The following is a 72,089-nucleotide window of genomic DNA, read 5'->3' on the forward strand; positions in this document are numbered from 1 at the left end:
AACCTAGTAGGGCAGGCCAACATTCAAATTCAGGAAATACAGAGAACGCCACAAAGACACTCCTCCAGAAGAGCAACTCCAAGACACATCATTGCCAGATTCACCAAAGTTGAAATGAAGGAAAAAATCTTAAGGGCAGCCAGAGAGAAAGGTCGGATTACCCACAAAGGGAAGCTAATCAGACTAACAGCAGATGTCTCGGCAGAAACTCTACAAGCCAGAAGAGAGTGGGGGCCAATATTCAACGTTCTTAAAGAAAAGAATTTTAAACCCAGAATTTCATATCCAGCCAAACTAAGTTTCATCAGTGAAGGAGAAATAAAATCCTTTACAGATAAGCAAATGCTTAGAGATTTTGTCACCACCAGGCCAGCCTTACAAGAGACCCTGAAGGAAGCCCTAAACATGGAAAGGAACAACCGGTACCAGCCATTGCAAAAACATGCCAAAATGTAAAGACCATCGAGGCTAGGAAGAAACTGCATCAACTAATGAGCAAAATAACCAGTTAATATCATAATGACAGGATCAAGTTCACACATAACAATATTAACCTTTAATGTAAATGGACTAAATGCTCCAATTAAAAGACACAGACTGGCAAACTGCATAAAGAGTCAAGACCCATCAGTCTGCTGTATTCAGGAGACCCATCTCACATGCAGAGACATGCATAGGCTCAAAATAAAGGGATGGAGGAAGATCTACCAAGCAAATGGAGAACAAAAAAAAGCAGGGGTTGCAATCCTTGTCTCTGATAAAACAGACTTTAAACCATCAAAGATCAAAAGAGACAAAGAAGGCCATTACATAATGGTAAAGGGATCAATTCAACAGGAAGAGCTAACTCTCCTAAATATATATGCACCCAATACAGGAGCACCCAGATTCATAAAGCAAGTCCTTAGAGACTTACAAAGAGACTTAGACTCCCATACAATAATAATGGGAGACTTCAACACTCCACTGTCAACATTAGACAGATCAACGAGACAGAAAGTTAACAAGGATATCCAGGAATTGAACTCATCTCTGCACCAAGCGGACCTCATAGACATCTATAGAGCTCTCCACCCAAATCAACAGAATATACATTCTTCTCAGCACCACATCGCACTTATTCCAACATTGACCACATAATTGGAAGTAAAGCACTCCTCAGCAAATGTAAAAGAACAGAAATTATAACAAACTGTCTCTCAGACCACAGTGCAATCAAACTAGAACTCAGGTCTAAGAAACTCAATCAAAACCGCTCAACTACATGGAAACTGAACAACCTGCTCCTGAATGACTACTGGGTACATAACGAAATGAAAGCGGAAATAAAGATGTTCTTTGAAACCAATGAGAACAAAGATACAACATACCAGAATCTCTGGGACACATTTAAAGCAGTGTGTAGAGGGAAATTTAGAGCACTAAATGCCCACAAGAGAAAGCAGGAAAGATCTAAAATGGACACTCTAACATCACAATTAAAAGAACTAGAGAGGCAAGAGCAAACACATTCAAAAGCTAGCAGAAGGCAAGAAATAACTAAGATCAGAGCAGAACTGAAGGAGATAGAGACACAAAAAACCCTCCAAAAAATCAATGAATCCAGGAGTTGGTTTTTTGAAAAGATCAACAAAATTGACAGACCACTAGCAAGACTAATAAAGAAGAAAAGAGAGAGGAATCAAATAGACGCAATAAAAAATGATAAAGGGGATATCACCACTGACCCCACAGAAATACAAACTACCATCAGAGAACACTATAAACGCCTCTACGCAAATCAACTAGAAAATCTAGAAGAAATGGATAATTTCCTGGACACTTACACTCTCCCAAGGCTAAACCAGGAAGAAGTTGAATCCCTGAATAGACCAATAGCAGGCTCTGAAATTGAGGCAACAATTAATAGCCTACCCACCAAAAAAAGTCCAGGACCAGATGGATTCACAGCTGAATTTTACCAGAGGCACAAGGAGGAGCTGGTACCATTCCTTCTGAAACTATTCCAATCAATAGAAAAAGAGGGAATCCTCCCTAACTCATTTTATGAGGCCAACATCATCCTGATACCAAAGCCTGGCAGAGACACAACAAAAAAAGAGAATTTTAGACCAATATCCCTGATGAACATTGATGCAAAAATTCTCAATAAAATACTGGCAAACCGGATTCAGCAGCACATCAAAAAGCTTATCCACCATGATCAAGTGGGCTTCATCCCTGGGATGCAAGGCTGGTTCAACATTCGCAAATCAATAAACGTAATCCAGCATATAAACAGAACCAAAGATAAGAACCACATGATTGTCTCAATAGATGCAGAAAAGGTTTTTCACAAAATTCAACAGCCCTTCATGCTAAAAACGCTCAATAAATTCGGTATTGATGGAACGTACCTCAAAATAATAAGAGCTATTTATGACAAACCCACAGCTAATATCATACTCAATGGGCAAAAACTGGAAAAATTCCCTTTGAAAACTGGTACAAGACATGGATGCCCTCTCTCACCACTCCTATTCAACATAGTGTTGGAAGTTCTGGCTTGGGCAATCAGGCAAGAGAAAGAAATCAAGGGTATCCAGTTAGGAAAAGAAGAAGTCAAATTGTCCCTGTTTGCAGATGACATGATTGTATATTTAGAAAACCCCATCGTCTCAGCCCAAAATCTCCATAAGCTGATAAGCAACTTCAGCAAAGTCTCAGGATACAAAATTAATGTGCAAAAATCACAAGCATTCTTATACACCAGTAACAGACAAGCAGAGAGCCAAATCAGGAATGAACTTCCATTCACAATTGCTTCAAAGAGAATAAAATACCTAGGAATCCAGCTTACAAGGGATGTAAAGGACCTCTTCAAGGAGAACTACAAACCACTGCTCAGTGAAATCAAAGAGGACACAAACAAATGGAAGAACATATCATGCTCATGGATAGGAAGAATCAATATCATGAAAATGGCCATACTCCCCAAGGTTATTTATAGATTCAATGCCATCCCCATCAAGCTACCAATGAGTTTCTTCACAGAATTGGAAAAAACTGCTTTCAAGTTCATATGGAACCAAAAAAGGGCCCGCATTGCCAAGACAATCCTAAGTCAAAAGGACAAAGCTGGAGGCGTCACGCTACCTGACTTCAAACTATACTACAAGGCTACAGTCACCAAAACAGCATGGTACTGGTACCAAACAGAGATATAGACCAATGGAACAGAACAGAGTCCTCAGAAATAATACCACACATCTACAGCCATCTGATCTTTGACAAACCTGAAAGAAACAAGAAATGGGGAAAGGATTCCCTATTTAATAAATGGTGCTGGGAAAATTGGCTAGCCATAAGTAGAAAGCTGAAACTGGATCCTTTCCTTACCCCTTATACGAAGATTAATTCAAGATGGATTAGAGACTTAAATGTTAGACCTAATACCATAAAAACCCTAGAAGAAAATCTAGGTAGTACCATTCAGGACATAGGCATGGGCAAGGACTTCATGTCTAAAACACCAAAAGCAACGGCAGCAAAAGCCAAAATTGACAAATGGGATCTAATTAAACTAAAGAGCTTTTGCACAGCAAAAGAAACTACCATCAGAGTGAACAGGCAACCTACAGAATGGGAGAAAATTTTTGCAACCTACTCATCTGACAAAGGGCTAATATCCAGAATCTACAAAGAACTCAAACAAATATACGAGAAAAAAACAAACAACCCCATCAAAAAGTGGGGAAAGGATATGAACAGACATTTCTCAAAAGATGATATTCATACAGCCAACAGACACATGAAAAAATGCTCATCATCACTCGCCATCAGAGAAAAGCAAATCAAAACCACAATGAGATACCATCTCACACCAGTTAGAATGGCAATCATTAAGAAGTCAGGAAACAACAGGTGTTGGAGAGGATGTGGAGAAATAGGAACACTTTTACACTGTTGGTGGGATTGTAAACTAGTTCAACCATTATGGAAAACAGTATGGCAATTCCTCAAGGATCTAGAACTAGATGTACCATATGACCCAGCCATCCCACTACTGGGTATATACCCAAAGGATTATAAATTATTCTACTACAAAGACACATGTACACGTATGTTTATTGCGGCACTATTCACAATAGCAAAGACTTGGAATCAACCCAAATGTCCATCTGTGACAGACTGGATTAAGAAAATGTGGCACATATACACCATGGAATACTATGCAGCCATAAAAAAGGATGAGTTTGCGTCCTTTGTAGGGACATGGATGCAGCTGGAAACCATCATTCTTAGCAAACTATCACAAGAAGAGAAAACCAAACACCGCATGTTCTCACTCATAGGTGGGAACTGAACAATGAGATCACTTGGACTCGGGAAGGGGAACATCAGGCACTGAGGCCTATCATGGGGAGGGGGGAGGGGGCAGGAGGGAGGGCATGCATTGGGGAGTTATACAAGATATAAATGATGAATTGATGGGTGCTGACGAGTTGATGGGTGCAGCACACCAATATGGCATAAGTATACATATGTAACAAACCTGCCCGTTATGCACATGTACCCTAGAACTTAAAGTATAATAAAAAAAAAAAAGAAATAACCAAGATCAAAGTGGAATTAAAGGAGAGAGAGACACAAAAAAAACACTTCAAAAAAATCAATGAATCCAGGAGACAGTTTTTTTAAAAAAAATTAATAAAATAAATAGACCGCTAGCTACACTAATGAAGAAAAGGGAGACGAACCAAACACATATCATATCATTACTGATCCTGCAGAAATACAAACAACCATTAGAGAATACTATAAACCCCTCTATGCACACAAACTAGAAAATCTAGAAGAAATGGTCAAATTTCTGACACATATCCCCTCCCAAGACTGAACCAGGAGGAAATTGGATCCCTGAATAGACCAATAATGAGTTCTGAAATTCTGGATTGATAAATAGCCTACAAACCAAAAAAAAAAAAAAAAAAAAAAGGCCCAGGACCAGTTGAATTGACAGTTGAATTTTACCAGAGTTAGGAAGAAGAGCTGGTACAATTTCTACTGAACAAACACAACCAAAAAAATCCTAGGACCAGTAAGATTTAAAGCTGAACTCTACCAGAGGTAGAAAGAAGAGCTGGTATGATTTCTACTGAAACTATTCTAAACTATTGAAATGGAAGGACTCCCCCCTAACTCATTTTAAGAGGCCAGCATCATTCTTACACCAAAACCTGGCAGAGACAAAAATAAAAATAAAAAAACTTCAGGGCAATATCCCTAATGAACATCAATTCAAAAATCGTCAATGAAATACTAGCAAACTGAATCCATCAACACATCAAAAAGTATATCCACCATAAACAAATTGGCTTCATCCCCGGGATGCAAGGTTGGTTCAACATACACAAATCAACAAATGTAATTCATCAAATAAACATAACTAAATACAAAAACCACATGATTATCTCAATAGATGCAGAAAAGGCCTTTGATAAAATTTAACATCACTTTAAGTTAAAAAGTCTCAATAAACTAGGTATCGAAGGAACATATCTCAAAATAAAAGAGCCATATATAACAAACCTACAGCCAATTATCATACTAAATGAGCAAAACCTGGAAGCATTCCCCTTGAATACTGGCACGAGACAAGGATGCTGTCTCTCACCACTCTTATTCAACATGTTGTTGGAATTTCTGTCTAGAGCAATCAGGCAAGAGTAATAAATAAAGGGTATTCAAATAGGCAGAGAAGAAGTCAAATTATCTTTGTTTGCAGATGACGATTCTATATCTAGAAAACCCCATCATCTCAGCCCAAAATCTTAACCTGATAAGCAACTTCAGTAATGTCTCAGGGTACAAAATCAATGTCCAAAAATTGCTAGCATCTCTGTACACCAACAACAGGCAAGCAGAAAGCCAAACCATGAATGATTTCTCATTCACAATTGCTACAAAGAGAATAAAATACCTAGGAATACAGCTAACAAGGGAAGTGAAAGACCTCTTAAAGGACAACTACAAACCACTGCACAAGGAAATCAGAAAGAACACAAACAAATGGGAAACATTCCATGCTCTTGGATAGAAGGAATCAATATCATAAAAATGGCCATACTGCCCAAAGTAATTCATAGATTCAATGCTACTTCCACTGAAGTCCCATTAACATTTTTCACAGAATTAGAAAAAAAAATATTTTAAAATTCATATGGAACCAAAAAAGAGCCTGTATAGCCAAGACAATCCTAAGCAAAAAGAACAAAGCTGGAGGCATTATGCTACCCAACTTCAAACTATACTACAAGGCTACAGTAACCAAAACACCATGGTACTAGTACAAAAACAGACACATAGATTAATGGAACACAATAGAGAACTCAGAAATAAGGCCACACACATACCACCAAGTGATCTTTGATAAACCTGACAAAAACAAGATATGGGGAAAGGACTCCCTATTTAATAAGTGGCTCTGGGGAAACTTGCTAGCTATATGCAGAAAATTAAAAACTGAACCCCTCCTTAAACCTTATACTAAAATTAACTCAAGATTGATTAAAGACTTACATGCAAAACCTGAAAGTATAAAAACCCTAGAAGAAAATTCAGGCAATACCATTCAGGACATCAGCACAGGCAAATATTTCATGATGAAAATGCTAAAAGCAATTGCAACAAAAGTAAAAATTGAAGAATGGGATCTAATGAAACCAAAGAGCTTCTGCACAGCAAAATAAGCTATCATCAGATGAACAGACTACCTACAAAATGGGAGAACACTTTTGCAATCTATCCATATGACAAAGGTCTAATATCCAGAGTCTACAAGGAACTTAAAAAATTTACAAGAAAAAAACTAACAACCCCATTAGAAAGTGGGAAAATGACATGAACAGATACTTCTCAAAAGAAAACATACATGCAGCCAATAAACATGAATAAAAGCTCAAGATTACTGATCATTATAGACTAAAGCACTGTGTCAGGTATCGCAGCACTGCTACAGCATTGAGGTATAACTGGGAAAATGAATATTCTTGAATTGCTTTTACAATAAACAAAAATTATAATCTTTAAATTTACCAGGTTTTTACATTTGTATTCTTTTCAGTTAATAATATCCACGTAAAATCTTACCCTAATGCTACCCAATACAACCAAGGAGCAGTTAAACACTTTTACATTAAGAACAAGGACACAAAACAAGAGACCACATCAAGGCTATGACTGACATTCAAAAGAAAGGACTCTTAAGTCTCCTTCAGGTCAGTACAGAGGGTATCATAAAATCAAAGTACTGTGTCAGGTATCATAGTACTGCTACAACCCTGAGGTATAACTGGGCAAATGGAAAATAAAGATATCCATATTCTTGTTTTGTGGGTGTACTTAAATGATTGGAATTTTAGGAACAACTGCCTTTAATGACAGCAAGATATAAGAAAAGTCTTTATTAAAGATAAAAAAGTTTATAAATTTCTCTGTCAAGATCCTACTAAATCTTCATATCCCCCCACACCTTCTCACCTTCCCCCTAAGCTAGCTACTCTTCTGATATATAAGATACAATCTTAATTTGTGGCTTACTGGCAAATTATAGGCACTCCTTCCAAGTAGCTTTGATCTTCTGCACATTAAAAAAAATCCACCAATATGCCGTATAATTAAAATACTCAATTTTGCATTTTTTTTTCTTTTTTTTTTTTTTTTTTTTTTATTATACTTTAAGTTCCAGGGTACATGTGCATAACGTGCAGGTTTGCCACACATGTATACTTATGCCGTGTTGGTGTGCTGCACCCATCAACTCGTCAGCACCCATCAATTCATCATCCATGTCATGTATAACTCCCCAATGCAATCCCTCCCTCCTCCCCCCTCCCCCCTCCCCACGACAGGCCCCAGTGCGCGATGTTCCCCCTCCCGAGTCCAAGTGATCTCATTGTTCAGTTCCCACCCATGAGCGAGAACATGCGGTGCTTGGCCTTCTGTTCTTGTGATAGTTTGCTAAGAATGATGGCTTCCAGCTGCATCCATGTCCCTACAAAGGACGCAAACTCATCCTTTTTTATGGCTGCATAGTATTCCATGGTGTATATGTGCCACATTTTCTTAATCCAGTCTGTCACAGATGGACATTTGGGTTGATTCCAAGTCTTTGCTATTGTGAATAGTGCCGCAATAAACATACGTGTACATGTGTCTCTGTAGTAGAATAATTTATAATCCTTTGGGTATATACCCAGTAGTGGGATGGCTGGGTCATATGGTACATCTAGTTCTAGATCCTTGAGGAATTGCCATACTGTTTTCCATAATGGTTGAACTAGTTTACAATCCCACCAACAGTGTAAAAGTGTTCCTATTTCTCCACATCCTCTCCAACACCTGTTGTTTCCTGACTTCTTAATGATTGCCATTCTAAGTGGTGTGAGATGGTATCTCATTGTGGTTTTGATTTGCATTTCTCTGATGGCGAGTGACAATGAGCATTTTTTCATGTGTCTGTTGGCTGTATGAATATCATCTTTTGAGAAATGTCTGTTCATATCCTTTCCCCACTTTTTGATGGGGTTGTTTGTTTTTTTCTCGTATATTTGTTTGAGTTCTTTGTAGATTCTGGATATTAGCCCTTTGTCAGATGAGTAGGTTGCAAAAATTTTCTCCCATTCTGTAGGTTGCCTGTTCACTCTGATGGTAGTTTCTTTTGCTGTGCAAAAGCTCTTTAGTTTAATTAGATCCCATTTGTCAATTTTTGCTTTTGCTGCCGTTGCTTTTGGTGTTTTAGGTAGAATTTCATTATTACTCTAAAACTCCATCTGTACAGTGGCCATTTTCCCTCAAACTGAAATCAAGTTTTAATTTTTCTGCTGTTTTCTCAATAAAAGCCTTAGAGTCAATTATTACGAGTGGTTGAGCTATGAATTATTATATACAACACAGTGATTGCACATTTTTGAGCACTGAAAGTACTTAAAACTTCTTACTTCCAATTTTTTCACTCCTCCAAATTGAAGGGCCAAAATACTTAGATTTTTGTAATTGGGAAAAAAAAATCGATCTTTCCAATCTGAGGCTTTTCATAGCAATTTTTTCCAGGAAAAGAGATTTTATATGTTAGAACCCCTTAAAAACAAGGGCTTATTTTAGAAACATTGAAAGACCCTTAAATCATAGAGGTGCTAGCTGGTGCCACTTTAATTTACAACCAGCTATTACTTCATAGCTTATATTGCGGAGTTAATTCATGTTCATTCCTTTTCCTTTAAAAATACTCTTTAGAAACCATTATTACTCCCGTATACATGTACTCTAATTACATATCATCCTGTAAAAATAAAGATATCATCATGATTATCTCTATTTCTTTGCTTAATATTGATTTGTTTTTCTAAGACCACCAGAGCGGGCACAAAAGAACCAGCGACTAGGCAAGGGTAGGAGCAAAACTGCAAGTTTATTTTGGTCACCTAAGGTGTGGGGAAGAGGTCTGTCGGCCTCCGGCAAAGAAGGCCGACAGAGTCCCCCGGTGCGGCTCTCGGACGGAGTTCCTGCAGTCCTAACATCCCGACAGGAGTGGAGGACTGAGGAAGGCCGTGCGTGGCGTCCCTCCGGATCGGCTTTTCTAGGAGTGGGAGGGCAATAGGTGGGGCACGGGCGTGTCAGGGGGCGTTCCACAGGTGCGACCAGGTAAATCTTGGTCTCTTCGGATTGACGTCACCTGGCGCATGCCCAGTTGGTCTGCACCTTCCCGGGTGCTGGCTGCATTTTCGCACGCGCGGGAAAAGTTGGTGAAGAAGAACCTGGAAGTGCACCATCTTGCCTCCGTTCATCCAAACAGTCCAACCTTTTATTGGTAATAGTGATAAGGGGCACCGTGGTCTGTCTGGCTACTTCCTGCTGTTAAGGGGCGTCGTTAAGGTCGGGGCCCATGGTTGGCATTTGGACGTACGGATGAAGAATAAAATAAGGTATTAGTATAGGAATGAGGAATGGAAGCATTTGTTGGAATAGGGGCAAAACCCAGAAGGAAGGTCCCAGCAAGGTTGAGGAGTATGAGATAGTTAAGAAAATTTAGTAAGTTTGAGGTGAGTGGGGGAAAGCCAAACTGATTTCCACTGATTGCTTTCGGTAGGGGCCCTTTATAGCTGGGAATGAGGAACGAGTGCGCAGAGTATTTGTTGGCCAGGCAGCAATTAAGGAGTGGAGTTTTTGTGGAGTGGATGGCTTTCCACTTACTCCTACTACAGAGATATTGGATGGAAGGCTAGGTCCAGAGAAGGATGGCAAAACAGAATAGGTAGCCTCGCTGTTGATTAAAAAATTGATTGTCTTACCCGCTACCAGGAGAGTTACCCACGGCTCAGCGAGGGTGATGGGGGTCCCCGAGTCTCGGCACCTTCAGTTGTAGTTGTCGTCCAGATGTAGGAGCTGGAAGGAGCTCCCAGGATCCTGGGAAAGGGGGTCACGTGGAGACGCAGCACCTGTTCTCAGGGTGGGGCAATCAGACTTCCAGTGTCCTCCCTGCTGGCAAGCAGGGCAGGGGGTTGCTGGTGGACGAGGGTTAGGACATTCACTGGCCCAATGTCCTGATGCCTTGCACTTATAGCAAGGCTGCGTTGGGGCTCGGGGACCTTGCGGACACCTGTTGGCATAGTGTCCTGCCTTGCCGCACTTATAGCAGGCTCCTTTCGTAGCCTTGGAGTCTGCGGAGTGTGTACTCTCTGGCCTGGGGTTACGACTGGGCTGGGAAGCCGCTGCTAGGAGCTGTAACTTCTGTTTGAGGCGAGCCTGCCGTCTCCTCTCTGGAGTTATAGACCTTAAAGGCTAATTTAACCAGGTCTTGTATTGGTGTTTGAGGACCATCCTCTACCTTTTGAAGATTTTTAAGAATGTCGGGAGCTGATTGAGAAATGAAATAAGATGCCAAAATGGTGGCCCCTGTGGGGGAGGCCGGATCTAACCGGGTGTACTGGGTTAGAACCTCAGTCAGTTTAGGGTAGAGGTTAGGATAACCTGAAGGTTATGCCAAGTTAAGTCATAGGCCTGACAAAGGTATCTAAATTCCTTTATGCATATGGTAGGATTAGCTGAGAAATCACCTAAACGCTTCTCAATTTTGGAAAGATCGGCCAATGAAAAAGGGACATATACTCTGACTACCCCCTCCGCCCCAGCCACCTCTCGCAAAGGTGCTAACACTGTAGGAGGGTGTGGGCAGATATAGGGGACTCAAGACAGTCAGTTGGGGGCCCTGAAGGAGGCACAGGACCGAGTGGATTACTAGTAGATAAGGAGGAGGAAGGAGGAGTCTGGATGGGGGGAGGAGGAGGAGTCTGGGCAGGAAGGGAGGGGGTGGAGAGAGCGGGGAGAGAAGGAGGAGTATAGGGATGACAGCTTAAGGCCCAAAAGCCTTGTAAGTAATTAATGTCAGACCACTTGCCTAGCTGCTGGCAGAAATTGCTGAGGTCAATCACGCCACAGTGGAAAGGAAAATTAACCGCTTCCTCCTAAGGTCTTGTTCAAGCTGTAAGGTTTTTAAATTGGCTAGGAGGCACCCTAAGGGGGTGCTCTTTGGAAATTTGGACTGGGGGGTTTCCCGTTTGTTTCCTCTTTACTTACACAATGGACACAATGGAAATGGAAGTGGATCTCTGCCTGGCTTCAAAGTGTCCTTTGGAACCAGCAGAGACAGACTAAGGCCGACAGAGTCCCCTGGTGGGGCTCTCAGACGGAGTTCCTGCAGTCCTGACATCCTGACAGGAGTGGAGGACTGAGGAAGGCCGCGCGTGGCGTCCCTCCGGAGCGGCTTTTCTAGGAGTGGGAGGGCAATAGGCGGGGCACGGGCGTGTCAGGGGGGCGTTCTGCAGGTGCGACCAGGTAAATCTTAGTCTCTTCGGATTGACGTCACCTGGCGCATGCCCAGTTGGTCTGCACCTTCCCGGGCGCCAGCTGCATTTTCACCCGCGCGGGAAAAGTTGGTGAAGAAGAACCCGGAAGTGCACCATCTTGCCTCCGTTCATCCAAACAAATATAACTACCAATATACATTTATTAATCTGACCACTTTTCCAGCTAAATCATGACCTTATAGTATTCTATCCAGAGTCAATTTTAAGCATACAGAAGTAGGAGCAAGTCTTACAAGTAAGAACAGTCTTGAAGGCAATATTTCAATCTGGTCTTTAATGTGTTCATTACAAATGAGAACTACAAACTAGAATTTATTTCCAAAACCAAGGTGAAGGTGAACTTTGGAAGGTAAACTTCCAAAGCTAAATGAAGGTAAACAACTACAAATCTGTCAGGCACATTATGAACCTACTCAGTGATTTTCCACCAAGACTTAAAAATTAGTCCAATAGAGTCCAAGGAGGGAAAATAAAGCCATTTCTTGTTTGTACCTTTCCAATGTATCAGATATAATGTATTGTGTGCCCGGAGGGCATAGAGTAATTCCCTAGGCACTATCCATAGCAGCAGCCCTTTCTAGAACACTAAAACATTTCTAACATCTGCAGCTGCCCCAACCAAATTTAAACTGTGAGTGAAATATAAACTACCAGCTTTGCATACAAAGCTATCATTTTAAAAATTAGTTGGAAAGCAGGGAAACCTAAAAAAAAAAAAAAAAAAGATACATTCCACTATCACACTATTATAAACATTATGTGTGTGTGTGTGTGTGTGTGTGTGTGTGTGTGTGTGTAAAAGAGAGAGCATATAATCAAGATTTAAATAATATGGTTAAAAAACAGGAAATGAAGATTTTGCCAAAACAACTACAATAACCGTCTCAAGCTACAACTATGAACAGATTTGCTAAATGATCATTTGCCTAGCTTTCAACAAAACTAACCAACCAACCAAAAGAAAAAAAAAAAAAAAAAAAAACAATGAAACAAAACTCACACCCACAAAATTATTCACCAAAACCTATACTAGACTATGTGGCAATAATTAATATACTTCTATGGAAATTATCTCACACTTTATAAGCTCCTGAAATTAAAAGTGGTCACTCCTTTTATTTTAGGTCACTATGTGACCAATGATAACCCTAGAAGGAAAAGAAAATACTGAAAGAAAAACAGTCTTCAGCCTTGGTTTCAGTTATCTCTTCAAATCAGCATTAAGTACTTAATATCAGAATTAACATTTTTGGCTTGTCAGACCAGTAAGTCATGTTTTTACACTGACCAAAGGCAGCTGAAGAAACAATTGTTGAACAAACTGTGACATGAAGCATTTGATTTCTAAGTCTGAGTATTTACTTAAAATGATAGGTAAACTTTTTTATTTTATTTATTTATTTATTTTGAGACAGAATCTGGCTCTGCTGCCCAGGCTAGAGTGCAGTGGGTGTGATTTCAGCTCACTGCAACCTTTGCCTCCTGGGTTCAACCAATTCTCCTGCCTCAGCCTCCCCAGTAGCTGAGATTACAGGCGCCCACCACCAAGCCCAGCTAATTTTTGTATTTTAGTAGAGACATTGTTTCACCACGTTGGCCAAGTGGGTCTCGAACTCTTGACCTCAGGTGATCTGCCCACCTTGGCCTCCCAAAGTGCTGGGATAACAGACATGGACACGAGCCACCGCGCCCAGCCAATCAGTGAACATTTAACTAAGCAAAAGAAATGGCATCCATTATCCAAACAGGCTCGCTTCCCCAAGTCCCCAGAATGAATAGTAGTTATAATAGCAAAAGAAACCATTTTTTTTTTTCTTTTTGATTCCCTTAGGGCCAACTATGAAAGAGGTCAACAATATATTAACAGCAGCAATAGACAAGGAAGAGCAAAATAGTGGATGAAAGAGTCTTGCTGGACATTTGTTCGACTTTTTCTGTATTAGCAGAAAACTGCAACTGGCTTATTTGGGTATTTCAGGCATATGTGTCTTATTTCGTTAGATCCTCACAGATTGGGCCAGGTGCAGTGGCTCAAGCCTGTAATCCCAGCACTTTGGGAGGCCGAGTTAATTTTTGTATACTGTATAAGGAAGGTGTCAAGTTTCAGTTTTCTGCATATGGCTAGCCAGTTATCCCAGCACCATTTATTGAATAAGGAGTTATTTCCCTACTGCTTGTTTTTGCGAACTTTGTTGATGATTAGATGGTTACAGACGTGTTGCATTATTTCTGGGCGATTTTGTTCCATTGGTCTAATGTATCTGTTTTTGTACCAGTACCATTTTGATTTGGTTACTGTAGCTTTGTAGTACAGTTTGAAGTTGCATAACATAATGTCTCCAGCTTTGATCTTTTTGCTTTGGATTGCTTTGCCTATTCAAGTTTTTTTTTTTTTTTTTTTTTTTTTTTTTTTTTTTTTGGTTCTATATGAATTTTAAGAAGTTCTGTGGAGGCCAGGAGTGGTGGCTCACATCTGTAATCCCAGCACTTTGGGAGGCCGAGACGGGTGGATCACGAGGTCAGGAGATCGAGACCATCCTGGCTAACATGGTGAAACTCCGTCTCCACTAAAAAATACAAAAAACTAGCCGGGTGAGGTGGCGGGCGCCTGTAGTCCCAGCTACTCGGAGGCTGAGGCAGGAGAATGGCGTCAACCCAGGAGGCGGAGCTTGCAGTGAGCTGAGAACCGGCCACTGCACTCCAGCCTGGGCGACCGAGCGAGACTCCGTCTCAAAACTCCGTCTCAAAAAAAAAAAAAAAAAAAAAAAGATCCTCACAGATTTAGAATTCAGTCTATCTTAGGTCTCTATCACTATGTAAGAAAGCTTTCTTTATCTAGCTTTGTAGGAGCCAAAACAGATTCCATGTCATTAAGGATGTCAGAACACAAAACTTCCTGCAGACTTGGCATCAATTCCTCTCCTATGTTCATTCCGTCCCCTTCCAGTGTTCCAAGGTCCTCATTTGTACCACTAATGACTTCGAGGTAGTTTGGGAAATGGTTCTGTTGTGAGGGCAGAGTTCTCTGTTTGATAGTATCACCTGTATCCATCTCATCAATGCTGTTCAGGAAGTCATTGGGGGTGTCAGGGACACTGTAGCTGCTCATGCTTAGTCCACTGTCTGTACTCTCATTTTGACAGTGATAGGTGCCACTGTTAAGAAAGGCATCTGAGCTATTGGTCATCATTGTTCTGAATTCCTGAGACATCTCAGGGGAAGTTACTGGATTTTGAGTCTCACCATTCTGCTCCAGTGTTGGTAACTGGCTACAGAACACTAACTCCTGCCAAGGTAGTGCCTGCTGTTTCAGTTGCACTTTCTCTTTCTCCATCTGCAATTGCTGCAGTGGAATCTGTTGCTGCTGGTTGAGGTTGCCAATATCCATGACGCCTCCTTGTAGGCTGTGGGGAGCCAGGGGTGGTGGCTGTTTCACTGGAGCACTCTGACTGATTCTCTCGTTCATGGCTTTACCAAAACCAGGGTCAAGCCTTCGGTCTAGCCAAGAGGTGGTTTTGTTCTTATAGTTTATGTAGTAAATTTCTCCATCCTGAGTCATGGCTTGTTCCCATCCATCAGGAAGAGGATCTCAGGCTGAGTTTATCATATTCTGCTGCGCTGAAGGACTGGTGAGGGCTGTAACATTCTGAAAGAACATGGCCTTCCTGGGGTCCTGCCACGTTCTTGTCTGATCAATGTGATTTAAGAAGTATCTCTGACCAGAAGATGTCTTTGCTATCTCCCAGTCCGCTGGCAGAGGTACATCATCAGGTATCTCGAAAGACTTCCAAGATACTGAGCTGTGGGTGTGGCTGCTGGGCCACAGACTACTCTGGTGGGGTTCAGTGTCCATGAACAAACAGCTCCCAACTGCAGAGAAGCTGGAGAGGAATGAGCTCAAACATACTGTGGAGTCAGGGCTCCTGCAGTGCTTGCATCAATACTGACCCACACACAAATGCCAGAAGCCTTCCTCTTCCTGTCCTGGCCTGGCCCTGGCAGAAGTGAATGTGCAGAGCACTGGCAGGCATGCACATTGAGCCTTGCACAGTTTCTAAAGTCTCTTTTGATATTGATTTCTGGCTTTGTTCCATTTTTGTCTGATAAGACACTTGATGCAATTTTATTATGTTAATTTATTAAAACTTGTTTTATGACCTAACATACGATCTACTATGGAGAATGTTTTATATTCTGAGTGTTTATTCTTCAGCTTTTGAATAAAATGCTCTCTAATTATTTACTAGCTCCATTTGGTCTAAAGTGCACTTTAATTTCAGTGTTTCTTTGTTGATTTTCTGTCTGAATGATCTTCTGTTGCCGAGCATGAGTTGTTGAAGTCTCCAATCTTTATTGTATTACAGTGTATCTCTGCCTGTAGAGATAATAATATTTGCTTTATATACCTGTGTGCTTTAATCTTGAGTGTATACATATTTACGATTGTTATGTCCTCTTGCTGAACTGATCCGTTTATGATAATGTAAGAGCCTTCTTTGTCTTCTTTTTTTTTTTTTAATTATATTTTAAGTTCTAGGGTACATGTGCATAACGTGCAGGTTTGTTACATATGTATATTTGTGCCATGTTGGTGTGCTGCACCCATCAACTCGTCAGCACCCATCAATTCATCATTTATATCATGTATAACTCCCCAATGCAATCCCTCCCCTCTCCCCCCTCCCCATGATAGGCCCCGGTGTGTGATGTTCCCCTTCCCGAGTCCAAGTGATCTCATTGTTCAGTTCCCACCTATGAGTGAGAACATGCGGTGTTTGGTTTTCTCTTCTTGTGATAGTTTGCTAAGAATGATGGTTTCCAGCTGCATCCATGTCCCTACAAAGGACGCAAACTCATCCTTTTTTATGGCTGCATAGTATTCCATGGTGTATATGTGCCACATTTTCTTAATCCAGTCTGTCACAGATGGACATTTGGGTTGATTCCAAGTCTTTGCTATTGTGAATAGTGCTGCAATAAACATACGTGTGCATGTGTCTTTGTAGTAGAATAATTTATAATCCTTTGGGTATATACCCAGTAGTGGGATGGCTGGGTCATATGGTACATCTGGTTCTAGATCCTTGAGGAATTGCCATACTGTTTTCCATAATGGTTGAACTAGTTTACAATCCCACCAACAGTGTAAAAGTGTTCCTATTTCTCCACATCCTCTCCAACACCTGTTGTTTCCTGATTTTTTAATGATTGCCGTTCTAACTGGTGTGACATGGTATTTCATTGTGGTTTTGATTTGCATTTCTCTGATGGCCAGTGATGATGAGCATTTTTTCATGTGTCTGTTGGCTGTATGAATGTCTTCTTTTGAGAAATGTCTGTTCATATCCATTCCCCACATTTTGATGGGGTTGTTTGTTTTTTTCTTGTATGTATGTTTGAGTTCTTTGTAGATTCTGGATATTAGCCCTTTGTCAGATGAGTAGATTGCAAAAATTATCTCCCATTCTGTAGGTTGCCTGTTCACTCTGATGGTAGTTTCTTTTGCTGTGCAGAAGCTCTTTAGTTTAATTAGATCCCATTTTGGCTTTTGCTGCCGTTGCTTTTGGTGTTTTAGACATAAAGTCCTTGCCCATGCCTATGTCCTGAATGGTACTACCTAGATTTTCTTCTAGGGTTTTTATGGTATTAGGTCTAACATTTAAGTCTCTAATCCATCTTGAATTAATCTTCCTGTAAGGAGTAAGGAAAGGATCCAGTTTCAGGTTTCTACTTATGGCTAGCCAATTTTCCCAACACCATTTATTAAATAGGGAATCCTTTCCCCATTTCTTGTTTCTCTCAGGTTTGTCAAAGATCAGATGGCTGTAGATGTGTGGTATTATTTCTGAGGACTCTGTTGTGTTCCATTGGTCTATATCTCTGTTTTGGTACCAGTGCCATGCTGTTTTGGTTACTGTAGCCTTGTAGTATAGTTTGAAATCAGGTAGTGTGACGCCTCCAGCTTTGTCCTTTTGACTTAGGATTGTCTTGGCAATGTGGGCTCTTTTCTGGTTCCATATGAACTTTCAAGCAGTTTTTTCCAATTCTGTGAAGAAACTCATTGGTAGCTTGATGGGGATGGCAATGAATCTATAAATAACCTTGGGCAGTATGGCCATTTTCACGATATTGATTCTTCCTATCTATGAGCATGGAATGTTCTTCCATTTGTTTGTGTCCTCTTTGATTTCACTGAGCAGTGGTTTGTAGATCTCCTTGAAGAGGTCCTTTACATCCCTTGTAAGCTGGATTCCTAGGTATTTTATTCTCTTTGAAGCAATTGTGAATGGTAGTTCATTCCTGATTCTGCTCTCTCCTTGTCTGTTACTGGTGTATAAGAATGCTTGTGATTTTTGCACATTAATTTTGTATCCTGAGACTTTGCTGAAGTTGCTTATCAGCTTAAGGAGATTTTGGGCTGAGACGATGGGGTTTTCTAAATATACAATCATGTCATCTGCAAACAGGGACAATTTGACTTCTTCTTTTCCTAACTGGATACCCTTGATTTCTTTCTCTTGCCTGATTGCCCTAGCCAGAATTTCAACACTATGTTGGAAAGGAGTGGTGAGAGAGGGCATCCCTGTCTTGTGCCAGTTTTCAAAGGGAATTTTTCCAGTTTTTGCCCATTGAGTATGATATTAGCTGTGGGTTTGTCATAAATAGCTCTTATTATTTTGAGGTACGTTCCATCAATACCGAATTTATTGAGCGTTTTTAGCATGAAGGGCTGTTGAATTTTGTCAAAAACCTTTTCTGCATCTATTGAGATAATCATGTGGTTCTTGACTTTGGTTCTGTTTATATGCTGTATTATGTTTATTGATTTGTGAATGTTGAACCAGCCTTGCATCCCAGGGATGAAGCCCACTTGATCATGGTGGATAAGCTTTTTGATATGCTGCTGAATCCGGTTTGCCAGTATTTTATTGAGGACTTTTGCATCGATATTCATCAGGGATATTGGTCTAAAATTCTCTTTTTTTGTTGTGTCTCTGCCAGGCTTTGGTATCAGGATGATGTTGGCCTCATAAAATGAGTTAGGGAGGATTCCCTCTTTTTCTATTGATTGGAATAGTTTCAGAAGGAATGGTACCAGCTCCTCCTTGTACCTCTGGTAGAATTCAGCTGTGAATCCATCTGGTCCTGGACTTTTTTTGGTGGGTAGGCTATTAATTGTTGCCTCAATTTCAGAGCCTGCTATTGGTCTATTCAGGGATTCAACTTCTTCCTGGTTTAGTCTTGGAACAGTGTAAGTGTCCAGGAAATTGTCCATTTCTTCTAGATTTTCTAGTTGATTTGCATAGAGGTGTTTATAGTATTCTATGATGGTAGTTTGTATTTCTGTGGGGTCGATGGTGATATCCCCTTTATCATTTTTTATTGCATTTATTTGATTCCGCTCTCTTTTCTTCTTTATTAGTCTTGCTAGTGGTCTGTCAATTTTGTTGATCTTTTCAAAAAACCAACTCCTGGATTCATTGATTTTTTGGAGGGATTTTTGTGTCTCTATCTCCTTCAGTTCTGCTCTGATCTTAGTTATTTCTTGCCTACGGCTAGCTTTTGAATGTGTTTGCTCTTGCCTCTCTAGTTCTTTTAATTGTGATGTTAGAGTGTCAATTTTAGATCTTTCCTGCTTTCTCTTGTGGGCATTTAGTGCTCTAAATTTCCCTCTACACACTGCTTTAAATGTGTCCCAGAGATTCTGGTATGTTGTATCTTTGTTCTCATTGGTTTCAAAGAACATCTTTATTTCTGCTTTCATTTCGTTATGTACCCAGTAGTCATTCAGGAGCAGGTTGCTCAGTTTCCATGTAGTTGAGCGGTTTTGATTGAGTTTCTTAGTCCTGAGTTCTAGTTTGATTGCACTGTGGTCTGAGAGACAGTTTGTTATAATTTCTGTTCTTTTACATTTGCTGAGGAGTGCTTTACTTCCAATTATGTGGTCAATTTTGGAATAAGTGCGATGTGGTGCTGAGAAGAATGTATATTCTGTTGATTTGGGGTGGAGAGTTCTATAGATGTCTATTCGGTCCGCTTGCTGCAGAGATGAGTTCAATTCCTGGATATCATTGTTAACTTTCTGTCTCGTTGATCTGTCTAATGTTGACAGTGGAGTGTTGAAGTCTCCCATTATTATTGTATGGGAGTCTAAGTCTCTTTGTAAGTCTCTAAGGACTTGCTTTATGAATCTGGGTGCTCCTGTATTGGGTGCATATATATTGAGGATAGTTAGCTCTTCCTGTTGAATTGATCCCTTTACCATTATGTAATGGCCTTCTTTGTCTCTTTTGATCTTTTATGGTTTAAAGTCTGTTTTATCAGAGACGAGGATTGCAACCCCTGCTTTTTTTTTGTTCTCCATTTGCTTGATAGATCTTCCTCCATCCCTTTATTTTGAGCCTATGTATGTCTCTGCATGTGAGATGGGTCTCCTGAATACAACAGACTGATGGGTCTTGACTCTTTATCCAGTTTGCCAGTCTGTGTCTTTTAATTGGAGCATTTAGTCCATTTACATTTAAGGTTAATATTGTTATGTGTGAACTTGATCCTGCCATTATGATATTAACTGGTTATTTTGTTATTCTTATTTTGCTCGTTAGTTGATGCAGTTTCTTCCTAGCCTCGATGGTCTTTACATTTTGGCATGTTTTTGCAATGGCTGGTACCGTTTGTTCCTTTCTATGTTTAGGGCTTCCTTCAGGGTCTCTTGTAAGGCAGGCCTGGTGGTGACAAAATCTCTAAGCATTTGCTCATCTGTAAAGGATTTTATTTCTCCTTCACTTATGAAACTTAGTTTGGCTGGATATGAAATTCTGGGTTTAAAATTCTTTTCTTTAAGAACGTTGAATATTGGCCCCCACTCTCTTCTGGCTTGTAGAGTTTCTGCCGAGAGATCTGCTGTTTGTCTGATGGGCTTCCCTTTGTGGGTAACCCAACCTTTCTCTCTGGCTGCCCTTCAGATTTTTTCCTTCATTTCAACTTTGGTGAATCTGGCAATTATGTGTCTTGGAGTTGCTCTTCTGGAGGAGTATCTTTGTGGCGTTCTCTGTATTTCCTGAATTTGAATGTTGGCCTGCCCTACTAGGTTGGGGAAGTTCTCCTGGATGATATCCTGAAGGATGTTTTCCAACTTGGTTCCATTTTCCCCCTCACTTTCAGGCACCCCAATCAGACATAGATTTGGTCTTTTTACATAATCCCATACTTCTTGCAGGCTTTGTTCATTTCTTTTTCTTCTTTTTTCTTTTTGTTTCTCTTCTCACTTCATTTCATTCATTTGATCCTCAATCGCTGATACTCTTTCTTCCAGTTGATCGAGTTGGTTACTGAAGCTTGTGCATTTGTCACATATTTCTCGTGTCATGGTTTTTATCTCTGTCATTTCGTTCATGACCTTCTCTGCATTAGTTAGTCTAGCTGTCAATTCTTCTACTCTTTTTCCAAGATGTTTAGTTTCTTTGCGCTGGGTACCTAATTCCTCCTTTAGCTCTGAGAATTTTGATGGACTGAAGCCTTCTTCTCTCATCTCGTCAACGTCATTCTCTGACCAGCTTCGATCCGTTGCTGGCGATGGGCTGCGCTCCTTTGCACGGGGAAATGCGCTCTTATTTTTTTAATTTCCAGCTTTTCTGCCCTGCTTTTTCCCCATCTTTGTGGTTTTATCTGTCTCTGGACTTTCATGATGGTGACGTACTGATGGGGTTTTGATATAGGTGTCCTTCCTGTTTGAAAGTTTTCCTTCTGACAGTCAGGTTCCTGAGCTATATGTCTGTTGGAGATTGCTTGAGGTCCACTCCAGACTCTGTTTGCCTGGGTATCAGCAGCAGAGGTTGCAGAAGATAGAATATTGCTGAACAGCGAGTGTACCTGTCTGATTCTTACTTTGGAAGCTTCCTCTCAGGGGTGTACTCCACCCTGTGAGGTGTGGGGTGTCAGACTGCCCCTAGTGGGGGATGTCTCCCAGTTAGGCTACTCAGAGCTCAGGGACCCACTTGAGCAGTCTGTCCGTTCTCAGATCTCAACCTCCACGTTGGGAGATCCATGGCTCTCCCCAAAGCTGTCAGACAGAGTCGTTCGCGTCTGCACTGGCTCCCGCTACTTCCCCTGTTGGTCTTCAGCTGTGCGCTGTCCCCAGAGGTGGAGACTACAGAGACAGGCAGGCTTCCTTGAGCTGCTGTGAGCTCCACCCAGTTCGAGCTTCCCAGCTGCTTTGTTTACCTACTTAAGCCTCAGCAATGGCGGGCGCCCCTCCCCCAGCCTCGCTGCTGCCTTGCGGTTAGATTGCCACAGACTGCTGTGTTACCAATGAAGGAGGCTCCGTGGTCGTGGGACCCTCCCGGCCAGGTGAGGGATATATTCTTCTGGTGTGCCCGTTTGCTTAAAGCGCGGTATTGGGGTGGGAGTTACCCGATTTTCCAGGTGTTGTGTGTCTCAGTTCCCCTGGCTAGGAAAAGGGATTCCCTTCCCCCTTGCGCTTCCCAGGTGAGGTGATGCCTCACCCTGCTTCAGCTCTCGCTGGTCAGGCTGCAGCAGCTGACCAGCACTGATTGTCCGGCACTCCCTAGTGAGATGACCCCAGTACCTCAGTTGAAAATACAGTAATCACCGGTCTTCTGTGTCACTCGCGCTGGGAGTTGGAGACTGGACCTGTTCCTATTTGGCCATCTTGCTCCACCCTATCATATTCTTTTTTCTGTTTTTAATTATTCTTCAGCAATTTTGTACGCTTCTTTTCTGTTGAAATTCTTTGATGGAGAATTGTTGTGTTTCTTTAGAGGTGTCATTTAAAACAATGTTTTAATGTTTCTTGTATCCTTACATTTTAATCTGCATATCTGGTGTAACCGGCATTCCTTCCAATTATATTGATTTCTTTTGTCAGAAAAGGATGTTTTCCTATAGATGTATGTGTTAGTATGTTTCCATCTCTGTCAAAGAATATCTGAGACTGAGTAATTTATAAAGAAAAACATGGCTTATTTTGGCTCACAGTTCTGCAGGCTGTATGATATGGTTTGTCTGTGCCTCCACCCAGATCTGATCTTGAATCTTAACTCCCACAATTCCCATGTGTCATGGGAGGAACCTGATGGGAGATGATTGAATTATAGGGATGGGTCTTTCCTGGACTGTTCTTGTGATAGTGAATGAGTCTCACGAGATCTGATGGGTTTATTCAGGGTTTTCACTTTTGCTTCTTCCTCATTTTCCTCTTGCTGCCACCATATAAGAAGTGCCTTTCACCTCCCACCATGATTCTCAGGCCTTCTCAGCTATATAGAACTGTAAGTCCAATTAAACCTTTTTGTTTCCAGTTTCAGGTATGTCTTTATCAGCAGCATGAAAACTAACTAATACTTTATCAGCAGCATGAAAACTAACTAATACTAACACAGCATGAAAACTAACTAGAACAATTTTCAATTTTCACACTGGGCAGTAGTGAACTAATACACTGTACAAGAAACATACAGCTGGCATCTGCTTCTGGGGGGATCTCAGGAAGCTTACAATCATGGTGGAATGTGAAAGACTGGGCATATCATATAGTGAGAGGGGGAGCAAGAGATAGAGGGGAAAGATTCCACACACTTTTAAACAACAAGATGTTGTATAAACTCAGAGCAAGAACTTACTCATCACCAAGAAGATGATGGATCTGCCCGCATGATTCAAACACCTCCCATCAGGTCTCACCTCCAACAGTGGAGATTACATTTCAACACATTTAGAGGGAACAGATATCCAAAACATATCATTGCACTCCTGGCCCCCTAAATCTCATATTTTTCTCATATTGCAAAATACAATAATCCTTTCTCAATGGTACCTCAACGTCTTAACTTGTTCCAGCATTAATTCAAAAGTCTCAGTTCTCAAGCCCAAAGTTTTGTCTGGAGATGAGTTACTTCCAATGAGCCTGTGAGATAAGAAACACACACACACACACTCACACACACACACACAAATACACAAGTTAGTTACTTCCAAGATACAATGGTGGTACAGGCATTGAGTAAACATTCACATTCCAAAAGGGAGAAATCAGCCAAATGAAAGGGACAATAGGCCTTACATAAGTCTGAAATCCAGCAGGGCAGACATTAAATCTCTTAAAGCTTTAACATAATCCTTGACCCCATATCCCACATCCTGGTGTGAGGGATGGACTTCCAAGGCCTTGGGCAGCCCCACTCATATGGCTTTGCAGAACGTAGTCCATGTGGCTGCTCTCATGGGTTGGAGTTAAATGCTTGCAGCTTTTCTAGGCAGAAGGTGCAAGCTGTCAGTCAAGTTAACATTCTGGGATATGGAAGGCAGCAATACCCTTCCCCTAGCTCCATTAGCCAGTATCCCAGTGAGGACCCTGTGTGGGGACTGCAAGCCTATGTTTCCCAATAGCATTGCCCTAGTGGAGTCACTCTGTGGGGGTTCTTCCCCTGTGGCAAGTTTCTGCCTAGCCACCCAGGCTTTCTGATGTATCCTCTGAAATCCAGTCAGAAGCTACCAAGCCCCCCTCACTGTTGCATTCTGTGTGACCATAGACTTAATGTCACAAGGAAGCTGCCAAGATCTACAGCTTGGACTCACTGGAGCAGATGCCCAAGATCTATCTGGCGTCCTTTGAGTTGCAGCTAGAGCTGGAGCAGTTAGGATGTGGGGAACAGCGTCCCAAGGTTGAGCAGGGCAAACTTTACTTCATCCTTCTTCTTTTCAGCTTTCTACACTCTTGCAACTTCTGCCTGTTACACAGTTCCAAATGTGCTTTCACATCTTCAGGTAGTTTTATAGCAATGCCCCACTCCTCAATATCAATTTTCTGTATTACACTTTTTCTTCTGTTGCTATAAAGGAATATCTAAGACTGTGTGATTTATTAAGAAAAGTAGCTTATTTGGCTCATAGTTCTGCAGGCTGTACAGGAAGTATGGCAATGGCATCTTGCTTCTGGTGATGGCCTCAGCGAACTTACAATCATAGCAGAAGGTGAAGAAGCAGTAGGCATATCACATAGCAAGAGAGGGAGCAAGGGAGAGGGGCAGGTGCCACACACTTTTATACAATCACAGCCTAAACTCAAAGCAAGAATTCACTCATCACAACTATTCCCAAAACCACTCATGAGGGTTCCACTCCCGTGATCTATTCTTTTTGTTTTGTATTTATTTTATTTGTTTTCTGAGATGGAGTCTCACTCTGTCACCCAGGTGTCACTCAGGCTAGAGTGCAGTGGCATGATCACTGCAACTTCTGCCTCCTGGGTTCAAATGATTCTCCTGCCTCAGCCTCCCAAGTAGCAGGGACTACAGGTGCCTGCCACAACATCTGGCTAAATTTAGTATTTTATTTTAGTTTTTATTTTTTTATTATACTTTATGTTCTTGGGTACACGTGCATAACGTGCAGGTTTCTTACATATGTATACATGTGCCATGTTGGTGTGCTGCACCCATTAACTCGTCAATTACATTAGGTATATCTCCTAATGCTATCCCTCTTGCTTCCCCCCACCCCACAACAGGCCCCGGTGTGTGATGTTCCCCACCCTGTGTCCAAGTGTTCACATTGTTCAATTCCCACCTATGAGTGAGAACATGCGCTGTTTGGTTTTCTGCTCTTGCGATAGTTTGCTGAGAATGACGGTTTCCAGCTGGATCCATGTCGCAACAAAGGACATGAACTCATCCTTTTTTTATGGCTGCACAGTATTCCATGGTGTATATGTGCCACATTTTCTTAATCCAGTCTATCATTGATGGACATTTGAGTTGGTTCCAAGTCTTTGCTATTGTGAATAGTGCCACAATAAACATACATGTGCAAGTGTCTTTATAGCAGCATGATTTATAATCTTTTGGGTATATACCCAGTAATGGGATGTGTGGGTCAAATGGTATTTCTAGTTCTACATCCCTGAGGAATCGACACACTGTCTTCCACAATGGTTGAACTAGTTTACAGTCCCACCAACAGTGTTAAAAGTGTTCCTATTTCTCCACATCCTCTCCAGCACCTGTTGTTTCCCGACTTTTTAATGATCACCATTCTAACTGGTGTGCGATGGTATCTCATTGTGGTTTTGATTTGCATTTCTCTGACAGCTAGTGATGATGAGCATTTCTTCATGTGTCTGTTGGCTGCATGAATGTCTTCTTTTGAGAAGTGTCTGTTCATATCCATTGCCCACTTTTTGATAGAGTTGTTTGTTTTTTTTCTTGTAAATTTGTTTGGGTTCTTTGTAGGTTCTGGATATTAGCCCTTTGTCAGATGAGTAGATTGCAAAAATTTTCTCCCATTCTGTATGTTGCCTGTTCACTCTGATGGTAGTTTCTTTTGCTGTGCAGAAGCTCCTTAGTTTAATTAGATCCCATTTGTCAATTTTGGCTTTTGTTGCCATTGCTTTTGGTGTTTTAGACATGAAGTCCTTGCCCATGCCGATGTCCTAAATGGTATTGCCTAGGTTTTCTTCTAGGGATTTTATGGTTTTAGGTCTAACATTTAAGTCTCTAATCCGTCTTGAATTAATTTTTGTATAAAGTGTAAGGAAAGGATCCAGTTTCAGCTTTCTACTTATGTCTAGCCTGTTTTCCCAGCACCATTTACTAAATAGGGAATCCTTTCCCCACGTCTTGTTTTTGTCACGTTTGTCAAAGATCAAATGGTTGTAGATGTATGGTATTTCTGTGGGCTCTGTTCTGTTCCATTGGTCTATATCTCTGTTTTGGTACCAGTACCATGCTGTTTTGGTTACTGTAGCCTTGTAGTATAGTTTGAAGTCAGGTAACATGATGCCTCCAGCTTTGTTCTTTTGGCTTAGGATTGTCTTGGCAATGCGGGCTCTTTTGTGGTTCCATATGAACTTTAAAGTATTTTTTTCCAATTCTGTGAAGAAAGTCATTGGTAGCTTAATGGGGATGGCATTGAATCTATACATTACCTTGGGCAGTATGGCCATATTTATGACATTGATTGTTCCTATCCATGAGCATGGGACGTTCTTCCATTTGTTTGTGTCCTCTTTTATTTCATTGAGCAGTGGTTTGTAGTTCTCCTCAAAGAAGTCTTTCACATCCCTTGTAAGTTGGATTCATAGGTATTTTATTCTCTTTGAAGCAATTGTGAATGGGGGGTTCACTCATGATTCTGCTCCCTGTTTGTCTGTTATTGGTGTATAAGAATGCTTGTGATTTTTGCACATTGATTTTGTATCCTGAGACTTTGATGAAGTTTCTTATCAGCTTAAGGAGATTTTGGACCAAGATGAAGGGGTTTTCTAAATATACAACCATGTCATCCGCAAGCAGGGACAATTTGACTTTCTCTTTTCCTAATTGAATACCCTTTATTTATTTCCTTTACCTGATTGCCCTGTCCAGAACTTCCAACACTGTGTTGAATAGGAGTGGTGAGAGAGGGCAACCCTGTCTTGTGCCAGTTTTCAAGGGGAATGCTTCCAGTTTTTGCCCATTCAGTATGATATTGGCTGTGGGTTTGTCATAAATAGCTCTTATAATTTTGAGATACGTTTCATCAATACCGAATTTATTGCGAGTTTTTAGCATGAAGGCTGTTGAATTTTGTCAAAGACCCTTTCTGCATCTGTTGAGATAGTCATGTCGTTTTTGTCTTTGGTTCTGTTTGTACACTGGATTACGTTTATTGATTTGCGTATGTTGAACCAGCCTTGCATCCCAGGGATGAAGCCCACTTGATCATGGTGGATAAGCTTTTTGATGTGCTGCTGGATTGGGTTTGCCAGTATTTTATTGAGGTTATTTCCATCGATGTTCATCAGGGATATTGGTCTAAAATGCTCTTTTTTTGTTGTCTCTGCCAGGTTTTGGTGTCAGGATGATGTTGGCCTCATGAAATGAGTTAGGGAGGATTCTCTCTTTTTCTATTGATTGGAATAGTTTCAGAAGGAATGGTATCAGCTCCTCCTTGTACCTCTGGTAGAATTCGGCTGTGAATCTGTCTGGTCCTGGACTTTTTTTTGGTTGGTAGGCTATTAATTATTGCCTTCATTTCAGAGCCTGCTATTGGTCTATTCAGGGATTCAGCTTCTTCCTAGTTTAGTCTTGGAAGAGTGTAAGTGTCCAGGAAATTATCCATTTCTTCTAGATTTTCTAGTTAATTTGCGTAGAGGTGTTTATAGTATTCTCTGATGGCAGTTTGTATTTCTGTGGGGTCAGTGGTGATATCCCCTTTTTTCATTTTTATTGCATCTATTCGATTCTTCTCTCTTTTCTTCTTTGTTGGTCTTCCCAGGGGTCTATCAATTTTGTTGATCTTTTCAAAAAATCAGCTCCTGGATTCATTGATTTTTTGAAGATTTTTTTTGTGTCTCTATCTCCTTCGGTTCTGCTCTGATCTTGGTTATTTCTTGCCTTCTGCTAGCTTTTGAATGTGTTTGCTCTTGCTTCTCTAGTTCTTTTAATTGTGATGTTAGAGTGTCAATTTTAGATCTTTCTTGCTTTCTCTTGTGGGCATTTAGTGCTATAAATTTCCCTCTATACACTGCTTTAAATATGTACCAGAGATTCTGGTATGTTGTATCTTTGTTCTCATTGGTTTCAAACAGCATCTTTATTTCTGCCTTCATTTTGCTATATACCCAGTAGTCATTCAGGAGCAGGTTGTTCAGTTTCCATGTAGTTGAGGGGTTTTGATTGAGTTTCTTAATCCTGAGTGCTAGTTTGAATGCACTGTGGTCTGAGAGACAGTTTGTTATAATTTCTGTTCTTTCACATTTGCTGAGGAGTGCTTTACTACCAACTATGTGGTAAATTTTGCAATAAGTGCGATGTGGTGCTGAGAAGAATGTATATTCTATTGATTTCGGGTGGAGAGTTCAGTACATGTGTATTAGGTTCTCTTGGTGCAGAATTGAGTTCAATTCCTGGATATCCTTGTTAAGTTTCTGTCTCATTGATCTGTCTAATAGTTGACAGTGGGGTGTTGAAGTCTCCCATTATTATTGTGTGGGAATCTAAATCTCTTTGTAAGTCTCTAAGGACTTGCTTTATGATTCTGGGTGTTCCTGTATTGGGTGCATATATATTTAGGATAGTTAGCTCTTCTTGTTGAATTGATCCCTTTACCATTATGTAATGGCCTTCTTTGTCTCTTTGATCTTTGGTGGTTTAAAGTCTGTTTTATCAGAGACTAGGATTGCAACCGCTGTTTTTTTTTTTTTTTTTCTTTTTTTCTCCATTTGCTTGGGAGATCTTCCTCCATCCCTTTATTTATTTATTTTTTTTAGAAGTCTTTTTTTTTTTTTTTTTATTATACTTTAAGTTCTAGGGTACATGTGCATAACGTGCAGGTTTGTTACATATGTATACTTATGCCATGTTGGTGTGCTGCACCCATCAACTCGTCAGCACCCATCAATTCATCATTTATATCTTGTATAACTCCCCAATGCATGCCCTCCCTCCTCCCCCCTCCCCCCTCCCCATGATAGGCCCCAGTGCGTGATGTTCCCCTTCCCGAGTCCAAGTGATCTCATTGTTCAGTTCCCACCTATGAGTGAGAACATGCGGTGTTTGGTTTTCTGTTCTTGTGATAGTTTGCTAAGAATGATGGTTTCCAGCTGCATCCATGTCCCTACAAAGGACGCAAACTCATCCTTTTTTATGGCTGCATAGTATTCCATGGTGTATATGTGCCACATTTTCTTAATCCAGTCTGTCACAGATGGACATTTGGGTTGATTCCAAGTCTTTGCTATTGTGAATAGTGCCGCAATAAACATACGTGTACATGTGTCTTTGTAGTAGAATAATTTATAATCCTTTGGGTATATACCCAGTAGTGGGATGGCTGGGTCATAAGGTACATCTAGTTCTAGATCCTTGAGGAATTGCCATACTGTTTTCCATAATGGTTGAACTAGTTTACAATCCCACCAACAGTGTAAAAGTGTTCCTATTTCTCCACATCCTCTCCAACAACTGTTGTTTCCTGACTTCTTAATGATTGCCATTCTAACTGGTGTGAGATGGTATCTCATTGTGGTTTTGATTTGCATTTCTCTGATGGCGAGTGATGATGAGCATTTTTTCATGTGTCTCTTGGCTGTATGAATATCTTCTTTTGAGAAATGTCTGTTCATATCCTTTCCCCACTTTTTGATGGGGTTGTTTGTTTTTTTCTCGTATATTTGTTTGAGTTCTTTGTAGATTCTGGATATTAGCCCTTTGTCAGATGAGTAGGTTGCAAAAATTTTCTCCCATTCTGTAGGTTGCCTGTTCACTCTGATGGTAGTTTCTTTTGCTGTGCAAAAGCTCTTTAGTTTAATGAGATCCCATTTGTCAATTTTTGCTTTTGCTCCCGTTGCTTTTGGTGTTTTAGACATGAAGTCCTTGCCCATGCCTATGTCCTGAATGGTACTACCTAGATTTTCTTCTAGGGTTTTTATGGTATTAGGTCTAACATTTAAGTCTCTAATCCATCTTGAATTAATCTTCGTATAAGGGGTAAGGAAAGGATCCAGTTTCAGCTTTCTACTTATGGCTAGCCAATTTTCCCAGCACCATTTATTAAATAGGGAATCCTTTCCCCATTTCTTGTTTCTCTCAGGTTTGTCAAAGATCAGATGGCTGTAGATGTGTGGTATTATTTCTGAGGACTCTGTTCTGTTCCATTGATCTATATCTCTGTTTTGGTACCAGTACCATGCTGTTTTGGTGACTGTAGCCTTGTAGTATAGTTTGAAGTCAGGTAGCGTGACGCCTCCAGCTTTGTCCTTTTGACTTAGGATTGTCTTGGCAATGCGGGCCCTTTTTTGGTTCCATATGAACTTGAAAGCAGTTTTTTCCAATTCTGTGAAGAAACTCATTGGTAGCTTGATGGGGATGGCATTGAATCTATAAATAACCTTGAGGAGTATGGCCATTTTCACGATATTGATTCTTCCTATCCATGAGCATGGTATGTTCTTCCATTTGTTTGTGTCCTCTTTTATTTCACTGAGCAGTGGTTTGTAGATCTCCTTGAAGAGGTCCTTTACATCCCTTGTAAGCTGGATTCCTAGGTATTTTATTCTCTTTGAAGCAATTGTGAATGGAAGTTCATTCCTGATTTGGCTCTCTGCTTGTCTGTTACTGGTGTATAAGAATGCTTGTGATTTTTGCACATTAATTTTGTATCCTGAGACTTTGCTGAAGTTGCTTATCAGCTTAAGGAGATTTTGGGCTGAGACGATGGGGTTTTCTAAATATACAATCATGTCATCTGCAAACAGGGACAATTTGACTTCTTCCTTTCCTAACTGAATACCCTTGATTTCTTTCTCTTGCCTGATTGCCCTAGCCAGAACTTCCAGCACTATGTTGAATAGGAGTGGTGAGAGAGGGCATCCCTGTCTTGTGCCAGTTTTCAAAGGGAATTTTTCCAGTTTTTGCCCATTCAGTATGATATTAGCTGTGCATCCCTTTATTTTGAGCCTATGTGTATCTGTGCATGTCAGATGGGTCTCCTGAATACACCAGACTGATGGGTCTTGACTCTTTATCCAATTTCCCAGTCTGTGTCTTTTAATTGGACCATTTAGCCCATTTACATTTATGGTTTATATTGTTATGTGTGAACTTGATCCTGTCATTATGATATTAGCTGGTTATTTTGCTCATTAGTTGATGCAGTTTCCTCCTAGCAACAAAGGTCTTTACATTTTGGCATGTTTTTGCAGTGGCTGGTACCGGTTGTTACTTTCCATGTTTAGTGCTTCCTTCAGGAGCTCTTGCAGGGCATGCCTGGTGGTGACAAAATCTCTAAGCATTTGCTCGTGTGTGAAGGATTTTATTTCTCCTTCACTTATGAAACTTAGTTTGGCTGGATATGAAATTCTGGGTTGAAAATTCTTTTCTTTAAGAATGTTGGATATTGGCCCCCACTCTCTTCTGGCTTGGAGAGTTTCTGCAGAGACATCCGTTGTTAGTCTGATGGGCTTCCCTTTGTGGGTAATCCAACCTTTCTCTCTGGCTGCCCTTAACATTTTGTTCTTCATTTCAACTTTGGTGAATCTGACAATTATATGTCTTGGAGTTGCTCTTCTCGAGGTGTATCTTTGTGGCATTCTCTGTATTTCCTGAGTTTGAATGTTGGCCTGTCTTGCTAGGTTGGGGAAGTTCTCCTGGATAATATCCTGCAGTGTTTGCCAACTTGGTTCGATTCTCCCCATCACTTTCAGGTACACCAATCACATGTAGATTTGGTCTTTTCACATAGTCCCATATTTCTTGGAGGCTTTGTTCATTTCTTTTTACTCTTTTTTCTCTACACTTCTCTTCTTGCTCCATTTCATTCATTTGATCTTCAATCACTGATACCCTTTCTTCCATTTGATTGAGTCAGTTACTGAAGCTTGTGCATTGGTCATGCAGTTTTCATGTCGTGGTTTTCATCTCTATCAGGTTGTGTAAGGACTTCTCTACATTGGTTATTCTAGTTAGCCATTCCGCTAATCTTTTTTCAAGGTTTTTAGTTTTTTGCACTGGGTTTGTACTTCCTCCTTTAGCTCGGAGAAGTTTTATCATCTGAAGCCTTCTTCTCTCATCTTGTCAAAGTCATTCTCCATCCAGCTTTGTTCCATTGCTGGCAAGGAGCTGCGTTCCTTTGGAAGGGGAGATGCACTCTGATTTTTAGAATTTTCAGCTTTTCTGCTCTGTTTTTTCCCCATCTTTGTGGTTTTATCTACCTTTGGCATTCGATGATGTTGACATACAGATGGGGTTTTGGTGTGGATGTCCTTTGCGTTTGTTAGTTTTCCTTCTAACAGTCAGGACCCTCAGCTGCAGGTCTGTTGGAGTTTGCTGGAGGTCCACTCTAGACCCTGTTTGCCTGGGTATCAGCAGCAGAGGCTTTAGACGAGTGAATATTGCTGAACATCAAATGTTGCTGCCTGATCATTCCTCTGGAAGCTTCATCTCAGAGGTGTACTGGCCATATGAGGTGTGAGGTGTCAGTCTGCCCCTAGTGGGAGATGTCTCCCAGTTAGGCTACTCGGGGGTCAGGGACCCACTTGAGCAGGCAGTCTGTCCGTTCTCAGATCTCAAACTCCATGCTGAGAGAACTACTACTCTCTTCAAAGCTGTCAGACAGGGACATTTACATCTGCAGAGAGTTCTGCTACCTTTTGTTTGGCTATGCCCTGTCCCCAGAGGTGGAGTCTACAGAGGCAGGCAGGCCTCCTTGGGCTGTGGTGGGCTCCACCCAGTTCGAGATTCCTGGCCTCTTTGTTTTTCCTACTTAAGCCTCATCAATGGCAGGCGCCCCTCCCCCAGCATTGTTGCCTCCTTGCAGTTAGATCTCAGACTGCTGTGCTAGCAATGAAGGAGGCTCCGTGGGCATGGGACCCTCTGAGTCAGGTGTGGGATATAATCTCCTGGTGTGCCATTTCCTAAGATCCTTGGTAAAGTGGAGTATTAGGGTGGGAGTGACCCAATTTTCCAGGTGTTGTGTGTCACATTTTCCCTTGGCTAGGAAAGGGAATTCCCTTCCCCATTGCATTTCCTGGGTGAAGCAATGCCTTGCCCTGCTTCAGCTCTCACTCTTTGGGCTGCACCCACTGCCCTGTACCCATTGTCTGACATGCCCCAGTGAGATGAACCTGGTACCTCAGTTGGAAATGCAGAAATCACTCGTCTTCTGTGTCACTCATGCTGGCAGCTGGAGGCTGGAGCTGTTCCTATTCGACCATGTTGGTGCCACGCTCCCATTATATTTTGTATTTTTAGTAGAGACGGTGTTCACCATGTTGGCCAGGCTGGTCTCAAACTCCTCACCTCAAGTGATCTGCCCACCTCAGCCTCCCAAAGTGCTAGGATTACAGGTGTGAGCCACTGCACCTGGTTCGCCTGCATGATCTAAGCACTACCCACCATACTTCATCTCCAACACTGAGGATTACATTAGAACATGAAATTTGGAGGGGACAATTATACAAACCATATCAATGTATCTGTAGTGCTGGTTGGGTAAGGCACTTAGGCTTTGATTCTGGATGAACACAGTGGTAGAGTCTTCATATAATTTCTTTGGCTATAATCAGTGTCAGTGTTGTCTGTGAGTTTCTCAGAGTACCACAGGCTTCAGGCTGTGGCTGTTGGTGGAGTATGTAGTGAGGCTTGGTTTGGGATGGGGTTGCCAGGTGGTGGACCTACTCTCAGGCTCCGCTGGTTGAGGTGATGGGCCAGGTGTGATAGTCCTTGGACTCCTCTGTGGTATATGTGGGCACCGGTGGTAGAAGGTGTTTGTAAGCCAGTCACTGTGCCTTCATGTGTTTTGCCTGGGTGCCAACAATGGAAGCAGTTGACCTAGTAAGCAGATGTGTCCTTGGTCCTCTAGGTTTCCTGCATGGCATCAGTGATGGCAGTAGCAGCTGTGGGCCTACCCTCAGACCCCCAGGCAGCATGAATAGGCACCAGAATTGGCAGTACTGAAATTGGGGTGGAGCGGTCCTCAGGCCTCTAGGTGGCACATGAACCTGGGTGCTGCTGGTGGCAGGCTGGGCACATCCATCCTTAGAATCATGAAAGGTGTATGTAAATACTGGGATTGTTAGTGGGGCAGGTCCATCCCTAGACCCCTATATGATATGTGCAGGTGCCAATAGACTAGCTGGGCCTGTCTTCAGGCCCCTTAAAGGCATGCATAGATGCAGAGTTTGGTGTGTGGAGTGAGTCGTTCCCCAGGTTCCTGGACAGTGTCTTTGAGCACCAGCAGCATTGGCAGTGAGTAGAGTGGGTATGGTCAATAGAAGGCACTCTGGGTTGATCCACTGGCCACCAGATGATGCATATGAGTGCTGGTGGCAACAGCAGGTGCAGGTCTGTAGTCAGGCTCCTCAATGGTGTGCCTAATTGCTAGGTGTTGCAGATGGGGCGTATCAATCCCTAGGCCTCTTTATGGCATTCGCCACCCATTTTTCAGGCTTTAGGACACTGTGTGGGCTAGAGTGTTGGGAGCCCTTCTGCACCGCTGGGCCCAGTTGGTGTCACAATACTGCAGCCCTCTCTGTGAGCATGCAGAGATGTCAGAGGGTTTCCATGGATGCATAGGTGGCTGTTGGGCTTCAGGACAGAATGCAGTCTGGTTGGAAGTGGGCTTTTAAAATGATGACATGATGCAGCTGTTTGGGTTTCAGGGGTTGTTTAGGACCCAGTGCAAAGTCCCTCTCTGGAAAATGGCATTGCATGGACTCCAGGAATCACCCGATCCTTATATCAGTGCCTGTGAGGGCCAGTGGGCTCTTCTTGGCTAGCATTGCAGTAGTCCATGGTGGGAATGTGGGCTGCTGGGCAGCTCTCTTTTATCTTTCCTTGCACTGGGAAGTTCTTCCTGGCTTTGAGGTAATCCTGGTCAGGCCAGTTGCTTCACTTTCTTCTCCTTCTGTACTTCACAGGTTTCCTGTCAGTTCCCTACTACATTTGAATGTATACTCTGGGATGCTGCATTCCATATGTGATTTTTAACTCACTACTTTGTTCCTTTTTTGTGGAGGAGGCGAGTGATGGGTGCCTCTAGTCAGCCATAGTACCAATTCGGGTCTTATCATGGTTTGCATTTGTATTTCCCTGATAAATAGTAATGTTGAGATTGTAAAAACAAACCTGTTGACCATATATGGTTTTTTTAATAGTTGGAGTATCACTCTGTCCCCCAGGCTGGAGTGCAATGGTGTGATCTCAGGTAGCAACCTCCGCCTCCCAGGTTCAAGCAATTCTCCTGCCTCAGCCTCCCTAGTAGTTGGGACTACAGGCATGCGCCAAAACACCCAGCTAATTCTTGTATTTGTAGTAGAGACAGGGTTTCACCATATTGGTCAGGCTGGTCTTGAACTCCTGACCTCGTGACCTGCCCGCCTCGGCCTCCCAAAGTGTTGGGATTACAGGCCTAAGCTACCGCGCCTGGCCTATCATTTTTTATCTATGCATATTTTCTATTTCTTCATGATTTAATACTGGTAGGTTATATGTTTCTAAGAATATATTCATTTTCGCTGGTTACCCAATTTGCTAGTGCATGATTGTTCATAGTAGTATCACAAGAACCTTTGTATTTCTGTTCACACTTGTAATATCTCTGTTACTTATGATTTTATTTATTTGTGTGCTTTTTCAATGGTTTCAGTCAAAGTTTTGTTGATTTTCTTTATCTTTTCAAAAAGCAAACTCATGGTTTTGCTGATCTGATTGTGTATGATTTTTCTAGTCTGTAACTATATGTGTTTTGCTTTTTGTTATTTTATTTCTTCTACTAAATTACTTTAATCTGGCCTTTTCCCCAAGTTATTTGAGATGTTGTTTATGTGATATTATTTTTTCTTAATGTGGCTCCCCATAAGTTATGGAATGTTTTGATTTCCATTTTGTTATCTATTGTAACCACTTTTTTTTTTTTTTTTTGAGATGGAGTCTCACTGTATTGCCCAGGCTTGAGTGCAGTAGTGTGATCATGGCTCACTGCAAGCTCCACCTCCCGGGTTCATGCCATTCTCCAGCCTCAGCCCCCTGAGTAACTGGGACTACAGGTGCCTGCCACCAGACCCAGCTACTTTTTTGTATTTTTGGTAGAGATGGGGTTTCACCATGTTAGCCAGGATGGTCTCGATCTCCTGACCTCGTGATCCACCCACCTTGGCCTCCCAAAGTGTTGGGATTACAGGCGTGAGCCACCGCATCTGGCCTCCTGTGACCACTTTTGAATGTGTATTCTGCTGCCATTGGGTGGAATGTTCTGATATATTGATAAAACTGTTACACTCACTTGGTTTAGTGTTCAAGTCCAACATTTTCTTATGATTTTCTATTTGATGTATTAAATTATGTTTTTTGAAAATTTATTTAGCCATTGTATGTCCTTTGATTAGAGCACTTAATCCATTTACATTCAACTTAATTATTCATATGTAAAAAGTATCCTGTTCCATTTTGTTGTTTTCTGGTTTTGCTAATCTTTCGTTCTTTTTTTCTCTGTTGCTGTTTTCCTTTGTGATTAGGTGATTTTCTGTAGTCTTATGCTTTATTACTTTTTATCTTTTGTATATGTACTACAGGTTTTTGCTTTGTGAGTATCATAAGGTTTATATAAAACAACTTACAACAGTCTATTTTAAGCTGATAACAAAATAAATTTGATCACATAAAAAATTCAACACCTTTACTTCACATTTAAAAATTTAACACTTTTGATGTCTGTGTGTGTGTGTGTATATATATATATCCTTTTAGATCATCTATCCATTAACAGTTTATCCATAATTGAAGCTATTATTTTTAATAGTTTAATTTTTAACTTTTGTACTATACAAAGAAGCAATTTCCCCACCACCATTATTACAGTATTAGAGTATTCTAAATATGACTTAGTAATTTTATCAATGAGCTTTATATTTCATATATTTTTGTTTTACTAATTAGCATCCTTTTCTTCAACTTGACAAACTCTCTTTAGCATTCATTTTAACACAGGTCTGGTGGTTAAAAAAACAAAACAAAACAACTCCCTCAGCTTTTGTTTGTATGGGGAAGTGTTTTTTTTTTTTTTTTTTCTTTATTTCTGGATGACCCCGCCAGGTACAGTATTTTGGGTTGGCAGTGTATTCTTTCAACACTTTGAATATGCGATCCTACTCTATCCTGGACTGTAAGGTTACTACTGAGAATTTATTGCTAACCTTACTGGAACTGTTTTAAGTGATTTGCTTTTTTCCCTTTTGTTGCTTTCAGGATTTTTCTTTGTCTTTGACTTTTGAGTTTAATTATGTCTTGGTCTAATCTTCTTTTGATTAAATGTGACTGGAGAGCTTGGGTCTTCCTGTACCTAGACATTCAGATCTTCCCTCAGATTTGGAAAGTTTTCTGGTTTTTTTAAAAATAAGCTTTTTAATCCCTTGTCTCATTTCTCTTGCTCTTTTTTTAATAACACATGCTTTACTCTTTTGATGTTGTCACATAAATCCCATTTGCATTTTTTTCATTTAAAAAAATTCTTTCTTCTCTTTTTCCCTTTGGTTGTATATCTTCCAATAACCTATCTTCAAGTTTGCTGATTCTTTCTTCTATTTGATCAGTTCTGCTGCTGATGCTACTTTATTTGCATTTCATTCATTGTATTTTTCAACTCAAGAATTTTTGACTTTTAAAAATAATTTTAAGGCCGGGTGCGGTGGCTCAAGCCTGTAATCCCAGCACTTTGGGAGGCCGAGACGGGCGGATCACGAGGTCAGGAGATCAAGACCATCCTGGCTAACACGGTGAAACCCTGTCTCTACTAAAAACTACAAAAAAAAACTAACCGGGCGAGGTGGCAGGCGCCTGTAGTCCCAGCTACTCGGGAGGCTGAGGCAGGAGAATGGCGTGAGCCCGGGAAGCGGAGCTTGCAGTGAGCTGAGATCTGGCCACTGCACTCCAGCCTGGGTGACAGAGCGAGACTCCGTCTCAAAAAAAAAAAAAAAAAAAAAAAAAAAAAAAAAAAAAAAATAATAATAATTTTAATGTCTCTCTTAAATTTTTTATTTTCATTGTTTACTTCTTTTCTGACTTCATTGAATTATTTTTTCTGTATATTGTTGACATTCGCAGAGTTTCTCAAAAGAATTATTTTGGATTATTTGTCAGGCAGTTCACATATCTCCCCATTCTGGGGACTTTTCTACTGGAAAATTTTTGTATTCTTTTGGTGGTGTTACATCTCAGTTTTAAATGTTTCTTGTTGCCATATATTAATATCCACACATTTGAATAAGTGGGTAATTATTTCAGTCTTTGCAGACTGACTTTTTCTGAGAAAACTTTTACCAGTCAGCCTACCTGGTGATTATGAGACTGCCATCCAGTGTGGACTTGATGCTGAAATCCTTGGGTAACCTGGTCTGGGTCAGCAGGTGAGAGGCCCTGGCATCTGAGCCCATGGGGTTTGGCCTGGGAGTTATGGAACTTGGATCTACCAGGAGAAACCAGCTAATTCGGTCAGCAGTAGTGGACCTAGACCTTGTATCCAGGAGGGTGGGCCTGGAGCCTTTGTCCTATATCCACAGGGGCCAGTTCAAAGCTTAGGTCCACAAGGGCTTACCTGGCATAAGGGTGGGCCTTGAGCCTGCGTTTGCAGAGGCCAGCCGGGAACTAAGCTGGGGCTGGGCCTGGCCCTTGGGTCCACTGGAAAATGTCCGGAGCCTCACTCCATAGGGGCAGTCCTGGGACATGGGTCCACATGTTGGCCTGAAGTACTTGTCTGCAGGAATGGTCCTGAGCCTTGATTCACAGAGGCCAGTCTGGCACTGGGATGCACTGGGTTAGGCCTGGACTCTTGAGTCTAATGGAGCTGACTTGAATGCTTGGGCCACTAGAACCTGGGGCCACATGGCCTAGCCTAGAGCCAGCCTGGTGCAGGTGTAAGCATGAAGTCTAGGTCTGTGGCAGAAGGTGTGGATCCTGGCATTATGCATGCTGGCCTAAAGCCTTGAGCCACAGGATCTGGTCTGGAGCCTGAGGCTGTGGGACTGACCTGGAGCCTGACTATTCTGAGGCCAGCTCGAAAGCTAGCTGTGTGGGTATTGGCCCACAGGCTAGGTCTGCAAGAGTTGGACTTGGACCACAGGACTCACATGGGACCTGAGTTCATAGGGGCAGACATGAAACTTAGGTATCTGGGGCCTGGCCCAGCACTGGGATTGTCTCTGATAGGCCTGGACTCTGGATCTTCTGAAGCAGGATTGGACCCTGGATTTGCTAGAGCAGGGGACTACAGGGCCAGCATGGAGAGTGCAGAGGCAAGGACCAGCCTAGCACTAAGCAGGCCTAGAATCTGTGTCCCTAAGTACCAGTGGGGTACTTGAGGCCAGGGGTGCTGACTTGGCAGCGGGCCTGAAGCCTGGGAACGTGTTGGCCAACTCAACTCTGGGTTGGTCTGAAACCTGGAGCTGACTTGTAGCTGGGCATGCAGAGGCTGACCTGGTACTGAGTAATCTTGGAGTTTGTATACACAGGGGCCAACATGGAGGCTGGCTTGCAGGTACCAGCATGATGACTAGGATTGGAGGTTTGTCTGTTCCTGGGGCTGGCCTGGAGCCTGAGTCTGTGGGGAATGGCCTGGCACTGCAGTGGATCTGAAGCCCAGGACCACTGGGGTCAGTCCTGGAGAGTGGGGCCACTGTAGTTAACCTGGTGGTAGGGTGATCCAGAGTCCAAGTCTGTTTTGGCATGCCTGGAGCCTAAGATTGTGGAATTTGGCCTAGTGTTGGGGTGGGCTTAGAAGCTTAGACTGTGGGTACTGCCCTGGGGTCTGGTTTGTGGGGGCATGCCCAGTGCTAGGTTTTACTTGGGTCAGCCCACTGTTGGGGTCCAAGGCAGAGTCCTGTGATCACTTCCCCCTTCTCCCCCAAGCAGAGGGTATCTCTCCGCACACTGTGCTGCCTGGGTATGAAAGAAGAGTGATGTGGGCATTATAAAACTGTCCTCCCTACGTTCCTTAATGCATCTTTTTAATTTTTGTGCTACATCCAGGTTTTGTAATAGCTTACCAGGTTTCCTTAGCTTTTGTGAAGGTATTTTCATGTATGGAGTGTTGTTCAAATTGATGTTTCCGTAGGGGAACAAACACTGAAAAGTCCTATTCCACCATCTTACTGATGTCCCCATAATTTTCAAAAGGTAATGAGAATCAAAAATGTTTCAGATATCTGCAACAAATGAAATTGGTATAAAAATGTGTGCAATGCACACTGTTGAGGAAGTACTATTGCTACAACTGTGGCTTGTTTATATTCACAGTAGAAAGAAATGCTAAATTTCAGTTAGAGGTTAATGAAAATAGCAACATAACTTCTTTCCTCCTCCCAGTTCACAAATCTCCTTGAATTCTGTTTACTGGTCTCTCAGGATTCCATAGACCCAGAGTAAAAGAACCATGGTAGCTCTTTCCCTGCCGCCACGGAGTCGCGCGGAGGCGGAGGCTTGGGTGCGTTCAAGATTCCGCTTCACCCATAACCCACCGCCATGGCCGAGGAAGGCATTGCTGCTGGAGGTGTAATGGACGTTAATACTGCTTTACAAGAGGTGCTGAAGACCGCCCTCATCCACGATGGCCTAGCACGTGGAATTTGCGAAGCTGCCAAAGCCTTAGACAAGCGCCAAGCCCATCTTTGTGTGCTTGCATCCAACTGTGATGAGCCTATGTATGTCAAGTTGGTGGAGGCCCTTTGTGCTGAACACCAGATCAACCTAATTAAGGTTGATGACAACAAGAAACTAGGAGAATGGGTAGGCCTCTGTAAAATTGACAGAGAGGGGAAACCCCGTAAAGTGGTTGGTTGCAGTTGTGTAGTAGTTAAGGACTATGGAAAGGAGTCTCAGGCCAAGGATGTCATCGAAGAGTACTTCAAATGCAAGAAATGAATAAATAAATCTTTGGCTCACAAAAAAAAAAAAAAAAAAAAAAAAAAAAAAAAAAAAAAGAACCATGGTATATGAATGAAGCAAGCAGAATCACGCATGCCTGTTTTCCTGGAAGAAGGCAGCCCTACTTAGCTCTACCAATTTGTTGCCCAGAAGGAATGCCAGCTCACTGGTGTCAGATTTTCTCTTTCCAGAGAAATGGGAAATCTCTATTTTAACATGCTGGTAAATAAATTCAAAAACAGAAAAAAAAAACACTTTGTAGGTCACATGCAACATTTCTGTGGGCTGTATATGGACAAGGAACTAACAATTGTACCTCCTCTTTGTATTATTTTCTCAGGCATTCTAAACTCCTTTGAATTTCCCCTCCTCCTACTTGGCTTTGTAACGCAACTGCTTTTGGGAGGCTAGAGATTCATAACTAATAAGGAGTTAAATAGGCTATGTACAACTAGATCAAGGATTATCTTGTACTATAACAGAAAGATACCTATAAATCATTAATTTTTAAAGAGTAAAGCAGGGCAGAAAAAATCTTTTCATCAATATCAACCATAAAATATCAAAGAGCCTAAAGTAACTTCAATCTAATAAGCATATGTGATAACCTATTCTGTGCTAGATAATATGTGGTAAAAGAAATTACATGTACTATACTGTTTAAAAAAATATTTTTGCCACTGATGAATGCAAACCTGAATCATAGTTTAGTTTTGCCTGTTTTCATCACATTGAGCTTTGAAGTTCCCTTGTGTTGTTTCAAGTTTAGAGGTAACAATGTTAAGAGAAACAATATTTCTATGAATGTTCTTTCAAATGTCTGAGGGTATACATGTGCAAGAATTTCTCTAAGGAAAATATCTAGGGGTGAAATCGCCGAGACAAAGGCATTTGCTTTTTGTGTTGTTGTTAGCTAGATTATGCAAAATGTTTCTCAATGCAGTTACACGAACTTGCATTTCCACCAGCAGTGTATGAGGATTTTAATCTCTCTACATCTGTGCAAATATAAGGTACAGTCTTTTTTAAATTTTTACAATTTAATGGTGTATAAGTGTATTTTATGGGGTCTTTGGCATTTTCTTGTGGACTAATGAGAGAATTTTGTCATATATTTATTGACCTAGTCTATAGGAGATGCTATCATGTGCCTCCCAGATACTCCTCTCGAGGACAGAAGCACTCATTGTCAAGCTACTGAGAGTGTTGGCAACAGATAGATCTCAGCTGAATTTCTCCCCAAGATAGGGCTTACCAAAGTGTACATACCTTTCTCAGGGTCAGCCTGCATCCACTGGCTGTTTGATGTGAGTGTATAAAGGCCCTGACCTCCATCCCAATTCAGGACGGCTTTGAAGTGCCATTCTAGCTCCAGAACCCCCATAGGATTGTCTGAGGTCTTTGCTGTGACTGCATTGCAGTTCTTCCTTTCCTTGTGTACTGTTTTGCTTCTTCCACTTCCCCATAAGTTCCGATCCTGAGATCATGTCCCAATGCATTTTTTATGTTATTTCTAAAATCACTACATTTCTGGCCGGGCGCAGTGACTCATACCTGTAATCCCAGCACTTTGGGAGGCCGAGGCAGGCAGATTGCTTGAGGTCAGGAGGTCAAGATCAGTCCGGCCAACATGGTAAAACCCCGTCTCTACTAATAATACAAAAGTTAGCCAAGTGTGGTGGCTTGCATCTGTAATTTCAGTTACACAGGAGGCTGAGGCAGGAGAATTGCCCAAACCTGGGAGGCGGAGACTGCAGTGAGCTTTGATTGTGCCACTGTACTCTAGCCTGCACGAGAGTGAGACTTTGTCTCAGACAAAAAAAAAAAAAAAAAAAAAGTGTTAAATCACTACATTTCTGTCTTTCAAATTTAGATCTTAATTCATCCTGTAATTAATTTTTGTATGTGATATGATAGAGGTCTTGTATCATTTTTTTCCTACATGGATGACCAGTTGTCCCAGCATTATTCATTGAAATACCCACCCCTTCCCTAATAATATGCGATACCATTTCTATTACATTAAGTAACACAAGTGTCAATTTTGGGGCCTCCATTTTTGTTCTAATACTACACACACAGTTACTTACAATAGCTTTATAATTAGGCTCGATACCTGGTGGAGAAAATCTCATGAGTATCAGTTTTTCTCCTTTAAACCATTAATTGAGTGGGTTGTATTTTTGTAATGTTAAGTCAACTTTGCATTCACAGAATGAACTCACCTTGATCATAATGTATTATCCTTTACATATATTGCTATACATTTCTGAATTCGGTTTGATAACATTTAGACCACGAATAAGATTGGCCTGTATTATTTTTTTTATGAATTGTCCTTGCAAGGTTTGAGGATCAAAGTTTCATTGGTCTCATAAAATTAATGTGAGTATGTAACAAACCTGCACATTGTGCACATGTACCCTAGAATTTAACGAATAAAAAAGAAAGAAAAAAAGGAGGTGGGGGCAACAGTGGCTCACTCCTGTAATCCCAGTACTTTGGGAGGCTGAGGCGGGCATATCACCTGAGGTCAGGAGTTCAAGACCAGCCTGACCAACATGGTGAAAACCCATCTCTGCTAAAAATACAAAATTCGCTGGGCATGGTAGTGTGCACCTGTAATCCCAGCTACTCAGGAGACTGAGGCAGGAGAATCACTTGAACCCAGGAGGTGGAGTTTGCTGTAAGCCAATATCGCACCATTGCATTCTGGCCTGGGCAACAAAAGTGAAACTACGTCTCAAAAAAAAAAAAAAGAGGTGGGTTATGTAGAAAAACTGGGATGACAGTATATGACTTGGTGGCAAGAAGCCAGACAAAGCAGAAAATGAAACTAAAAAGGTCTGATATATAAAATGCATACTGGGTTGAAGCCTGGTTTTATATCATTCCTCTCCCCTTAGATAGTACCTTGTCCATAGGTCAGTCACAGCACTTCTAAAGTGGACCAATTTATGTGCTGTGTCTCTCTTCTTCTGCTAGGTTGTAAACTTGCTGAGCACAGGAAACATGCATGTCAGTCTTTGGATTCCTGGTCTTTAACAGATATTCCTGCACATGGCTGATAAATGTTGATTAACTGAATTAAGCAGTATAGTCTTGAGATCATTATCTGTGGAATGGTTTTGCAGAAGTTCCATGAGTTAATAAAATGTTGAAAACACCAAAATTTGTCCCTAAAACAAGAATCTTGAGCAGTCCCTAGAATAAAATGTTTGGAATTTATCCACAAGAGTTAATTAAGCTGCATATGATTCTTGTTGTTGTTTTGTTCTGTTTTGTTTTTTACTAAAGTTGTCCTTTTTATTAAGCATTTAAGAAACTGTAACACAGCTTCTCCATTGAAGTCATGCATCTGATGTTTAGACTCTGCTGATAACCTCACTGCATTGCCTTTACAATGTGTAGGATAAAAGGATGCACCCCATGGGTGTCTGTGACTGGTTCTGTTAATAATTGTTTTCCTTTTCTCATTATAGTTTGACATTTTAGAAGCCAAATGCTGTTCCACATTCTATTAGCCTCTTGCACTGGATTGGGACTGAGGTTTAGAACAAAGAGAAAGTAAAAATGGAAAAACATGTAAGAGTGAAATGGCACAACTAGGATAATAACTTTAGCTCAATTCACCTGCTGACATCTGGAAATTAAGGAGCAATCACTTACGCAGACAGATCAAAGGAAAGGTGCGAGGAGCCAGGGACAGAGCAGTCTGCCCCAGGTGCTGGTCAGTTCCTTTCTCATGGGTGTTGTCAGTTACCAGAGTATAAGTCAGCCATTGTTGCAAAATGTACAACCACAAAATTTCAGTGTCATACAACACTAAGGTGTTGATTTCATTCACATGTGGCTGATACAGGCTGGGCTTGGCTGGGCAGCTGTAAGCTGCTGATTGGACCTAAGTCTGCCTGAGGCTTCATCCTTCTTTAATTAAACACTTTTCAGGAGAAACTTAACTCATGGCAATGTGGAGAAACAAGAGAGGTTGCACAACCAGGCAAGCCCTGACCACATGGCCAAGCCCGAACTCAAGGAGGTAGTGAAGCATATTTTTTCCACAAAAGTGTCAGAGAAGGAAGTAAATATTTTGGAATGACTAATATCCATAGGCAGAGGCCTAGTCTGAAGCATTTCTATAATAATGGAGATAATTGTGCTAAAGAAGTCAAGGGTAGGTGATTCTTGTATTTCACAAGTCCTGGGTATTTTTACTGGGAAATGTTGCTGATAGGACAATGAATTGATACTATCTTTCTAGGGCATATTTGCAATATATATTAGCAATTTCTTACCTATTGACTTCTAAGAATTTGTCTGAGATGTATAGAAAGATTTTTATATAAAGTCATCCATCTCACTTTTATATTAGTGAAATACTGGGGAAAATTACAAGTGTTTGGTTGAATAAAATATGTGACATCCAGATAATGGAATATTTATGCCACATTTCAGTGATGTTATACCAGAATATTTAATGACATGGAACAGTATTGCCAATATTCTTGCTTAATGGAAAAAAAAGCATGTTACAAAACAGCAGATATTTTGTTTTAAATCATGGATATATGGGTATTCATATTAAGCTTCTATAGGGATATCAAATAAAATATAATAATAGTTATTTGTAGATGGAGCTAATTTTCATCTGAAATTTATTCTACCTACTATGATCTGAATGTTGGTGTTTCCCCCAAAATTGATTTGTTTGAACTTAATACCCAATGTAATAATAATATTAAGAAGTGGGGTCTTTGGGGATGAGATTTGTGTCCTAATAAATGAATCTGAAGGGAGCTACCTTATCTTCCCACCACATTAAGTCACAGTAAGTAAGCACCATCTTGGAAGTAGAGAGCAAGATCTCACCAGACGTTGAATGCGTTGTTGTCTTGATCTTGGACTTCGCAGCCTCCAGAAGTATGAGCAATAAATTTCTCTTGTTTATAAATTTAAAAATAAAATAAAATAAAATAAAATGAATATGAGACAGTTCCAGAGTTTTCTATAGTTTTTGGATATGTTTGTTTAAGACTGGAATTATTTATTCCTTGAATATCTCAGAGTTTTTTTTTTTGTTTTGTTTTGTTTGTTTTTTTTTTTGTTTTGTTTTTTTTTGTTTTTTTTTTTTTTTTTTTTTTTTGCCAGAATAATTTAATCTACTAGTTAACATTTTGGATATTTTATTATTTCTTGAGTTAATTTTAATGTTACATTTCTCCTGGTGATTTGCTGGTTTCACTATAATTTAAAATTTACTAGCATAAAGCTGTTAATAATTGCTTCATTTATTCTACAATTTCTTTAGAAATTTTTCAAACCTACAGAAAAGTTGAAAGAATATTGCAATGAACACCCACATACCTTCATCCAAATTTATCAATGCTCATCACTTTGCCACATGACTCTTACCTATTTATCTATTCACACGCATGCACACACAAATACACACACACTTTTAGTTGAACAATTTGAAAGTGAGTAGAATAGAGGTCATGACAATCAACCAATAAATACTTTAGTGTGCATTGCTTAAGAATAAATATATTCTTCTACATAACCATAATACCTTATCATAATTTAGACAAAAATAATTCCATAATTTTGCCTACTATAATAAGGCTGTATTGAATCCTATTCAATTTTCCCTAAAATGTCTTTTATAGTTTTTTTTTTTTTTTTTTTTTTTTTTTTTTTTTTTTTTTTTTTTTCCCATCTAGGATCTGGTGACGTTTTTTTATTTTTTATTTTATTTTTTATTTTATTTTATTTTTTTATTATACTTTAAGTTCTAGGGTACATGTGCATAACGTGCAGGTTTGTTACATATGTATACTTATGCCATGTTGGTGTGCTGCACCCATCAACTCGTCAGCACCCATCAATTCATCATTTATATCATGTATAACTCCCCAATGCAATCCCTCCCTCCTCCCCCCTCCCCCCTCCCCATGATAGGCCCCAGTGCTTGATGTTCCCCTTCCCGAGTCCAAGTGATCTCATTGTTCAGTTCCCACCTATGAGTGAGAACATGCGGTGTTTGGTTTTCTCTTCTTGTGATAGTTTGCTAAGAATGATGGTTTCCAGATGCATCCATGTCCCTACAAAGGACGCAAACTCATCCTTTTTTATGGCTGCATAGTATTCCATGGTGTATATGTGCCACATTTTCTTAATCCGGTCTGTCACAGATGGACATTTGGGTTGATTCCAAGTCTTTGCTATTGTGTATAGTGCCGCAATAAACATACGTGTACATGTGTCTTTGTAGTAGAATAATTTATAATCCCTTGGGTATATACCCAGTAGTGGGATGGCTGGGTCATATGGTACATCTAGTTCTAGATCCTTGAGGAATTGCCATACTGTTTTCCATAATGGTTGAACTAGTTTACAATCCCACCAACAGTGTAAAAGTGTTCCTATTTCTCCACATCCTCTCCAACACCTGTTGTTTCCTGACTTCTTAATGATTGCCATTCTAACTGGTGTGAGATGGTATCTCATTGTGGTTTTGATTTGCATTTCTCTGATGGCGAGTGATGATGAGCATTTTTTCATGTGTCTGTTGGCTGTATGAATATCTTCTTTTGAGAAATGTCTGTTCATATCCTTTCCCCACTTTTTGATGGGGTTGTTTGTTTTTTCTCGTATATTTGTTTGAGTTCTTTGTAGATTCTGGATATTAGCCCTTTGTCAGATGAGTAGGTTGCAAAAATTTTCTCCCATTCTGTAGGTTGCCTGTTCACTCTGATGGTAGTTTCTTTTGCTGTGCAAAAGCTCTTTAGTTTAATTAGATCCCATTTGTCAATTTTGGCTTTTGCTGCCGTTGCTTTTGGTGTTTTAGACATGAAGTCCTTGCCCATGCCTATGTCCTGAATGGTACTACCTAGATTTTCTTCTAGGGTTTTTATGGTATTAGGTCTAACATTTAAGTCTCTAATCCATCTTGAATTAATCTTCGTATAAGGGGTAAGGAAAGGATCCAGTTTCAGCTTTCTACTTATGGCTAGCCAATTTTCCCAGCACCATTTATTAAATAGGGAATCCTTTCCCCATTTCTTGTTTCTCTCAGGTTTGTCAAAGATCAGATGGCTGTAGATGTGCGGTATTATTTCTGAGGACTCTGTTCTGTTCCATTGGTCTATATCTCTGTTTGGTACCAGTACCATGCTGTTTTGGTTACTGTAGCCTTGTAGTATAGTTTGAAGTCAGGTAGCGTGACGCCTCCAGCTTTGTCCTTTTGACTTAGGATTGTCTTGGCCATGCGGGCTCTTTTTTGGTTCCATATGAACTTTAAAGCAGTTTTTTCCAATTCTGTGAAGAAACTCATTGGTAGCTTGATGGGGATGGCATTGAATCTATAAATAACCTTGGGGAGTATGGCCATTTTCATGATATTGATTCTTCCTATCCATGAGCATGGTATGTTCTCCCATTTGTTTGTGTCCTCTTTGATTTCACTGAGCAGTGGTTTGTAGTTCTCCTTGAAGAGGTCCTTTACATCCCTTGTAAGCTGGATTCCTAGGTATTTTATTCTCTTTGAAGCAATTGTGAATGGAAGTTCATTCCTGATTTGGCTCTCTGCTTGTCTGTTACTGGTGTATAAGAATGCTTGTGATTTTTGCACATTAATTTTGTATCCTGAGACTTTGCTGAAGTTGCTTATCAGCTTAAGGAGATTTTGGGCTGAGACGATGGGGTTTTCTAAATATACAATCATGTCATCTGCAAACAGGGACAATTTGACTTCTTCTTTTCCTAACTGGATACCCTTGATTTCTTTCTCTTGCCTGATTGCCCTAGCCAGAACTTCCAAGACTATGTTGAATAGGAGTGGTGAGAGAGGGCATCCCTGTCTTGTGCCAGTTTTCAAAGGGAATTTTTCCAGTTTTTGCCCATTGAGTATGATATTAGCTGTGGGTTTGTCATAAATAGCTCTTATTATTTTGAGGTACGTTCCATCAATACCGAATTTATTGAGCGTTTTTAGCATGAAGGGCTGTTGAATTTTGTCAAAAGCCTTTTCTGCATCTATTGAGACAATTATGTGGTTCTTGTCTTTGGTTCTGTTTATATGCTGGATTATGTTTATTGATTTGCGAATGTTGAAAAAGCCTTGCATCCCAGGGATGAAGCCCACTTGATCATGGTGGATAAGCTTTTTGATGTGCTGCTGAATCCTGTTTGCCAGTATTTTATTGAGAATTTTTGCATCAATGTTCATCAGGGATATTGGTCTAAAATTTTCTTTTTTTGTTGTGTCTCTGCCAGGCTTTGGTATCAGGATGATGTTGGCCTCATAAAATGAGTTAGGGAGGATTCCCTCTTTTTCTATTGATTGGAATAGTTTCAGAAGGAATGGTACCAGCTCCTCCTTGTACCTCTGGTAGAATTCAGCTGTGAATCCATCTGGTCCTGGACTTTTTTTGGTGGGTAGGCTATTAATTGTTGCCTCAATTTCAGAGCCTGCTATTGGTCTATTCAGGGATTCAACTTCTTCCTGATTTGGCCTTGGGAGAGTGTAAGTCCAGGAAATTATCCATTTCTTCTAGATTTTCTAGTTGATTTGCATAGAGGCGTTTATAGTATTCTCTGATGGTAGTTTGTATTTCTGTGGGGTCGGTGGTGATATCCCCTTTATCATTTTTATTGCATCTATTTGATTCCTCTCTCTTTTCTTCTGTATTAGCCTTGCTAGCGGTCTGTCAATTTTGCTGATCTTTTCAAAAAACCAACTCCTGGATTCATTGATTTTTTGGAGTGTTTTTTGTGCCTCTATCTCCTTCAGTTCGGCTCTGATCTTAGTTTTTTCTTGCCTTCGGCTAGCTTTTGAATGTGTTTGCTCTTGCCTCTCTAGTTCTTTTAATTGTGATGTTAGAGTGTCAATTTTAGATCTTTCCTGCTTTCTCTTGTGGGCATTTAGTGCTATAAATTTCCCTCTACACACTGCTTTAAATGTGTCCCAGAGATTCTGGTATGTTGTATCTTTGTTCTCATTGGTTTCAAAGAACATCTTTATTTCTGCTTTCATTTCGTTATGTACCCAGTAGTCATTCAGGAGCAGGTTGTTCAGTTTCCATGTAGTTGAGCGGTTTTGATTGAGTTTCTTAGTCCTGAGTTCTAGTTTGATTGCACTGTGGTCTGAGAGACAGTTTGTTATAATTTCTGTTCTTTTACATTTGCTGAGGAGTGCTTTACTTCCAATTATGTGGTCAATGTTGGAATAAGTGCGATGTGGTGCTGAGAAGAATGTATATTCTGTTGATTTGGGGTGGAGAGTTCTATAGATGTCTATTAGGTCCGCTTGGTGCAGAGATGAGTTCAATTCCTGGATATCCTTGTTAACTTTCTGTCTCGTTGATCTGTCTAATGTTGACAGCGGAATGTTGAAGTCTCCCATTATTATTGTATGGGAGTCTAAGTCTCTTTGTAAGTCTCTAAGGACTTGCTTTATGAATCTGGGTGCTCCTGTATTGGGTGCATATATATTTAGGAGAGTTAGCTCTTCCTGTTGAATTGATCCCTTTACCATTATGTAATGGCCTTCTTTGTCTCTTTTGATCTTTGATGGTTTAAAGTCTGTTTTATCAGAGACTAGGATTGCAACACCTGCTTTTTTTTTGTTCTCCATTTGCTTGGTAGATCTTCCTCCATCCCTTTATTTTGAGCCTATGTGTGTCTCTGCATGTGACATGGGTCTCCTGAATAAAGCAAACTGATGAATCTTGACACTTTATCCAGTTTGCCAGTCTATGTCTTTTAATTGGAGCATTTAGTCCATTTACATTTAAGGTTAATATTGTTATGTTTGAACTTGATCCTGCCATTATGATATTAACTGCTTATTTTGCTCGTTAGTTGATGCAGTTTCTTCCTAGCCTCGATGGTCTTTACATTTTGGCATGTTTTTGTGGTGGCTGGTACCGGTTGTTCCTTTCCATGTTTAGGGCTTCCTTCAGGGTCTCTTGTAAGGCAGGCCTGGTGGTGACAAAATCTCTAAGCATTTGCTTATCTGTAAAGGATTTTATTTCTCCTTCACTTATGAAACTTAGTTTGGCTGGATATGAAATTCTGGGTTGAAAATTCTTTTCTTTAAGAACGTTGAATATTGGCCCCCACTCTCTTCTGGCTTGTAGAGTTTCTGCCGAGAGATCTGCTGTTAGTCTGATGGGCTTCCCTTTGTGGGTAACCCGACCTTTCTCTCTGGCTGCCCTTCAGATTTTTTCCTTCATTTCAACTTTGGTGAATCTGGCAATTATGTGTCTTGGAGTTGCTCTTCTGGAGGAGTATCTTTGTGGCGTTCTCTGTATTTCCTGAATTTGAATGTTGGCCTGCCCTACTAGGTTGGGGAAGTTCTCCTGGATGATATCCTGAAGAGTGTTTTCCAACTTGCTTCCATTTTCCCCCTCACTTTCAGGCACCCCAATCAGACGTAGATTTGGTCTTTTTACGTAATCCCATACTTCTTGCAGGCTTTGCTCATTTCTTTTTCTTCTTTTTTCTTTTGGTTTCTCTTCTCACTTCATTTCATTCATTTGATCTTCAATCGCTGATACTCTTTCTTCCAGTTGATCGAGTCGGTTACTGAAGCTTGTGCATTTGTCAAGTATTTCTCGTGTCATGGTTTTCATCTCTGTCATTTCGTTTATGATCTTCTCTGCATTAATGAGTCTAGCTGTCAATTCTTCCACTCTTTTTTCAAGATTTTTAGTTTCTTTGCGCTGGGTACGTAATTCCTCCTTTAGCTCTGAGAAGTTTGATGGACTGAAGCCTTCTTCTCTCCTCTCGTCCAAGTCATTCTCTGACCAGCTTTGATCCGTTGCTGGCGATGGGCTGCGCTCCTTTGCAGGGGGAGATGCACTCTTATTTTTTGAATTTCCAGCTTTTCTGCCCTGCTTCTTCCCCATCTTTGTGATTTTATCTGTCTCTGGTCTTTGATGGTGGTGACGTACTGATGGGGTTTTGGTATAGATGTCCTTCCTGTTTGATAGTTTTCCTTCTGACAGTCAGAAGGACTGTCTGTTGGTCTGTTGGAGATTGCTTGAGGTCCACTCCAGACCCTGTTTGCCTGGGTATCAGCAGCAGAGTTTGTCGAAGATAGAATATTGCTGAACAGCGAGTGTACCTGTCTGATTCTTCCTTTGGAAGTTTCCTCTCAGGGGTGTACTCCACCCTGTGAGGTGTGGGGTGTCAGACTGCCCCTAGTGGGGGATTTCTCCCAGCTAGGCTACTCAGGGGTCAGGGACACACCTGAGCAGACAGTCTGTCCGTTCTCAGATCTCAACCTCCGCGTTGGGAGATCCACGGCTCTCCCCAAAGCTGTCAGACAGAGTCGTTCGCGTCTGCACCGGCTCCTGCTACTTCCCCTGTTGGTCTTCAGCTGTGCGCTGTCCCCAGAGGTGGAGACTACAGAGACAGGCAGGCTTCCTTGAGCTGCTGTGAGCTCCACCCAGTTCGAGCTTCCCAGCTGCTTTGTTTACCTACTTAAGCCTCAGCAATGGCGGGCGCCCCTCCCCCAGCCTCGCTGCTGCCTTGGGGATAGATCGCGGCAGACTGCTGTGTTAGCAGTGAGGGAGGCTTCGTGGGCGTGGGGCCCTCCCGGCCAGGTGTGGGATATATTCTCCTGGTGTGCCTGTATGCTTACAGCGCAGTATTGGGGTGGGAGTTACCCGATTTTCCAGGTGTTGTGTGTCTCAGTTCCCCTGGCTAGGAAAACGGATCCCCTTCCCCCTTTTGCTTCCAGGTGAGGCGATGCCTCGCCCTGCTTCAGCTCTCGCTGGTCAGGCTGCAGCAGCTGACCAGCACCGATTGTCCGGCACTCCCTAGTGAGATGACCCCAGTACCTCAGTTGAAAATGCAGAAATCACCGGTCTTCTGTGTCACTCGCGCTGGGAGTTGGAGACTGGAGCTGTTCCTATTCGGCCTTCTTGCTCCGCACCCCGGATCTGGTGACGTTTTACACATTACCTTTGGTTATATCACTTTGGTGTTTTTTTTTTTTTTTTTTTTTTTTTTTTTTTTTTTGAGACGGAGTCTCGCTCTGTCGCCCGGCCTGGAGTGCAGTGGCCGGATCTCAGCTCACTGCAAGCTCCGCCTCCCGGGTTTACGCCATTCTCCTGCCTCAGCCTCCCGAGTAGCTGGGACACAGGCACCAGCCACCTCGCCCGGCTTGCTTTTTGTGTTTTTTTAGTAGAGACGGGGTTTCACCGTGTTAGCCAGGATGGTCTCGAACTCCTGACCTCGTGATTCGCCCGTCTCGGCCTCCCAAAGTGCTAGGATTACAGGCTTGAGCCACCGCGCCTGGCCTGTTTTTTTTTTTTTTTTTTTTTTTTTTTACACTTTTAGTAGTTACTTCATTTTATTTTTTATTCCTTCAAGGATATGATAATCTTGACTATAAAAAGATTTCATCATGACAACATAATTTATTTTGCTGAAATTGAGACAATAAACATGTTTTATGAGATAAATATATAATACATGATTTATGTATATACGCGTTTTACTACTTTTAAACCAACACAAGATTCAGACATTTTGATAATTAAATTCAGATGTCTTTGATACTTTACCAAGTTTTAGTTGTATAAAAACCATAGGTGTAATTCACTTTTTTTGTTTTGATTTGTTTTTAATTTTTAATTTTTCTTTTATTTCAATAGGCTTTGGGGTAACAGGTGATGTTTGGTTTCATGAACAAGTTCTTTAATGGTGATTTCTGAGATTTCGGTGCACCCATCACTTGAGCAGTGTACACTCAACCCAATGCGTGGTCTTTTATCCCTCACTGTCCCCACACTTTCTCCCATGTTCCCAAAATCCAATGTATCATTTTTATGCCTTTGCATCCTCATAGCTTAGCTCCCACATGTGAGTGAGAAAATACGATGTTTGGTTTTCCATTACTGAGTTACATCACTTAGAATAATAGTCTTCAATTCCATCCAGATTGCTGTGAATTCCATTATTATGTTATATATATACATATATACATATGTGTGTGTGTGTGTGTGTATAACCAAATATTATTACATTGAAATGATATATATAACATTTTCTTTACCCACTCATTGATTTGTGAGCATTTGGGCTGGTTCTGTATTTTTACAGTTGCAAACTGTGCTGTCTGTATGGTGACCGTGTCATGCTGGAAGCATGAGTAAAGCCCTTAAACAAAAGATCCTGAGGAAACAAAATAACCTGAGGGCTTTACTCATGCTTCCAGCATGACAGAGTCGCCATGCAGACAGCAGCTCAGTCTCTCCTTTCTCCGAGCCCTCCATCCCCTGCTCTTTACATTTGGGCCCCCCACCTTGGGCCAGCAGTTAAGTTTCCCCACCCCATGTATGAACATTCCCAGTACCAACACTTCTGTGTTTTTCTGAGGTAAGGCTTCCAGTGGTACTGCCATTGCTGCCTTCAGATTAGGAAAGGAGCAAAGACCCTGAGTGCCACATCTCCATCAATCTTCAGCCAACCTAAGGAGAAGAAGACAGTCCATCTTCCACGTGAGTCTCCCATACACCCTGCTCCTCACTAAGCAGAGCCCCCTGGCTTGGGCCCACAATGCAGCCACCTCACCCCAGACCAAATGCATTTACTGTCAGCGGCTCTGCATTTCTCTGCAGTGGAGCCCCAAGAGACATGTGAAACGCCTCCTGCCATGGCCACCGCCACCACCAATGTCCCTTCTTCTGCTGCCTCTGAGCTTGGGAAGAAACAGAAAGCCTGAGCTTACTCCAGGGCTACGTTGTGTAGCCTGAGAAAGCCAATCCGAAGTCTTCAGCCAGCATCTGAGTGGGAGAGAAGTTCGTACTTTCAGAGCATCAGGAGTGAGCATGGCTGCAATCATGAGGAAATACAGAGGAGCCACGTGGCTCAGCAAGAGCCTACCTACCACTCATTATGAGTAACCACCATCTGCTGGATCACAGCCCAAACTTCAACACCAAAAATATTTTGCTAATATTCCCCCCTGTGAAATTAAGGACAAGAACTCAGCTACAAATAAAGACACTGCACAAAGCCCCTATCCCTCTGAAAACATAAAGAAAAGAAGTCAATTAACTGTACTCAAATCAAACTATAGTTAAAGGAACATCTGCCCACACAAATAAGAAAGAACCAGTGCAATAGCTCTGGCGAATCAAAAAGCTAGAGTGTCTTCTTTCCTTTAAATGACTGCATGAAATCCCAAGCAAAAGTTCTTAATCAGGCTGAAATGGCTAAAGTGACAGAAATATAATTCAGAATACAGATAGGAACAAAGACAACCGAGATTCAGGAGAAAGTCAAAACCCAATCCAAGAAATCTAAAGATTACAATGGAACATCACAGGAGCTGATAGAAAAAAAAAATGATCATATTAAGAAAGAATCAAATGGGTATGATACAGCTGAAAAGCACACTGTAAGAATTTCATAGTGCAATCACAAGCATTATCAACAGAATACATCAAGCTGAGGAAAGAATCTCAGATCTTCAAGACTGTTTCTCTGAACTAACTCATGCAACAATAATAAAAAGAATAACAAAACGATGAACAAAACCTCTGAGAAATATTGAATTATGTAAAGACACCAAATCTAAGACTCATTGGTGCCCTCGAGAGAGGGGGAGAGAAAGCAAGCAACTTAAAAAACAAATTTCAGGGTATTATCCATGAAAATTTCCCCAAGCTTGGTAGAGTGGCCAATATTCAAATTCAGGAAATGCAGAGAATCCCTATGAGATACTACACAAGGTCAACCCCAAGACACATAGACATCAGATTCTCCAAGATTGAAATGAAAGAAATAATGTTCAAGACAGCTAGAGAGGAAAAGCAGGTCACCTACAAAGGGACCTCCACCATGCTAATAGCAGACATTTCAGCAGAAACCATATAAGCCAGAAGTGATTGGAGGCCAATATTCAGCATTCTTAAAGAATAGAATTTCCAATCAAGCATTTCATATCCAGTAAAACTAAGCTTCACATGCAAAGGAGAAATAAGATCCTTTTCAGACAAGCAAATACCATGGGACTCCTTTACTACCAGACCTGCTTTACAAGAAGTCCCAAAAGGAATACTAAATATGGTAGGGACAGACCAGACACTACATAAACACACTTAAGTAAACAGACCATTGATGCTATAAAGCAACCACACAATCAAATCTGCATACTAACCAGCTAAGAACGTGACAGGATCAAATCTGCACATATGAATATTAACTTAAAGTGTAAATGGAATGAGTTCCCCAATTAAAACTCACAGAGTGGCAAGATGGATAAAGAAGCAAGACTCAATGGTGTGCTGTCCTCCAGAGACCCATCTCACATGGAACGACAGCAATAGGCTCAAACAAAAAAAGATGGAGAAAAATCTACCAAGCAAATAGAAAACAAGAACAAGAAGATGTTGTTATCCTTATTTCAGACAAAACAGACTTTAAACCAACAAAGATCAAAAAAGACAAAGACGGGCATTATAAAATGGTAAAGGGTTCATTTCAAGAAGAAGACCTAACTATCCTAAATAAATAAGCACCAAACACAGGAGCACCTAGATTCATAAAGTAAGTTCTTAGAGACCTACAAAGAGACTTAGATTCCCACATAACAGTACTGGGAAACATCAATTTCCCACTGAGGGTACTGGACAGATCACTGAGTCAGAAACCTAACAAAAGTATTCAGGATCTAAACTCAACATTTGACCAAATGGACCTAATAGACATCTACAGAACACTCCATCTAAAATTAACAGATTGTATACTGTTCTCAGCCACATGTGGCACATACTATAGAAGCGACCACAGACATAAAAAAATCTTCACCAAATTCACAAAAACTAAAACCATACCAACCACACTCTTGGACCACAGCACAATGAAAATAGAAATCAATAACAAGAAAATCACTCAAAATCATACAATTACATGAAAATTAAACAACCTTATTCCAAATGACCAGTGAGCAAACTATGAAATTAAGGCAAAACATACTACCCAAAGTAATGTATAGATTCAATGATATTCCCATCAAGCTACCATTGACTTTCTTCACAGAATTAGAAAAAAATTATTTTAATTTCTTATGGAACCAAAAAAGAGCCAGTATAGCCAAGACAATCCTAAGCAAAAAGAACAAAGCTGGAGGCATCACGCTACCTGACTTCAAACTATATTACAAGTCTACAGTAACCAAAAAAGCATGGTACTGGTACCAAAACAGACATACAGACCAATGGAACAAAGCAGAGGCCTCAGAAATAGCACCACACAGCTACAACCACTTGATCTTTGACAAACATGACAAAAATAAGCAATGGGGAAAGAATTCCCTATTTAATAAATGGTGCTGAGAAAACTGGCTAGCCATATGCAGAAAACTGAAACTGCACCCTTTCCTTACTCCTTACACGAAAATTAACTCAAGATGGATTAAAGACTTAAATGTAAAACCTAAAACCATGAAAACCCTAGAAGAAAACATAGGCATGGGCAGACTTCATGACTAAAAAATCAAAAGCAATTGCAACAAAAGTCATTGACATATGGGATCTAATTAAACTAAAGAGCTTCTGCTCAGCAAAAGAAACTATCATCAGAGTGAACAGGCAACCTACAGAATGGGAGAAAAATTTTGCAATGTGTCCATCTGCCAAAGGGCTAATATCCAGACTCTACAAGGAACTTAAGCAAATTTGCAAGAAAAAAACAAAAAACCCAATCAAAAAGTGGGCAAAGGATATGAACAGACAGTTCTCAAAAGCAGACATTTACATGGCCAACAAACATATGAAAAAAAGTTCATCATCACTGGTCATTAGAGAAATGCAAATCAAAACCAGAATGAGATATCATCTCAACGCCAGTTAGAACGGCGATTATTAAAAAGTCAGGAAACAACAAATGCTGGTGAGGATATGGAGAAATAGGAATGCTTTTACACTGTTGGTGGGAGTGTAAATTAGTTCAACCATTGTAGAAGACAGTGTGGCAATTCCTCAAGAATCTAGAACCAGAAATGCCGTTTGACCCAGCGATCCCATTGTAATGGTTACCAAAGTAATGATTATAAATTATTCTACTATAAAGACACATGTACATGTATGTTTATTATAGCACTATTTACAATAGCAAAGACTTGGAACCAACCCAAATGCCCATCAATGATAAACCAGATAAAGAAAATGTGGCACAAATACACCATGGAATACTATGCAGCCATAAAAAAGGATGAGTTCATGTCCTTTGCAGGGATATGGATGAAGCTGGAAACCATCATTCTCAGCAAACTAACACAGGAACAGAAAATCAAACACCACATACTCTCACTCATAATTGGGAGTTGAATAGTGAGAACACATGGACACAGAGATGGGAACATCACACACTGGGGCCTGTTGGGGGTGGGGGGCAAGGGGAGGGAGAGCATTAGGACAAATACCTAATGTATGCGGGGCTAAAAAACTAGATGACGGGTTGATGGGTGCTGCAAACCACCATGGCGCATGTATACCTATGTAACAAACCTGCACGTCCTGCACATGTATCCCGAAACTTAAAGTAAATTTAAAGAAAAAGAAATTAAGGCAAAAATCGAGAATTTTTTTAAAACTAATGAGATCAAATATACAACGTACCAGAATCTCTGGACAAAACTAAAGCAGTATTAAAAGGTTAGTTTATAGTGGTAAACCCTCACCTCAAAAAGTCAGATAGATCTCAACTTAAGAACCTAATATCACACCTAGAAGAATTAGAGAAACAATGGCAAACCAATAACAGAGTTCGCCGAAGACAAGAAATAAAATCAGAGCCCAGCTGAAGGAAACTGAGATGTGAAAAACCATACAAAGGATCAACAAACCTAGTAGTTGGGTCTCTGAAAGAATAAGTAAGAGAGATGGACCCCTAGCTAGACTAATAAGAAAAAATGGAGAGAAGATTAAAATAAACACAATCAAAAAAGACAATGGAGACATTACCATCAACCCCACAGAAATACAAAAAAACCTCAGAAAGTACTACAAACACCTCTATACATACCAGCTAGAAAACCTAGAAGAAACGTATACATTTCTGGAAGGATACAACCTCCAAAGATTGAAACAGGAAGAAATAGAATCCCTGAAAAGACCAAGAGTGAATACCAAAATTGAATCAGTAATAAAAAGCCTAGCAACGAGAAAAAGCCTAGAGCCAGATGGATTTACAGGCAACTTCTACCAGATGTATAAAGAAGAGCTGGTACTATTCTTACTGAAACTATACCAACAAACTGAGGAATAGGTACTAATTCCAAACTCCGTTCTATGAGGCCAGCATCATCCTGATACAAAAATCTAGCATAGACAGAACAAAAAAGAAAACTTCAGGCCAATATCCTTGATGAAGATAGATGCAAAAATTCTCAACAAAATAGTAGCAAATGGAGAACAACAGCACATCAAAAGCTCATCCACCACAATCAAGTAGGCATTATCCCTGGGTTGCAAGGCTGGTTCAACATAGGCAAATCAGTAATTGTGAATCACGATATGAACTGAACTGAAAAACCACATGAGCATATCAATAGTGCAGAAAAAGCTTTCAGTTAAATTCAACATCTCTCCATATTAAAAACACTCAACAAATTAGGCCTTGAAGGAACATACTTCAAAATAATGAGAGGTACCTATGACAAACCTACAGCCAATATAATACTGAGAATGTGTAAAAGCTGGAAGCATTTCCCTAGAGAACTGCGGCAAGACAAGGTTGCCCTCTTGCCCTCTCTCACCACTCCTATTCAACATAGTAGTGGAAGACCTGAGCAGGGCAATCAAGCAAGAGAAAGAAATAAAAGGCATTCCATCAGGAAGAGAGGAAGTCAAACTCTCCCTGGTTGCAGATGACATAATTTTATACCTAGAAACCCCATAGTCTCACTCCAAAACTCCTTGACCTGATAAACAATGTTGGCAAATTTCAGGTTATAAAAGTCAATGTACGAGTATCAGCAGGATTGCGATACACCAACAATATTCAAGCTGAGAGCAAAATCAAGTACACAATCCCATTCACAATAGCCACAAAAAGAATAAAATATCTAGAAATATAATAAAGCTAACTAGGGAGGTGAAAGTTCTCTACAATAAGAATTACAAAACACTGCTCAAAGAAATTAGAGATGACACAAACAAATGGAAGCATTCCTTGCTTATGTATAGGAAGCATTAATGTTGTTAAAATGACCATACTACTCAAAGCAATTTGCAGATTCAATGCTATTCCTATCAAAGTACCAATGACATTTTCCATATAATTTTTTTTTTTTTTTTGAAATGGAGTCTCACTCTTTCACCCAGGCTAGAGTGCAGTGGCAGGATCTCGGCTCACTGCAAGCTCCACCTCCCAGGTTCTTGCCATTCTCCTGCCTCAGCCTCCTGAGTAGCTGGGACAACAGGAACCTGCCTCCACGCCTGGCTAATTTTTTGTATTTTTAGTAGAGATGGGGTTTCACCGTGTTAGCCAGGATGGTCTCGATCTCCTGACCAAGTGATCCACCCACCTCGGCCTCCCAAAGTGCTGGGATTACAGATGTGAGCCACCACTCCTGGCCTCCACAGAACTTCTTAAAATTCATATAGAACCAAAAAAAAAAAAAAAAAAAAAAAAAAAAAAAAAAAAAAAAACTTGAATAGGCAAAGCAATCCAAAGCAAAAAGATCAAAGCTGGAGACATTATGTTATGCAACTTCAAACTGTACTACAAAGCTACAGTAACCAAAACAAAATGGTACTGGTACAAAAACAGATACATTAGACCAATGGAACAAAATCGCCCAGAAATAATGCAACACATCTGTAACCATCTAATCGTCAACGAAGTTCGAATTTCGCAAAAACAAGCAGTAGGGAAAGGACTCCTTATTCAATAAATGGTGCTGGGATAACTGGCTAGCCATATGCAGAAAACTGAAACTTGACACCTTCCTTATACAGTATACAAAAATTAACTGAAGATGAATTAAAGACTTAAATGTAAAATCTAAAATTATAAAAACCCTGGAAGATAATGCAGGAAATACCATTCTGGATATAGACCCTGGCAGCAATTTCATGACAAGGACACCAAAAGCAATTTTATCAAAACCAAAAATTGACAAATATGACCTAATTAAACTAAAAAGCTTCTGCACAGCAAAAGAAACTATCAACAGAGTAATCAGATTACTTACAGAATCAGAGAAAATATCTGAAAATTATGCATCCAACAAACGTTTAATATCCAGAATCTATAAGGAAATTAAATCAATAAGCAAAAAAAAAAAAACAAAACTCCATTAAAAAGTGGGCAAATAACATGAACAGACACTTTTCAAAAGAAGACATGCATACGGCTAACAAGCACATGAAAACAATACTAAACATCACTAATCACTGGAGAAATGCAAATCAAAACCACAGTAAGATACCATCTTATACCAGTCAGAATGGCTATTAAAAAGTCAAAAAATAATAAACGCTGGTGAGGATTCAGAGAAAAGGTTATGCTTGTACACTGCTGATGGAAATGTAAGTTAATTCAGCCATTGTGGAAAGCACTTTGGCAATTTCTGAAAGAACTCAAAGCAGAATTACCATATGACCCAGCAATCCCATTATTGTGTATATACCCAAAGGAATATAAATCATTTTACCATAAAGCCACATGCACATGTATGTCCACTGCAGCACTATTCACAATAGCAAAGACATGAAATCAGTCTAAATGACCATCAGTGGTAGGCTGAATAAAGATGTGATACATATACATCATGGAATACTCTACAGCCATAAAAATGAACAAGATCATGTCCTGTGCAGCAACATGGATGAAACTAAAGGCTATTATCCTAAGTGAACTAACACAGGAGGAGAAAACCCAACACCACATGTTTTCACTTATAAGTGGGAGCTAAATATTGAGTACATGTGGACACAAAGAAGGAAACAACAGACACTGGGGCCTACTTGAGGGTGGAGGAAGGGAGGAGGATGAGGATTGAAAAACTACCGTATCGTGTACTATCATGTATTATGCTTTATTACCTGGGTGGCAAAATAATCTTTTCACCAAACCCCAATTTACAAACCAAACCAAACATGCAATTTACCTATGTAACAAACCAGCATATGTAATTCTGAACCTAAAATATGTTTTTAAAAAAGAAGACTGAAAGCAAACATAGAAAAGGATTAAAATTAGTAAAATGTGGGTGGTGAGAAAAGGAAAAAACAAAAATTAAAATTCAGCAGAAGAATTTTAAAAGTTAGCTGAATTGATACAGATAGGGAAAGAGCTGTGATTTAAACCCACTTTTCTATGACTCCTAAGACTGTGTATTTAAGCACTATGCTATACTGCTATATTTCGGTTTATCTTATTCCATGACAACAAATAGCCACATATGGATGAAATTTAAAGTATTTAGAGATAAGTCTTCCAATATCAGTAAAATAGCAGGTTAGGTGTCTTGACTAATGTTTATGCTGAAAATAATTAAAGTGGAAAAAATGTACAAAAATTATTCTTATATCATAAAGAGCTGGCAAAATAGTATGGTTTTTTGTTCAGGCCAAAATCTACAAAATGTGGCAGTCCACAAAAATCACAGGAGCATCGAAGCCACTTTTGCACATTGAACACTTGTTTTCATGGGTTTGGTATTCTAAAGGGATGGAAGACAAAGTCTGGACTCCATGTAAAATGGGAAATCTAACAACAGACCCTGATTCCACAAATTTGGAACCCTAAAAAGCTATATTTTCAGTGAAAGAATGAAGTAGATAAAAACATACCCAACCCACAGCAGCCCCCAGAGAACTGCAAAGAAAGTTGCCTGGTTCCTATGCAATGCAGGGGATGAAGCCATCACTGAAATTTTATAACTCAAGCACACCCTTACGAGAATTACAACCCAAATTCTCATAATCTACGTGGCCCTAAATGCCTCAAGCTGTTATTTAATGTCATTCTACACTAATAATACCCCAAGAGACCTGAAAGAAGCAAATACCAATTCCTTATGGAAAAGGGTTCCATCATCTAAGCTCTTAAAGAAGTCCTATAAATAAATTTTCAAGAATGGGCTGCTCACCACAAAAAACTAGTAACAGAGCAGAATAAGGAACTTTGAGGGAGAACTGTCATAAACAAACTGATAGTAGAGAAAGACCCACAAAAACTTGATGTTGGAATTCTCAGAGAAAAAATATATAATGACTATGCTTGTTACATTTAAAGAGATAAAATATAAGCTTAAAATATCTGTAATGAACAGTACACTATAAAGAATGATCCCACAAATTTATACAATAATCAAATAGAATTTCTAGAAACTAAAAAAAATAAAACCATAGAACTAAGATTAAAATTCAATACACATTTAGCATTTCACTAAAATATAGTACTCTTTGGCATTAATCTCAGAGAAATTGATGGAGAACAGAATATCATCCCATTAATTTACTTCAAATTACATAAGGAAAATGTACTTTTACAACGAAGAAATCTGGAAAGTCAGTTAATGCAGTGATCAAATGTGGCATTTCAAATACTGAGATAAATTTACATTATGTACCTCATAAGATGAAATGTGAATTACATAGTATAACTTATGTAGTATTTTAACAAAAATTATTTTATCTGAATGTCATAAGGAAACAATCATAATAATCCAGAATGAGAAACATTCTATAAGACCTGGCTGAGACTCTTAAAAAATATTCAATGTCATTAATAAGTAAACAAAATTCCAAGATACTTCATTTTCATTAAAACACACCAAAGAGATACAACCAAATGTAATGTGCAAAACTTCACCAAATCCTAGGCTGGAAAAAAAAAAAAAAAAAAAAAAAAAAAAAGATCGAAGGCATTTTAGGGGCAATTAGATAGATTTCAATATAACTTTATAGTAGGTAAAAAATTATGGAATTATTTTTATTCTCTCAATTATGCATTATGGTTATGTAGGAGAATATATTTGTTCTTAAGCGATGCACACAAAAGTATTTATTGGTCGATTGTCATGACCTCTATTCCACTGACTTTCAAATCGTTCAATTAAAAGTTTGTGTGTGTGTGTGCGCATGTGGATAGATAGATAAACAGGTAAGAGTCATGTGGCAAAATGATGAGCATTGGTAAATTTGGATGAAGGGCATGTGGGTGTTCATTGCAATATTCTTTCAACTTTTCTATAGGTTTGAAAAATTTCAAAAGAAATTGTAGAATAAATGAAGCAATTATTAACAGCTTTATGCTAGTAAATTTTAAATTGTAGTGAAACCAGCAAATCCCCAGGAGAAATGTAACATCAGAATTAACTCAAGAAAGAATAAAATATCTAAAACGTTGAGCTAATAGACTGAATTATTCCCACAAAAAAAAACTCTGAGATATTCAAGGAATAAATAATTGCAGTCTTAAACTTATCCAAAAAGTATAGAAAACTCTGGAACTGTCTCATATTCATTTTATGAGACCAATAAAACTTTGATCCTTAAACCTGGCAAGGACAATTCATAAAAAAAAAAAAAAAAAAAAAAATTACAGGCTAATCTTATTCATGGTCTAAATGTTATCAAACCCAATTCAGAAATGTATACCAATGTACGTAAAGGACAATATATTATGATCAAGGTGAGTTCATTCTATGAATGCAAAGTTGATTTAACATTACAAAAATACAATCTACTCAATTAATGGTTTAACTGATACTCATGCGATTTTCTCCACCAGGTATCAAGCCTAATTATAAAGCTATTATAAGTAACAGTGTGTATAGTATTCGAACAAAAATGGAGGCCCCAAAATTGACACTTGCATTATTTAATGTAACAGAAATGGTATTGCATATTGTTGAGGAAAGGGTGGGTGTTTCAATGAATAGTGCTGGGACAACTGATCATCCATGTAGAAAAAGATGATACAAGACCTCTATCATATCACATACAAAAATTCATTACAGGATGAATTAAGATCTAAATTTGAAAGATAGAAATGTAGCGATTTGAATTTTTTTTTTTTTTCTGAGACAGAGTCTCACTCTCGTGCAGGCTAGAGTACAGTGGCACAATCAAAGCTCACTGCAGTCTCCGCCTCCCAGGTTCAGGAGATTCTCCTGCCTCATCCTCCTGAGTAGCTGGGATTACAGGTGCGAGCCACTACACTTGGCTAACTTTTGCATTATTAGTAGAGATGGGGTTTCACCATGTTGGCCAGGCTGACCACGACCTTCTGACCTCAAGCGATCTGTCCGCCTTGGCCTCCCAAAGTGCTGGGATTACAGGCATGAGCCACTGCACGCGGCCAGAAATGTAGTGATTTTAGAAATAACATAGAAAATGCATTGGGACATGATCTCAGGATCAGAACCTATGGGGAAGTGGAAGAAGCAGCACAGGACACAAGGAAAGGAAGAACTGCAATGCAGTTACAGCAAAGACCTCAGACCATCCTATGGGGCTTCTGGAGCTAGAATGGCCCTTCAAAGCCATCCTGAATTGGGATGGAGGTCAGGGCCTTTATATACTCACATCAAACAGCTAGTGGATGCAGGCTGACCCTGAGAAAGGTATGTACATTTTGACAAGCCCTATCTTGGGGAGAAATTCAGCTGAGATCTATCTGTTGCCAACACTTTCAGTAGCTTGACAATGAGTGCTTCTGTCCTGGAGAGGGGTATCCGGGAGGCACATGATAGCATCCCCTATGGACTTCAACAGACACTTCAACAGAAAAATCCAAAAGGTCAATAAATACATGAAAAAATTATCTCCTCATTAGTCGACAAGAAGATGCCAAAACCCTGTAAAATACACTTATACACCATTAAATTGTAAAAATTAAGAAAAGACTGTCCCGTATATTTGCACAGATGTAGAGAGATTAAAATCCTCATACACTGCTGGTGGAAATGCAAGTTCATGCAACTGCAATGAGAAACATTTTGCATAATCTAGCTAACAACAACAACAAAAAAGCAAATGCCTTTGTCTCGGCGATTTCACCCCTAGATATTTTCCTTAGAGAAATTCTTGCACATGTATACCCTCAGACATTTGAAAGAACATTCATAGAAATATTGTTTCTCTTAACATTGTTACCTGCAAACTTGAAACAACACAAGGGAACTTCAAAGCTCAATGTGATTAATATAGTTGTTTATATAATAGAATACCACAGAGCTATGGAAATAAAAATACTACAGCTACAAATGTCTACAATAATAAATTGTACAACCATTTCTGAGAAAAATAAAGCATAAAAGGACACATAGAATATGATTCAATCTATTTAAAGTTCAAAAATATGGAAAATTAAGCTATGATTTAAGTTTGCATTCATCATTGGCAAAAAATTTTTTTTTCACAAAGAAGGGAATAATTATCACTCAAAATAAGATAGAGGTTACCTTTGAGGAGAGGGAGGAGATCATGTGGTAAGCAAGAGGTGCCTGGATGCTTCTGGAGGTCTGGGCAATAAATGTGTTACATTTGAACCTGAGTTGTGGACACATGTAGCTTTATGCTATCATCATTCTTTCAATTGTAGATATGTTTTATTAGTTCCTCTGCTTTATATTTCATAATGACAAGAACCAAAGTAAGAAAAGGAAAATAAGTACCTAGAGATGATCATCCACTTTTATCAAGGTTTAGCCGCATTATACTGAAAATATGATTTAGAGAAAATGCTAAGGGAAGACAGACAGCCCACAAGTATTACTGTAAAGCAACAGATCCAGAGATCCAGCATGAAGAACGAAGCAAGCAAGCAGGTACGCTCTCCTTTCACTCCTCACCTGGTGAGGGGTACAAAACATGTGTTCTGCGCCTCACCCTCAGCTGTTCTGGCTTCATAGCCTGCATTAGCTAAGAGGCAATGATTGCTTGCTTTGTTTTTACCAGGACATGTACCTTCCCCTTGCTGACCTATCCTAGTTCCTTTCAAAATGTACCTGGTACCATTGTCTCCTACCCATGATCATTCTCTGCCAGGTTACTGTTCCTAACCTCATAGACAAAGCAGGCTAATACACTCATGTGTGCTCAAAAATAAATTTACATATTAACTCTCCTAAGTAACTCCTAAGCATTTTCAATAGCAGATTTCAGAGAAGAGGTACCTTTGCATTCACTATTCTCTTGACCATATCCTCCACCAGCCCTATGGAGTTCCTTCCTGAACTCTCACAGACTGATTATAAGCCCTCAAACTCAGCCCCTTTACTTCTCTCAATACATAGGCATGGTAATCTGGTTCGTATGAATTCTTCCGAAACCATATGTTTTGGTTTTTTTCTCAACAATGTGATTTGCAGATCATTTCATGTAGGTTAGTATAGATCTACCACATTTTTATAAACTACTGCACTGTATCACACAATATAACATACCATAGTTTAATTGGCCATTCTCCTTTGGATAGGTATTTAGGTTGTTTACAATTTTGCACAATTACAAGCAATGCTAAAATTAACATATTTATGGTATATGGACTAAACTGTATATAACTGAGAGTTGCTCTACTATAGACACCAAAATGTGAAATTTCTGAGACATAGGGCATATGGCCTTTTTGGTCATAATAAATATGAAAAAAATTCCCCTCCAAAACGACTACCATTTTTATCTCCAACCAGTAATTTATAATTTCTCCATCCTAATCATTTGCCAACACTTGGTCTTATAAAACTTGTAAACATTTTCCAGTCAAATGAATAGAAAATAGTTCAATTTCATTTTATTTCCCTAATTACTAATGAGATTGAACATCTTTTTATATGTTCATTGACTACATGTAATCCTCTGAATTATTTGTTAATTTCTTTTAAAATTATTATACATTGTATTTTTCTTATTGGTCTGTAGGATTTTAAAAAATACATTCTGGATAGAAATCCTGCATTACATATGTGGCTATCTTTAAATTTTGTTTATGGTATCTTTCATTGTTCACATGTTTTTAATCTTTGGAAATATTAAACATATCTCCATGATAACACTTAAAAAACTACTGTGTTTCTTCACATGCTGGTCTCTTCCGCTAGGGAGTGAATTTCTTTAGAGCAGGAACTGGGTTTTATTCATCTCCATAGCAACCAGAAAGGAGACTGGATTATCGGTAGGTTTTCAGTCAATACTGGTAGCATTGAATTGATAATGCCTATGGCCCAAAGGGATGGCATTGGCTCTTAGAATAAAGAAATGAGTAAAAAAGACTATGAGATTTCTTATTTTTATCATTTGTAGTGAAAACCTCATTCTGGCAGCCCCAGGAACAGTCACTTTTCAATTTGTTCTTCCTGCTCTTGGCCTCAATCTCCAGCACAGAATTTCCCTCTTTCTACTTTTCTCCCAGAGTTTCTCTGAAAGGTGAGGCAACTTCCACATCTTCATTCAGGGCTTTGAAGTTTAAAGCTGTCCCAACACCCTCCTCTCCATCCTTACATCTTAGGAAAACACAAACAAAATAGTGAGGAGAGCAGAGCTGAGCAAGAAAATAAGCCAACTACGTCTGTATCCCATGAACTCTTGTCAAATCCTTTGTAGGAAATACACAAAAGGAGCACAAAGCCTTCATGAAGCTCCATTTAGGGACAAGGCTGAATAGATTTCCCAAAATGGGGAGGACCTCATATGATTAAACAGAGAAACTGTCATGTTTAAGACAACATGGCTTCCTTTTTCATCCCATGATACTACATAGTAGTTTAATCACAACTTTACCCAGCTAGGCGGAAAAAAGTGATCTATTCATGTCATGCTGAAGAAACAGAGATTGGAGACAAAGTCAAGAAAATAGCCATGATTTCTGAAGTTTAAGATCTTTTTATTAATAAAAAAGTACAATAATTAAACTGAACAAGATTGCTTAGTACCCAAGCACACACCCTGCATGGATGCCATAATGGGAGAGTCTCTGAAGTAGAACAGAGTAGCCTCTAAGTGGCCATGCTAACAGAGGCAAATCTTGAGTATCTCCAGATTCATAACAGACTTGTTTATGAGAGATTGCTCATGATCCTAGCCTCAAAGCCATGCCTCTGAAGCAAGAACTAGTATAAAATAGAGGAAAAACAAGGTGTTGCTCTAAAGCACTAAAATAATGAGGCACAAACATAAGTGTTATAGAGACTAAAGCTTAATGTACTGCTTTATAATTTATTTAAACAAACTAACAATGACAAAAAATCCAACTGATCCTTTCACTGCAGGCTCCTTTCCCCAACACAAAAAAAGAGAACCAGTTTCTGGCACTGCTCACCTGTGTGACCTCCTGTCAAAAAACAGGGATGGACACCACTAGGAAGTCTCTTCCCCTTTTAATTCTGTAATACAATGAAAACAGCACTGCATACAGCATAGTTATAAAGTAATGTCCAACACAGTTACTTGTAGCGACTCTAGGAAAGGAAGGAGAGTTTTTAACAGTTGACAAAATAATATCTCTTCCCCTGACCCCACCCCAACACCAGAAAAGGAAATGGAAAGTAAAACCAGTGTTTGGAAAACAAAGAAATACCCTGCCACTGGTATAAATCCCATCTTCTTCCAACCCACTCCCACCCCCAACCACCCCACCCAACTTCCCTCCTCCTACCTATACTATTCAGAGTAAAGTAAGTTGGGAAAGAGAAAATATAAGTGGTGAAACTGAACTGGCCGAAGCTTAAACAGCTCTGGAAAATTGCCTTTGTGCTTCTAAGAATGTGACATGTAATGTGGTTCAAGCAGAGTGACAAAGGGGGAAGAATACAGCTTTTGAAGCAATGAATTTTGCCTACCTCTTCCTTTAGGTCCTAATACATTTCAAGTATGGAAACAGATGATAATCCTATTGTTAGTAACAAAGAAGATACAGGGAAAGTAAAAGTAAAAGAATAAATAATATTGCTTGCAGTGGCCACTCTTTAATTATCCTTCTTACTGACTCAAATCTATCTGTTTATCACCTAGGAAGCCTAATCTTCTCTTTTACATAGGGTAAATATAAGGTACTATAACTATCATTAAAACAATGGTTATAATACTTGGTTGTTCACTTAAAGATCTTTCATCATTTTTGCCAACATCAATTTATGAAAAGCCTCACAACATTCCTGTGAGGTAGATATTGAGATCCCCATTTTGCAAATGGATTAATTGAGGCACAGAGAGGTGATATGACTTGCCTAAGGTCAAACAAGTGAGACCTGGGAAAATACAGAAGAGAGGTAACTCAGGGTGGCATTACCGTTGTGAGAGAGCCATATTTAACAGTGAGAAAAGATAGTGCTATGTGTTTATTTAAACTTGGCCCACCCAGTTCCTTCTGTATCCATCACTCTGCAGTACCTCATATAAGAATTAGCAAACTGTGGAGCATCAGTAAGTTCCCTTGGCTTATTTAAGGTTAGGTACATTCTTGATGGTTTGGTTCACGAGAAAACTTTTTGGGGGCAGGATAGACCCCAGAATCTTGGAACTCAGATCACAGAAATCCCTAATTCCAGAATTTTGCAGACCACTTTGTTTCAAAGAGCTGTTGGAGTTCAAAAATATTACTATCATGTACACACACATTGTGCTGTAGTTGATAAAGTTGTTTCCCATGGGTATACAGGTTAACAATTCAGATACTGCTATATATGCACACTGAATTTAAAAAAATAAGTAAATAGATGACAGGTTGAGAGCCAGGTTTCTCAGTATTAGTGTGGGAGGCTTCATATAACTAAGAGGAAGAAGCAGAATGATTCACATGGTAACACGTTAGAGTTGAAAACATCAATATGAACTCATGTTTAGCTAAATAAAAATCTGGATGATTATATATAGAAATATTTATAGAATGTGCATATACATAGGATAGTATACACATATGTTTCCTTGCTCTGTTAGCTGAGATGCCCTAGAAGCAACAATAACCCAGGAGCAACAAGCATACCTAATGCCCAGATATTGGTTTCTAATACAATTTTCCAGTAAAAGAAACCAGGACTTCTTGAAGAAATGGCTGATTATAGGAGTAGGCCACAAAATATACAAGATGAGCCTGGAACATCTTGCCGTGGCAGAAAGTAAGGATGTGCCAAAAAAAAAAAAACTGATGGGTGTATGTCAAAAGGACTTCAGAATCACCCAAAAGAGCTCTCAATAGCCAAAGCTGGAACAATTCGAGCAATAAAATAAAGTAGTAGTATTAGATTATAACTCAAAGTATAAAATAAATACCCATGAGTCCATGCTGATATAAATATTGTATAAATAAATAAATGGGGGAGAAGAGACAATCTCCCTTAGAAAATAATTCCAAATAATTTATGTAAGATACTTGCTCTGAAGGGTGTGGCACATAACTTACCACTCCGGAAGCATGGGCTGCACACAGTGATTTCCTTTCAGAGACTACAGTATGGAGGGTAGGAAAAAAGAGTACAGGGGAGAAACCTGACAATGACTATTTCAGTCAGGTGATCAACGTTAAACAACAGTGATGAGTCATGTAAATACAGGCATACCTCGTTTTATTGTGCTTTGTTTTATTGCACTTTGCTGATATTGCATTTTTTACAAATTAAAAGTTTGTGGTAACCCTGTGACCAACAAGTCTATTGGCACCATTTTTCCAATAGCATGTGCTCACTTCGTGTTTGTGCCAGTAACATTTTACCAATAAAGTATTTTAAAATAAGGTAGGTACATTGTTTTTTAGACATAACGCTATTGCACATTCACCAGACTACAGGATAGTGTAAACATAA

The 72,089-nt window shown here is 40.0% G+C and overlaps 2 pseudogenes across 1 annotated transcript; one reads left to right on the forward strand and one right to left on the reverse strand.

Annotated features, from left to right (window-relative positions):
* Positions 1–14,718: 14,718 nt before the first annotated feature.
* Positions 14,719–40,917, reverse strand: LOC104656171 (annotated as a pseudogene).
* LOC104660731 lies at positions 40,839–41,373 on the forward strand (annotated as a pseudogene). The gene has a single exon (XR_747749.2). The product of XR_747749.2 is annotated as a 40S ribosomal protein S12 pseudogene (transcript).
* Positions 41,374–72,089: the final 30,716 nt, after the last annotated feature.

Source organism: Rhinopithecus roxellana, chromosome 7 (assembly GCF_007565055.1).
Source record: "Rhinopithecus roxellana isolate Shanxi Qingling chromosome 7, ASM756505v1, whole genome shotgun sequence".
NCBI lineage: Eukaryota > Metazoa > Chordata > Mammalia > Primates > Cercopithecidae > Rhinopithecus > Rhinopithecus roxellana.